Source organism: Amblyomma maculatum, chromosome 2 (assembly GCF_055883805.1).
Source record: "Amblyomma maculatum isolate TAMU_Amacu chromosome 2, ASM5588380v1, whole genome shotgun sequence".
Lineage (NCBI taxonomy): Eukaryota > Metazoa > Arthropoda > Arachnida > Ixodida > Ixodidae > Amblyomma > Amblyomma maculatum.
In genome coordinates this window covers 47001640-47073391 of record NC_139345.1, presented here as the reverse complement: position 1 = coordinate 47073391, position 71752 = coordinate 47001640, and the positions used below count along the sequence as shown (strand labels likewise).

The following is a 71752-nucleotide window of genomic DNA, read 5'->3' as shown; positions in this document are numbered from 1 at the left end:
ACAAAAAAAAAAAAAAAAGGCGGGGCGGATCGGGTTCTCAACGCCGCATGGTAAAGTCATGACATTCGCAGGGCACCTTTTGCTATACTGCATTGTACGTTTTCGCGTTTTTCCTGCGCACGGGAACTTACAACAGGTGTAACATAATTGATGTATACGGAGACATTTACGATACCTTCTTTAGGCTCGATGAAGCAGAAGAGACCGAATCCCTTGGCTGGTCAAACCTTGACTTGCTATATGACGTTTATCTTCCCAAAGCGACTCAGACTATGAGAGACGCCGTAGTGGAGGGCTCCGGATAATTCTGACTACCTGGGGTTCTTTAACTTGCGCTGACATTGAACAATGCGTGGCGCCTAGCGTCCTGCCACCGTCGAAACGCGGCCGCCACCACCTGAGTTCAGCCCGGTCGATCGGCTCAGTGTCGAGCACTCTGACCACTAATCCACCGCGGCGAAGCCCCTCTTTGTCCGAACTAAGCGCCAGACATGCGAGACACTTACCTAGAAAATATTTATTTCAGAGTAAAGGGCGCTTCGCTCCCATACTCTATATCTTTTTTTTTTTCGAATTTACAACACTGGTTGAACTCAAAGTTTAGTCTAGTTCCAAATACAAAAAAAAAGAAATTTGCATAATTAGCTTCAAGTAACGAACAGGGTTAAGCATTCAAATTGCGATAAAGCCAGCTAACGACTGCTCTAAAACGAATCTAGGTGCGCTTTAATAAATGTACACTATTTACCTGTTTTAAGCGTGAAATGATTGCAGGTTCCATCACACCATAAAGTACCACCAAAGAGAATTCGCCAGAATATTTTGCTCGTGCATGATCACATCATCTCACTACGCCAGACTCGCCGCGGTAGTGTAGTGGCTAGGATGCTCGACTGCTGTGCCCAAGGATGCGGAATCAAATCCCGGCCGCGGCGGCCGCTTTTCAATGGAGGCGAAAAGCAAGGAGCCCGTGTGCTGTGCGATGTCAGTGCACGTTAAAGAACCCCAGATGGTCAAAATTTCTGGAGTCTGCCACTACGGCGTCTCTCATAGCCTTAGTCGCTGTGGCCCGACCATAAACTATACTAAATCATCCTTATCTCAGCAGTGTATACCAGCTTCGCTACCAGCCGCATACGTCAGTTCTGTCACCGTGTAATAGGTTTAGTTTGGTTTGTGGGGTTTGACGTCCCAAAGCGACTCAGGCTATGAGAGACGCCGTAGTGGAGGACTCCGGAAATTCCGACTGTCTGGTGTTCTTTAACGTGCGCTGACATCGCACAGCACACGGTCGTTTTGGATATATATACATATTATAAATATTGCAGCGTATGCAGAGATGTGGCTGAGCGGCTGAGGGAGGGAAAGACGTAGTGCATTATATATATATATATATATATATATATATATATATATATATATATATATATATATATATATATATATATATATATATATATATATATATATATATATATATATATATATATATATATATATATATATATATATATATATATATATATATATATATATATATATATAAAAATGAAGGGGAAATGAGGGTGCTCGTTCTAATGCATGAAGGAACGCAGCCAAGGATTATACCTTATGTCTATTTTTTTTAATATGTACTTCAATAATCACATAAATTAGTAATGTTATCTCTTTAGGGGAAAAATAATTAAACACAAAGTAGAAGAAAAAACAACGTGCCGATGGTGGGAACCGAACTCACGACCTCCAAATATCGCGTCCGGTACTCTTCCAACTGAGCTACATCGGCCGCTGTCCCCCCATCTCTATCGGCCCATTTTTCAGCAAAATCATTGAGAAGTTGATTCACTTCTGACTGTCTAATTATCTAGAAAAATTTAATGTGCTGCATGCGAAACAATTTGGATTTCGGCATGGTTTCTCCACTAACCTTGCTTTGACTTACTGCATCGACAAATGCAAACCTGAAATAGATAAAGGTAACTACGTCAGTTCTGTCTTCCTTGATTTTACTAAGACGTTCGATAAAATAAATTGCAATTTGCTTATCACTAAGCTAACGTCTTATGGCATTCATGAGATCCCTTTAAAACTATTTCGTAGCTTCTTATCTAACCTCGAACAAACAGTGTGTATATCAGGTTTCTTTTCTAACAAAAAAACGATATTAGCATAGGTGTCCTGCAACGTTCCATTCTTGGTCCACTTCTATTCATAATCTATATAAATTATCTTACTGTCTCTCTCCTACCATCGATTGCATCCTTTATGCAGATGACACTACCCTTATCTCTTCACATAAATCTTTGGATATCTTGACATCCAAGATCTTTTTTTATTTATTTATTAGTTTAAGCGGTTTGTTTCATGCTCAGTTCTCAGCTGCAATGTGCACCACACGTTGAGGTTTTTAATTTTGAATTGGTTCAGATCTAATCAACATTGCTGCGTGGTGCGTTAAAAATGGACTTCTGATTAACCATGCTAAATCCAAGTACATGGTGTTCAGCTCAAAGCTACTGCCCCAAGTTTTCTTTCAATCAATTCTTATCCCACATATCCCTCGGATAATTGTACATTTCTTGATGTAGAACTGGACTACCACTTGAAATTTATCGCACATATTCAACAACTTCGAAATAAAATATATGGGATCAGAATTCTTCTAAAATCACGTTATAGTTTAGTTTACATACTTTTTCAACTTTACTATGCTTTCATTTATTGTCATCTTAACTATTGCGTCACCTCTTGGGGTCAGACACATCATTCTCTTCTTTGCGCACTTCAGATTATGCATAACCAAGCGGTCCGTACAATCATTTGGTCAAATAGGGATTCCTCCATTTCCTCTTTATACTCTCACCTCAATATCCTTCGTATTTCAGAACTGATAAAATTTAACCTTGGCATATTTGCTTAGCTTGTGTTAAACAACCGTAACCTTCTACAGTACACAAGAACTAATCAATCATAATATACTAGACTGCGATCCGCTCATTTATTGTTTATTCTTGATGCCATTTTGATCCACCTTATATCTATCTGGTTTGCTCCCTTACCGGAACTTCACGTTTTAGTGTATTTGTTGTCTGCTCTTAATAATGTTGCATTTTTTTAAATTTCGATAACAAGTTTTAATTATATGCAATGCTGCTTCGTGTTGTTATTTATTCTTTTTTTCTTTTGTACATAGAGGTTTCAGTACAGTCTAAAACTCTGGAAACTCTTTCTGTTTCCTTCTGTATAATCACAAGATCTGTATTTACTTTTAAATAATAAACTGTGAACTTTGAACTGTACGAACCTGAGCCCATCCTGGAACGCCACGCTAATAAGGATGGATTAAAGTGCTGACAATGTGACGTTGCGATTCAGCCATTTGAATTCCTTGAACCGTTGTATGCCGATAAAGCATTTAGGCATTGTGGTTTTGAATGTTCCCGCCTAGCGAAAGTATCGTCAACGGCTGCTTGTATGGTGTTTATGAAGAGTTCGGAAGCTGTGTCTGTGAAATCCAAGCCTACATGTCTCTCACTGCGTGGTCGGACATTGTCCCTGGAGCACCGTGACACGACCACCAGTATCTAATTTGTGCAGCCGGTTATTTAAAAGTTTGCTGCACACATTTTCAATACTTCCCTCATCACATCTTTGATGTCCACGCGTAAACGAGCAGAAGAGACACCTGTAACTTAACGATGTATATTTGTGAGCATGTCGCGGCAGCAACGGCAGCTCCATGGGCTGAGGAGACTTCGGCCCTATGCTCAAGGATGCGTTTATTATCCAGGAGCTGCAGCTCGGGCAATTATTTAGCCCGCGACCTCGAAAACAGCCCAGGAGGGTAGCTGAGCCTATGGTCGGAATTATAAGTGTTGAGTCGCGTTTGTCCATGAAGCGGAAAACAGTCACGTATATATGCGGACGCACGCACAACGTGACCGGCTCCGAGAGTTGTAAAAAAATAAAGCCGCTTGGCACAGTCCGGCTGTATGCAGACACTGCATCGGAGTCAGCATGCCTTGTATATCATTTTCTGCCTTTTTCCCCTTGACGTCAACTACAGGCAATTGGCAGCTTCGTCATCGGGTTGTTCTTACTGGTAGCGACAGAAAATACAGATCATACGTGAATACATTATTTGTAAAAATTCAAAAATTCGTTTATTGGCATTTTAGCTTCTTCCCCGACGCCAGTTTGGTGGAAAAGAGTAGATTTTTAAGAGTGAGCAAATGAGTAACCAAGCTAGCAAGCGAGTGAGAGTGAGTGAGGGAGTGAGTGAGAGTGAGTGAATGAATTAATGAGCGAGCGAGAGAGCAAGTGAGTGAGTGAGTGAGTGAGTGAGTGAGTGAGTGAGTGAGTGAGTGAGTGAGTGAGTGAGTGAGTGAGTGAGTGAGTGAGTGAGTGAGTGAGTGAGCGAACAATAAGTCAGTGAGAGTGAGTGAATAAACAAGCGAGAGAGCGAGCGAGTGAGTGAGCGACCAAGTGAGTGATAGGTACGTAGGTAATGTTTATTTTAATGTGTCTCAACAGCCAAGCAACTAAACGAGTGCACACTATGTCAGATACGTCTGAGATCAATTAAAGACATCTAAAACCAGGCATGGAAACAGCAATTATGCAAATATGTCCGTGTCAATAAATGTTTCGTTATGCAGGATTTGTAAACGAGTCATTGGACAGATGTGCAAATCAGCATCAGGGAAGAGTGATTGTATCATAGTGCGAAAGTGACAAACTGAATGAGAATGTGTGAGTGGGTAGGTGAGTGAGTGAGTGTGTGAGTGAGTGAGTGAGTGAGTGAGTGAGTGAGTGAGTGAGTGAGTGAGTGAGTGAGTGAGTGAGTGAGTGAGTGAGTGAGTGAGTGAGTGAAAGTGAATGAATGAGCGAGCGAGAGAGCAAGTGATCGAGCGCGCTAGAGACGAAGCAAGTCAGTGACAGTGAGTGAATGGGCGAGCGAGAGCGAGTAAGTGTGTGAGTGAGTGATTTTAAGAATGAGCGATCTAGAGAGCAAGTGAGTGAATGAGTGAGAAAGGAGTGAATGAGTGAGAAAGCAAGTCAGTGAAAGTGAGTGAATGAGCAAGCAAGAGAGTGAGTGAGTGAGCGAGTGATACTGTTATAGTAATCAAGAGAGGAAGTGAGTGAGAATGTGTGAGTGGGTAGGTGAGTGAGTGAGAGTGGGTGAGTGAAATTGAATGAATGAGCGAGCGAGCCAGCGGATCAGTCGGTATCTACCAGGCTGTGAGTAGTTCGGAGTCACACTCTACAAACAAGAATTGTTTCCATAAAGTTGTGGAGGCTCGTAACTTCTCAATAATTTCCCCGCTAATCATAAACTTCTGAAATTTTGAGTGTCGTTTATAGCGAATTGCTAACCCGAAGAAAGCGAGTAACCGACCAGAATGTCCGCTCTCTCTAAGAAAAGCCGTGAGTGGCACTGGTGGTGCCCAGCAAACGCAACTCGTGTGCAGCTGAGCGTGGTAATCAAATACGAAGCTGAAGTGCACTTGACTAGAGTGTCTCGTGAGTCACTTTCTCTGCGAAGCGCGACGGCGTACGTGTGCAGCCGACTTGTTCGACCGCATTCTGAGAACGTATGAGCGACGGTTCCAGTGCTCAACACCGCGATACGAGCTGCATAGAAAAGAAGACGCCTGTAGATGACACCATATTTCGTTCGCCTTTTGGATCTTTTTTTTTTCGCAGATTTTCTTGGTAACGACTTTTTACAGTGATGTTTATCTTGGCAATGCATATGCCTTGTGTTCGCACGTACAACGCGATCACACCCTGTAATGGCAGACGCGTGGTAATAACGTGCTTTTAGGCACTATTCTGTCGTCAAAACAGTACTTTTTTTTTGTTTAGTCACAAAGATACATGATGTAATGAATGGCAGAAATATAGCTACACGCAAGACGATGATAATATGGAAAAGAGCACTGAGTACTTCATAGTTACCTGAGCTCAATATACGATCAGTACTAGAGATATGAACAGTGGTATACCACACGAGTGCTGTGTTGTCGCGTTCAACCTCTGAGCTACTTTCTTCAACATAATATCGCAGCAACTCGGCCAGCTTATTGATTGCAGCGTATTATTGATAGGAGCGTTATATAGTTTCTTCTGTCCTTCATAGAAAGAACGAAATTGCATAGGGTTAAGAGTCTCTCAGTTTTCTCTGCGTTTTCATCCTCGTCAATATTGATTATTTCGTCTCTAATACATTATTTCCCGGGATTTTCGTTAGAGCCAAGCCTTGTTAGAAGCCTCGATGAACCTGAAGCACTATAGCGTATTTAACGAAAGACGTCAATATTAGGTCAAACATAGCATCGATGAACTCTTGTCTCCTTTTTGAAGGATATTTTTAATCCCGCCGGAATTCATTCAGTTCTACACTTTTCCTCATCGCCGCTTATTTCGTACGCACAACATGAGAACGAGGGACCTGCTCTCGAAAGAACTTTGTTCGAAAGGTGCACGAAATTCGTAACGAACATCTACCGCAGTGTCGTCGAGAAACAAGGCATCAACAATTAGGAAAAACAGCGATACAAGTCGCAACACCTCTCCCCTGCGGTCACAGACGAACCTATTTCCGCGCCGACCTTGAGCGGAGACGCCAGAGACACCGCGCGACACAATGAGTAGGCGTCGCGTGCTCAAAACACGAAACCACGGGCGCGTATAGAGCAATAGGTGGGGAATGCTGAAAAAGAATCACCGCGCTCCGAGCAGATCGTCATTCATCGAGAAACATAACGTAATTAACAGGGACTCAAAATAAATGGCGATTAAGAAAAAGGTTCTACTGTGCAAGTACGAGACGATGAGAGAGATGGCACTCACAGGCGAATGCCGGCAGGACAGTGAGGGCGATGTATATCCATAGCATGTGATGCATGATGCGCAGGGGGCCTGGGAGGGACACCGATTCGCTCTTCTTTGGGCCTCCTTCATTAGTGGCGAGAAACGTCGACGACGATTCAAGTGTGCGCGCGTCCGCAGCGCCGCCTCCCCCGCGCGCGGCCGTGGCACCGTGCCAAGAACGAGAACCGCGCGCGGAGCGCAACAAGGGCGGGGGCCGCTTCCACTTTGGAAACCGGCCGTGGCGATGCTGGTGGCTGTGGTGCTCGCGCGATGTGGCACAAGCGCCGTAGGTGCAGAGCCAAAGGGCGAAATGGGAGAGAAGATGGAGGACGGAAGACCTCTGTGGAATCCGCTACGTACCGTTTCATGCAAGCGAGGCCTGCGCGAAAATGCGAGTTCCTTACGAAACTATAGGTGCTATCAGGCAGGCACGCTATGCGTTCGACTGTGTTGTGAGCAGAGGCCCTTTAATGGTTCAGTGCCCGCAATGGCTTCAAGCATTGCGTTGCACTCCTGTTTCAGTTCCTGCCCTGGCCCTACGCATTTTCTACATCCGGAATCGTAATAGTCGGCTCGACACCGTGATGCACATGAACTATTACTGGTCGCTTACACCAAGTAAAACCTATTATACCTATTGACTTAGACTGTACATGAACAGTTACTGGTCGCTTATACCAAGTAAAACCTATTATACCTGCTGACTTTGACTGTATGTGATGATGTATACCGTTTATTATTTCGTGCGTTATTTAATTGGTCGTTTAGTGGGCTATTATAGTGGTTTGACCCAATTTTCCTGTTTGGTATATCGATTCATGCTTCATTACACTCTCCTGTTGAATGCGAATGACACAAAAATGAAATAAAAATAAACAATTATATCTAAATACCACGCGACGCGCACTCTTCTTTCAGATGCTTGAATATGGTACAGACTTATCTTTTAAAAGATGGAGAAGAGTAAAAATGGCAACGTTGAAAGAAAATCGACGATACAAAACTGAAGAATGTTTACTGCCTCGTGCATTCTTAGGTACCCTTCGAAACCTTCGAGAATGGCCTTCGAGAAAAATTGCAGCGCCGCTAGAGTTCAGCTTCGAATGAAACAGCGGCGCTTACAGCCATTTCATTTACAAAGCAACTTCCTCGTGTAAACGTACAATCCGGTCGCTCATCGTAGAGATTCATCTACTTCAGATTCCCACTTATGAGCGCAGAAACTGCGCTCTGTGTGGGAGTTGACCATCTGTTCATATTTTTCAGAGTACAATGAACTCTTTTTTTCAGCACGCTCTACAGGACAAGTCATTTAGACGCCTTTTTCTTTCTTTTTTTTTTCTTTTTTTTTTTTTGCTAATGGCGTAATGATGCAACGTATAAGCCTGACCCTATAGCTAAGAAAGAGTGGCGTTCTCCTAGTGAGCCGCCGAAGATCGTAAGTTTGAACCCGATATTGGCAAGTGTATTTTGAGTTATGTGGAAACGCTCGTAAGGTTTTCGTACACGTTGAACAATCCCTAAGCGCTAGAGTTAACACACTCCTCAGTTACGACGTTTCTCCTAGTGCACCCATTGCAGCTTTGGCGCGTAAATCTTAAACGGTCATGACAGCTAACTATTGAGCATAAACTAATTATTGTATTTCACTCCACACACGTCAAATTATAATTCCTTGAAATTTGAGCTCGTTCGGTGCAGTAGATGTTTTTAAAATGATTTTTTTTTTATTTCGAAAGCAGCTTCCTGGTCTGGCAACCATTGACCGCTGACATCAAAGCCCCATGTCGTCTGATATTCATGGTGTCGGCCACACCTTATATTCATGCACGCCGTGCACGGTGGTGACCGACAGCTTTTTTTTCTTCCGAAAAAAAGATTTATTTGCATATTCTTCTTTTTATTTCAGACTCTTTCACTATAACATGCGACCTTGGCTATCCTAGGATGACTTGTTTTGGGCTTTCGTCTAGAGATTGTCGAGAGAGCCGAAATCGATGAGCTCAGTTGTATTATTTAAACATACAATCAGACGCATATGTTCGTATGTTATGAGAGCTTGTTTTAGCAACAAGTGCTCCCGCCTTTAAGGAAATGACGCTACAGTTAGTGTTTTCGTTTGCTGATACTGGTTCGCGTACTAGTACAATGCTTCTTGTTTAGTCATTATTATGCTTAATTTGTGCCTCTATTATCTCACTTATACGCACTGATATTACTATATCAAAGGAGCTATCCGAGTTGGAAGTTCCTGCCATCTCTGCCATGTCATGTGGCCTCGTGACGTCACCCAGCCCGCCGACCAATCAGTGCCCGACCATGTCACCTGCCAACTGTCCCCTGCCACAAGCAGCCCGTTCGCGATTTCTCGCTCACAACGCTTCTGCCGATCCGGATTTTCTGGAGAAGAGTGCCCTTTGAAGCTGTGACATTAAAAATTAAAATTGATTTTGAGAATGTGTAAGGGCGCAGACACTGCAGCAGTTCTCGGTGGAAACCCAAACCGTGCCATGACAGACAGGATGATCGAAGGAGAGAGAGAAAGAAAGAAAAGATGAAGAGGCTCTCTAGCGCAGGGCTTCGGTAAACATTTCGACCGCCTGGGGATTTTTGACGCTCATCGATATCACCAAAGAAACCGTTGTCTTTTGTGTTTCGCTTGCATCGTCACGCAGCCGCAGAGATTACATAAGAGGGTTTTCCTCATGGCCCATGAGATAGAGTTATTTGAGAACGTAACGGCTGTTTCGCATGTAGTACGTGGGAAATGTGCGAAGTGAGGCCATAAGAAAGGACGAAGGTGTGGAGTACGACACTGCACGACTGTTCCACGTGCATAACAAAATCCTGAGCACCTAGAAGCACAGAGGCGGAACCGCGATAGTTGGATGCGAGGGCAAATTCATTACGTGTGCATCGTCCGAGTATCTCTGCAGTGGAGTAGACAATGTTTTGGGCCACCGGGTCGGCTCATAAAGTGTTGCATTGTTAGGTCACAAGGCGAGCTAACAGAACAGCGGAGCTAACAGGAAAGCAGAGGTTTCAATTAAGGTGTTTCGGGACCTATCTGCAGTATCCTGCAAACATGGTCGCTAGAAGACTGATTCTCAGACGTGAAAGCAGTGGCCCTTTCATTCTCATCGGTGAATCGGTATCCTGAAACCCGAATCAGGTATATTTGAAGGGGATGGGTTGCGATGTGAAGCACGAGATCAAGTGTGACAGGGCATGGCAAGGTGGGGGTGGTTAACTCTCAGAAGCTAATTTGGCTACCTGTACAGATGGTAATAAAGTCGACAGAGTGATCATGCAGGACAGCTTCGTTCGTGGCTTGTCTATCTACCGGCTGCTAGTGGTTTGTGTATGTAGTACCGGACTGTTCATTCCTTCCAGCCAATAGTTAAATGCAATCGGTGAACGCGACATCAGCATTGTAGACGCCTTTCCACGATAAAAGGATGTAGACCTTTACTGTGGCGTCTTTGAGATTTGGTATGCCGGGTTAGTATATCTTAGAATATGACGGTGGTACTGCCCTGATAATGTTCATTTCCAAAAGTCACCACGGCTCGGCGTGGGAAGTGTTTAGTACACTATTACGCATCGTGACGGGCAGCCGTTTTCAATTTGAGCACCGTGGAGCGTTGTTCGATGTCATCTGTTGCCACGCAAAGTTCCGTGCGGAGAGACGTTTCAAGTTTTGTCGGTTTTTCGCCAGCTGCCTTATCGTACGTATGAAGTGCGCATTAAACCATCCTGCGTGGCAACAGTCTTTCCCGTAATGCGCCTATATACATGCATAGCGGTGAAGAACCGACAAAAATACTAATTGTCTGACATATGAATGAGAAAGCCTTCGCGACGAGATTTTCCAAAATCATCGCGGATACACCATGCGCACGCAACCAAGCTAGGTATAGCCAGAGGCACATAACAAAAATATTTCCCATGAACACACATCATGGTAGTACAAGACAACCCTTACCATGGCCGCCGCCAAGAACTATTTCACAGATCGGGAGTATATGGCTCCAAACGAAAGAAGTAAAAATCTCAGATGAATAATTAAGCGATTGCCGCACAGGAAGAGCCAGATCTCTTATTTCTTTGATTCTATCGCTCAGTACATCTTTAGATGCATGGTGCTTGTCCGGAACAGAGGTACAGCGCTTGCAGTTACTACGCAACATCTCGGCAGCCGGACATGGGCACCACTAATGTCGTTTCTGTGTTCGCGGACATATACCTTCCAAACAGCTAACCCAAACCACCACTAACGATCGAAGAAACGTACACGACGTTTCGCAGTCCGATGGAGACGGTTAGCTTTTACCAGAACATATGATAAAGTGAAAAGAAAGAATTACGCTGCACTTCTCTTCTTGCGTACCCGAGCAAATTAGGCGCTGCCTAGGCTGGATAGGTTTTCTACTTGTGGAGCATACCAAGTGTACGGCTATTTGCATGAAGGTTCCGAGACATATAATTACATTTAGATCCCTGATCCGACTTCGTGTCCAAATTTTAACTCGGGCGTTCTCCAATTCATGCTCCCCAAATTAGCCTTACAACTTGTCTTCGTTTACAGGAGCTCTCAAGTTCGGCTCTGACCTAGGGCAGCTTTAAATGGACACTCAAAAAAACCTCAATGCCCCGTGACCTGTACACACTGCTCAGAGTACCTCATCACATGGGCATGTAAAAACAACCGCTTCTCCCTTCGATTTCATCTCCCTGCCCGGAGCACCGGGAAGCAGCGCTGCTCAGTCCGCATCATATAAGACCAGTGACAACTGGTCGAGAGGGCGCAAAAGGCGGCGGTCGGCACTGTACGTAGACCTAACCTAGTTGCTCCGCCCTCTTCGGTCTGCATTTTTCTCCGTGCCAATAGATTTTTATTACAGCTTCTACTCAATAAAACAGATTCCCTGCCTCTTTCTGGATATGCTGATCTTTCTCTGGTAGTAAAAGATGCATTAATCGGCTTAGAAATTGTATTTAAGAATTTGTCCGTCAGTTGATGCAACCTTGTGACCTCTATACCGTATCTATTTATTTGAATAACTCATAGGTTCCTTTCACATAGCAGTATTGTGTGAGTTGGATATATAAATGATCAAAATGTAAGACCAAACACAATGAATAAAGAAAAACGTTGCACATTAGTTAGCAAGAATTATTTCGCACAACTCGCTATAAAATAGCAAAACAAAAACCAAGCGTATAAGGCTTATAATAAGGCCACATGGAAACGAAACACGAAATAGGAATTGAAGGAAACAAGAATTCATTTTTGTATATTAAACAATGCTAAAAGCAAGTTTTTTATTGAAAGTACACAAAATCAAAATATTATCCAGGTATGCTTGTTAACACGTCTCTGAATGCGGCAGTGTATCTGATGTTTGTCGCGTCATCAGGAAGGTTATTCCTATGGCTTATGGCACGTGGGAGAGCAGACATAATAAGTACTTTGGTACGATCAAAATGTGCACGAAGCTACTGACTGGGCAGACAATTGGATGTATGTATGGCATGGCTGTAACAAAGACAGCTTATTTCCATGGGAACTGAACACCACCTCATAAAATAAAGAGAGTGATACACCTAAGCTAGTTTTCGAGTGGTAGATAGCGCATCATGAAGTTAACGTTTTAGTTATCCGAGAGTACAAGAAGACATAACTGTGATTTTATTTATGTGGTACTGACAACTACAGCGCAGTAGTAACAAGGCTGGCTTGTTGGTTAAGTATGATGAACCAACAAGCCAGCCACTAGGTATTAAGCAAGATTATTTATGTGTGTTGACCGGGAAAGATTAGCGCTAAATTGAATGCCGAGATATTTGTACAAGACACCGTAAGACTTGCTGATTCCAGAGCGAATAGATGAAAGCGAATATCGGTAGTTTGCGGCTGAATGTCATTATTTTGCATTTCTCAGTGTCAACCTTCATTAGCCACTTAGCACTCCAGTTTGTTATACAATCTACACGTTTCCGTAGAGCAAGCTGGTCGGCTGGATTAGAAATTTTAAGGTAGATTATAGTCATCAGCAAATAAACGGTTAATAGAAGTGATTTCTTAAGGTTATATATTATATATTAGAATTGTATATGGGGCTGAAAACACTGCCTAGCTAAAAACACCAGACGATACTTCAGAGAATGATGATGAGCAATTATTTATGCATTTACATCGGCGACCGTCGTTGAGGCCGAGAAATGCTTCAAAAAAATTTGGAGACAGTTGAGCTCCGCCATTAAGTGTTCGAAGTGTCTAAAGATACGTCCGACGTACCCATTCGATTCTCGTAAAGATACGGCGGACGTCTATATACAAGTTCATGGCTATATGCACGTCGAACGCGGCCACATTCCGCTTGGTACGCGTGAATGAATCTTATCCTCTATGATATCAGCTAGCCGCGACTCTCGATGAGGTCGGGACCGTCCGACGACGTACCTTTAGCCACAGCCTTAAGTGTTTAAGGCGACAGCGTGGGCTACCACCACACAATAGAGCCCCGCTTTAACCGAGCAGTATGAACGTGCCGCGTGATCTAGGGTTAATGTGAATGCAAGGTCACTGGCAGGCTGATGCCAATATCCCTAGCTCCCATGTGAAGAAGAAGCCCGAGTTGGCAGCTCCTGCCAAACGTGTCAGGCAACCCTACGTCCAATCAGTGTGCGGCCATGTCAGCTGCCAGCTGCCACCTGACAGAGCCATGCTCGTAATCTTCCGCTCACAACGCCAACGCCGGATTTTCGGTGGACGGTGCCATTAGCTCTATCGCGTTAATAATGGCGCTAAAACTGCCGACGTCTAGCCAGCGAAGTGGCAAGCGCGACGGAGGCATTCACAACTGATATCCCTGAGGCAAGGAGCTCTGGCCATAACCTGCAAAGGCCTCTTCATTTCCGCAGTTGACATGGCCGGGCACAGAATGTTCGTAATGTTTCCTGATGTCATGCGACCACATGACACGGCCGATCTGACATGCGCGGTCAGCCTCTCCTTTTAGATCGGAGGGCGAGATTAGAACCAGCCTTCCAGGATTTTTGCATTCTGAATCAGATACGAAACCCCTAGGACGCGCAGGCACGTTCACAAGGCTTGTTAAAGAGGTGTTTTATATCTACGTTGAGTGGCCTTTCACACGAGGCTATGCTAAACAGTATGCCAGCCGGGATATAAGTGGGAAAATTAAGGGATTACTAATTATGGGAGTGGCAAAATTCATGTACAAGAACAAGGAACTGAGGAGCTTTCACAAAAGGGAACGATAAAGCAATCGCGTTATTCTCATGCACATAAGGTCAAAGTTTGAGCTACATCGGGAAGCTAGACTGCTTTCTCAGAAAAAGTCGTCCTGGTCCGCCTGGTCCGGGATCCAAATTCGGGATCAACACATGTCCAGGCAGCCGCTCTACCAGCTGAGCTATAGAAGACTGCTAGCAGATGAGAAGGCGAGAGCAAAATGATCAATATTTCAAAGCGGGAACTGTGTTTCAGTAGTGTTTCCAGGGATATTCCGCGAGTTTGAATTGACTTTGTAATAAGGAAGTTATTATTCATTACCATCCATCCAAGCGCAGCAATACTGCTACAAGTGAAAGCTATACAGCTTTCAGAGAGACTTCGTACTTTAAGAAAATGTCGCACATGTCCGAAGTTCAAATTCGGGATCGCCACCTGTCCTGCAGCCGATCCGCCAACTGAGCTATAACCAGGACGACTGGCATACGAAATGATAAGGCGAAAGCGAACTACATGATAAATAACTTGAACTGGAAAAAGTACTTGAATAGTGTTTAAATATTCCCCGAGCTGGAGCAGAATTTCTGAGAAAAGGATTGCTTATGAATTTATTCATGGGTAAATAATGCACAAAAATCGTGGATGTCGAAAGCTCCCGAGTTCAGCTCAGGACTGTCATGGCAGGGGCAGCAGCAGCGTGGGCTACAGCTTCGAGCTGCGGCAAACGTCAGTGGGTACATTCCATCTTCTCTTCAGGGCTATACGTGATGACTGCATTCGCGCATTCGATTTCCCCGCCAGCCCCGAAGCTCCGCCCATCAGTACAGCTCTCTGTAAAATAGCGTCGCGCGGACAGCCATATTCAGTTGTACTCCATGCGCATTCACTACTTTCCGTGTTTCTGCAGACAGTCACCAGCATTATTATCAGCCGGACAATAGCCACTACAGGGCGAAAGCCTTTTCCGTATTCCTCCAATTAACTCGGTCCTGTGCTTGGTGCAACTCTTGACCCTTGCAAACTTCTTAACCCCACCCATCCACCCACCTAATTTTCTGCTGCCCCCTGCTTCACCTTCCTTCTCTTCGAATTCAATTTGTTACCCTTTTCGACCATCGATTATCCTCTCTTCACACTATACATGTCCTGCCCATGTCAATTTCTTCTTCTTGATTTCTAATAGAACGTCATCAACTCGAGTTATTTCTCTGTCAAACTATGTACGCTTCCCATCTTTCAACGTTACACCCATCATTTTCAGTTCCATAGCTCTCTCGTTGTCCTTGTCTTATTTAGAATCATTTTCAATGTCTTCCGTTAAACCGCGACACGAGCTCCGTAGCTGGTCTCTAAGCAGCTGCGAGTCGTTTGAATCTTGCATCTTTGATGTCTTGCCTTGGAATACACTGCACACGGATAGGTACAGGGCAGCGAGCAGACGTTTTCTCGTGCTGTCGACACGTTCTTCACCTGTTCGGCGGTTTTGCCAGAGTATCCTGAATGCATAGCAAGCGAACCACTCTGCGCTGGAGCAGCTAACGCTGTCGTCTGGTTTAGAGCACGGAGAGCGCGAACCTTGTGCGAACTTCTCCTCAAGGAGCAACGGCAAACAAACCCCGCCGGTTGAGTTCAGTCAAAGCCTTCGCATTTAGGCATACAGCGCGTCATTTGCGAATATCTGATTTATTCGCGCCTCTGGTGCCTATATATTTTGTATTGCATGCACGTAATGTGATAAACATGCGCCTGGCGTCAGTGTGAAAGAAATGTGTCGTGGTGACTGATGGTTGGCATCGTCTGCTAAAGCAGATGATGGCGGGAGCTTGCAAGGTCTTGTGACCGTAACGCTTCTTCCTGTCATATTCGAAGCCGGGACCTGTCAGCAAATGGTGCGGGACTGGAAATTTAGTATTTCCATTGTGACCGACGTATAGCTCCAGTTTACTTTGCGCCCGTCGAGGATGCTCTCGCACTGGATGCGACGAGCTAGATGACTATCGTCTGCGAAAGCTATCAAGGACTACATGCATGGCGGACCTCACATGCCTAGGGCCGAAGACAGGTCCCCTGCGTTCTCAGATTCCATAGGACGGGTAGATTGTCAGAAAGCGTTTACACATTCATTTGCATTGAACACCACCAGCCGGCTGAAATCCGTAGCGTAAGTAATGTCCTCAACGTACTTATTGGCAAGGTTTGCAGAAAGTGTCCCGCTCAGTCTACACAGTGCCGGCCGAACATGCTTATCTTAGGTTCATTCCCTTCTCTGCAGCATCATGGGCACTGCAATGTAATTCGACTACACACACACTGAATTAAAGGCTCCTTCGAATTGCTTGATATCATCAACGAAGTAACAGTACTACTATAATCTGATAAACATTACGTGAATTCCTTCTATTTTGTTGCCATTCACATCTACATTGCCTATTGCATATCTCAACGGGAACGCGTATGGATCTCATCAACTCTCTACAAAGGGAGTAATCACTAATTGACATCCACCCAAGCGCAGCCATACGGCTACCTCAGAAACTTCGTAGTTAAAGAAAAACTCGTCCTGATCCGGAACCTACTCCACCTTGGGGGATTCCCCTAAATATTTGACCAACCCTTTACAACATTTGCAAAATCTTGCCATCCATATATCATTTCTGCCGCACCATATCAGAGCACTACGGCTTCTTCAAATCCACGCAGAAGAAAAGGGCGCCGACTTCACCAGAGCTCTTCGATGACTGGATAACGTCACGAAACATTTGCTCCATTTGCTCGCAGATAACTTAAATAATAATCATAATAAATAAATCGCTTTATATGAAAGGTGTACGTGTCACACATTTCTGTGGACCCCTGAACCTCGTCGTAAGGCAAGGGAGGAAGATGGGAGTGAATGAATGAATGAATGAATGAATGAATGAATGAATGAATGAATGAATGAATGAATGAAAGCTTTATTGGTTCTTAAAGAAGTAGTAGCGGTAGAGGACGGAGTCTTCGTCTTGAAGTCTGTGTCCTCCTTGGCCGTGGGTGGGTCCCCTAGTCCAGGGCTCCACTGAGTCGGGCCACCTCGCTTGCGTGTGCTATGAGTGCCGTATGGGCCTCTAGCTCGCAGCTGGTGAGCCGGCTCTCCCATTGCTCCGCACTCGGTGTTTTGTGTTTGTGAAATGCTTGATTCCTTCCGCACTCCCATGTGACATGATAGTGTTGGTTTTGCTCCGCACCACGGACAGTTGGCGCTATACTGTGTTGGGAACATTTTATTTGGGAAGGCGCCTGTTTGCAGTCTTCGCCATCCTGTGGCTTCCTCCTTAGATAAATGTTTATGTGGTGGGGGTACTGGAATCTTAGCCCCTTATATAGGTTTAGTAATTCCGAATAGCTGTCCCCGCAGTTAATCTGGGGTTCCTCCAGGGTTAGTGACGTTCCTGCTCGGCTAGTCATTCCACGAGCTAGGTTGTCTGCCCCTTCGTTGCCCCCGATCCCTGCGTGACTCGGTATCCAGATTATGTTGTTTATTGGTCGTTCCTCAGGGAGCGGACCTCCACTGAGGATCTTGAGTGCCGTACTGTTAATTCTGCTTCTAATATAATTCCGGCACGCCTCTTGTGAATCCGTTAGGATGTTAAGGGATCTCCCTGTCCTGTATCCTTCTTTCGCTGCAAGAGCGACGGCTTTCTCCTCTGCCTCCGTTATGTTAGATACTTCGGTTGTGAGACTTGTGATGTGTTCGTGGTGGTTTACGACTACTGCTACTGCGCTATTTTTGTGTGTTTGGGAATATAGGGAGGCATCAGTGTAGACTGTATTATCACGATGCCCCATGGTCCTCTCATAATGTTCTGCCCTAGCCTGTCTCCTGTGAGCATGGAGGTTTGGATCCATGTTTCGGGGGATGGGTTGTATGCATATTATCTTTCTTAGCGGGTCTGGTATTGCGACCCTGCTGTTTTGTGGCTTTTCTATTTCCCGACCTAGCCTTGTCAGGAGCGTCCTTCCAGTTGTGCTGCTAAGTCTTCGTATTTGCGCCTTGAGCTGGCATTCTCCTAGTTCTTCGAAAGTGTTGCTGATTCCGAGTTGCATGAGCTTGTCGTTGGATGCATTTATTGGCAGATGAAGTGCTGTTTTGTATGCCTTCCGGAGTATTGCCTCCGCTTGCTCCCTTTTTGCTTTGGTAGTGAAAATGGACAGAGAGAAATAGAAGCTTTGTTGGAGGGCTGCAGAGCAATTTAGATCACCTGGGTACAGTGTACTAGAATATATATTCTAGTACACTGTAACTTGGGGGTCTTGAACGTCCGCCATGGTGCAGTGGTAAGACACTCGACTACTCTGCCGGAGTACTTTGGTTCGATCCCGACCGCGGCGGCTGAGTTTAGATGGAGGCGAAACGAAGAGGTGTCCGCGTGCTGTTTAATGTTAGCGCACGTTAAAGATCCCCAGGTGGTCGAAATTACACCGCAGCCCTCCACTGCCAGCTCCTCTTTCTCTCTTTTTACTTTCAGTTCCTTCTTCCTCATTTTCCTTAAGGCGCGGTTCAGGTGTCCACAGAAAAGAGTGACGGATACTGCGCATTTCCCTTTCTGTGAACCGATTATTATTATTATTTTTAACGAGCACTAACATCGCACAGCACATGAACGCCTCTCCGTTTCACCTCCATCGAAACGCTGCCGCCGGCGGTCGGTATCGAACCCGGGCACTCCAGCCCCTACGGCTCCCCTCATAGCTTAGACGCTTTGAGGGAAACCAAATGACGCTCCAGGTTTGAATTTATGTGGTTTAGCGTCTCAAAGCGACTGTTTATGATAGACGTCGTAGTGGAGGATTCCAGAAATTTCAGTCACCTTGGGTTCTTTAACGTGCACTGACATTGTACAGCGCGCGGGCATCTTGCTTTCGCTGCATCGAAAAGCGGTCGCCGCGGCCGGGATTTCCGACATCCTTGGGCACTGCCGTCGAGCGCCCTAACCACTCGCTATATGGTATAGGGGCTTTGGAGCAGGCTTCGGGCGAGTTCGTCAGTGACAATGCAATTGTTGGCACGAGGGCCTTGCTGCACCTTCGATGCTGATCAGAAGTACTCTCTGTAGGTTTGAAGATGACTGTGTATCTGATCTTGCCTGCTCCGGGGTAAAGCTAGAGTGATCTCGAACATGGGTTGATGGCTTTGGTCAACTGCATCTTCTGCGGATTGGTCGGGAAGGGCGAATACGCCTGGCATGTCTGCTAGCTCATCCAAAAAAATACTCGTCGTGCCTTTGTTGAGTTCTTCACCAGCACCTGAGCTTGTCCATTCTGGAAATGGGCAATGCCTATACAGTCCAGTCCTCAGACCAGGTACAACTGTTTTCCCTCGATAACACCTTCGCGGTTTTGATATCGAGGTCGTTCACAGTGACGTGGCACGGCAAAACTGTCTTAGCAGGTAAGGCTTTGCCCATGGAGAGCTTGGTGAGCTTTAACCAAAGATCGATAATCGCCCGATGTTCACTAAAAAAGTCCATACCCGAAATGACTTCGTTGGAGCAATGCCGCAGAACCACGAAGCTTGTACAAGTACAGTCTTTGTCAAAAATATACGGCCCAAGGGTTTCACTTCTAAGCCCTGTAACGTGGCTCCTAGAGCAGAATAAGGACGAGTTTTGTCATCTATGACATTTGGAAAGCCAGAGTTGCGGTACGAGCCCCGTTACGGGGCTTGGAAGAAAAACCGCTGGGCCGTATACTTTTGACAAAGACTGTACGTCCATTTACTCTTACTTATGCAGTGCATAGCATCTGTGGCTTGTAATGTTACCGCCAGAGGTGTTCACCAGCGGACCAATCCAAGTGACCGTGACTTCTTACAGCTGGGCTGCGAATAGGCCACTGTGAGTAGAAAATCCTAGCTGCCCACTAAGGCAGCAACTGTGAGGCCGTTAATAACGACTTCAAGGTCAATAGTTCGTGTCCTCGCATTGCACGTTGGCCTGTATGTCCGATCTCTGCTTCACCGTGTACTGAGGTCACGCCTGGGGTACGCCGTTTTCATCTCACTAGGTGGCCGATCTAGCTTAGTCTGTCTAAAGTCCCTTGATAATTTGAAAGTAGCGACACTCTCCTCCGCGCCGCGCTTTCCTCCTCGATTCTCCTCGCGCGGCGGCGGCGAGCGCTGCGCACGACACGCTTTTTCCCCCTGACGCCCGCCGGCCGGCCGCAGCAGTGAGTGCAGCGCGAGATTTTGGGCCAGGTCTGCGCTCCAGGAGTGCACAAAATTTTTGAAAAATTGCGAGAAAAGCATTGAGAATGCCGATAGTAAAGTTCATGAATTGATTGGTTTCTTCTTAGAACTGTTTGAATGGGGAATACTGATAAACAAAGCTTTCAGGCGAGTTCTGTGCTACAGACGCTTTTTAAGTCTCATGATAAGGTTTTACTTTGTGCACTTAATCTAGTACTGCCTCTGACTTTGTGTTTGTTTTTTTTTTAGAGCGTGAAATCTGTCACCGCGGTAAAACTTCAGAAAACGATCCAGGCTGGTGCTTTGAACTTCAAGATTAGAGAAGGTTAAAGCAGGACTTAGTCTATTTCACTACTGTCAAGCTATCTCTCTAAGCATAGTATATGTCACGTGATCAACCATGAGATTGGATTATTGGTTAATTGTACATGTATTTCAATTAATTACTGGGCCAAATTAATTGATATTTAGTAAATTGCAATTGAAATCTAAATTTTAGCTGCAACACAGAACCGTATACCGTTGGAAAGCTTAGGCCAAGCGTAATGGCACTGTGCTAGTTAGCGATCCGCGATAATCTGCGTTCTTTAGTTAATTTTGTATAAAATCAAATTTTGAGCTGTTCCTTGCTGCTTCGAGGCAAGGAACAGGTTTGCCACGGCAGTCTTGATATGATGCTGATGGAGGAATTAAATAATTTTATGAGTACGTGGCCCCTCACTGACTTCGCGTGTGGTTAAAAGACAGCAGGGTACACTGGGAGAAGTGGTGGGCCCTATTGCCGATACACTGAAGTTCTGGGGCAAGCATGCTGTGGTCTCATGCGCTGTGTAAAAGAGCTTGATTTCATTGAACGCAACAATCAAATAAAAAAATTACAAGGTGCACATAGGTCTTCAACGTGCGGAAATGAGAAAGCATATAACTGCCAATTCATTAACTATCGCTATCCTATCACTATATCTACTAATGCCAGAGACCTATCGTAACTGTCACTATCCGCAACAAACACTATATATATCACCTCACTATCCGGGCCTATTAATATAATTTACTATTATTATCCGTAACAGTCACCATCATTACTTATCACTATTCATAACCATCACTATTTAATCTGATGCCGTCCCATGACCCATTGATATACTTCAATTTTCATTGACTTACGTTGTCAGTCATATCTCTATTATCTCATAATATCTGACGAGACAACTATACATTGACTTTTAATTCTTATACTTTCTTGTTTTCTCATAAATGGAGGTGGGAAAAGAGCAAGCCACAGAAATAACTGACTAATATCAGCGCGAGGTTCATGTCTCTGTCGAGGAGGCTTCCTTTACTTCAGGACAGGTCGGTGAGAGAAAATTGATGAAACTACGTTTGGTCTGTTCTTTTTTTCGAGTTCGTGTAATATTGGCGGCTCAAACTGGTCTTCAGTGAAATGTAGCTAGAACATAGAGCGATGAGATAATTACTCAGGCTAGGTGAAAAAAAAAAAATCTTGCATACAATTGAAATGAGTAATATGTTACAGTGTTAAGAATTGTTGCTCGCAAAATGTTCCCCTATTTTTACATAATAACTATAATCATTATTGATTGTTTAAGTTTCGTAAATACAGAAAATTGATGCAATGATTCCGGCTGATTTGACATCGATGGGATAACTTTTCTCGCAATAAATGAATACGCGGAATCGCGCTTTTAGAGCTCCAGCTTTCAAAGCGAAGGTAACCTGCCAACGCCTAGTAGTCATGGTCAAAGTGAAGCGTGTGTGATCATATGAACACCTCCTGCACATTGGCCGTATCCCTGATAAAACGAACGCATATTTTTTAACCCACGCGTGCGTCGAAGCATGGCAAGACACATTCAAGAATTGAAAAAAAAAAAATGCCATACGACCTAACTAGTGCAGATTACCCGCAATACCTCGGGTTTACTTGCCAAAGAGTTTTTCAGGGCCAGCATTCATTGCTCCCGAGTAACCGACGCACACTACAAGTAAAAGCTGGAAAGGCTAGCTCCTCTACAAGCCCGAATTTTGATTTTTAGTGAAGGAGGCCAGGGATCCTAGCATAATCGCGACAAATGCAATCGAGAGACTGTAATTTTCCAGTTATTTCTGACAGCAAAAAGCAGATTATAGCGCCCTGTTTCTGACTGTACAGAAGTCGAAGCGTGTTAAATGATGGAGCCTTGGAGCCTCGCAGAATATTCAGCATGCTGCAGAGGACAACCTTATTTTTATACAATGAACATGCTGCCGCCGCAAAAAATATTGAGCAGCAAGCAGGAATAAAAAACGCAGCGTCAGGTGACGCGTTATTACGGGGAGTGAGAAAGGCACTCGACGTCGCAAAAAACTCTGTTGTTTCTAGGAATAAACGTCTTTCGACTAATCTTGTGAATCCATTGACTCGTGCGCAAGCCGTCACGCTTGCCTTGAGATATCATGAATACCGCATAACCATCTTCAAGTCGCTTGCTGCAGTTGTACGCGCAACAGCACGGCATAGAGCTTGCACGCTGCAATAAAAGCACAGCGCGCAATATTCGCTCGCCGAGACTAGGGGAAAAATGGCGCGAAGGAAAAAGAAAACACAAGGAAAACGCCGGACGCGCGTCGGTTTCCAATGGCAACGGCAGGGAGACCAATCGTCGCTCAGGAAATCGGGCGGAGAGCCGGCCTTCAGCGAAGGGGCGCGCAAGGGGCGAGGGGGAGGCGAGGAGGTAGCGCGGCGGCGGCAAAGTTCAATCGTTGGCGTAACTTTCAAAGTATCAAGGGGCTTTAAGTCTGTCGCGGCTTCGTCATTCGTTGTCTTCAGCGGATCTCGAGAGTCTTCGTTATTTCGCCATGACTCAACCTTACCTCCACCGATTGTTATGTTTAATCTCCCCTACGGGGGCTAGAGGACCTTCCTCGAAAGCGTAACCTGCACGGTGATGGAGAGCGCAAGAAGATTTGGTGACTTGTATCTCTCCTGCGCAAGTAGCCGTCGATTTCTTGTGGTCTTTTACCGGGAAGTGGAGCGTCGATGGCAAAACCGCGGACGCCGATTCAGCAGTGACGAAGGACGTGACCGGCTTAACCGTAGTAGAAACACAGCGGGCAGTTTTTCGAAGTTCTCATCGTATCACATTTTCTAGGGCTTATACACCAATGATAAGTGCGGCGTGCAGGTGAAGACAGGCGACGCTCCGATTCCGTATGTTGGGTATCGGCGGGGGCTTGGTGTGTCTCGTATAGGAGGCGCACTACGTAATGCGGCGGCGTAGCTGGTGGTTCTTTTAAACTGGCCGTCGGTGTCGCACCAAGCGCAAGCTGCACATCGCGTACGACATAGATAAGCGAATTGAGGCAGTGAAGACAGCAGCATTCGACGCAGTTCCTCCAGAATCGCTTCCCGGATACCATCCTGCTAGTCGCATGGTTTGCGGGCAAAGAGTATGGGTTTGTATCGAACAGGTACGCTGTCCTGTCCGGGCGTCGAGGGGCTCTCGATGGTGGATGCTTCTTCACTGTTTCGGTGTGTTCCTAACGAGGCTGGCAAGAAGAGACTCTTTAATTAAAAACTTCGAATTATAAATTTCACCTTTTCTTCCGCAACTTCAGGGTCATCGTGAAGAAAAAGTTTCATTTCTGTTATGTAAGCGAAGGCGCACTCAGAACGGCTCTTTCCTTCCTCAGGATGCTCGCGAATAGTGGCGGCCTTTGCGGTGGACGACCAGTGCGGTCGTACAGTGTGCTAGCATGAATGGTGCACCGATCTGAAGTTAGAGCTCACCTCCCGCCCCACCTCCCCTCCGCCCCCCACCCGTCTTTCGTCCTTCACAAGAGAATTATCCCTGTGAGCTCTTTAAAGTGAGGGAAACAACATGTTTGTTTGCAGAACCCCCAAAACTAGGGCCGCGAATAGAAAATGGGCCTGCCTGTTGAGGCCTCGGTACGTGGCGTGGTTTCCGCCTTGTTATGTGGCACACTGGAAGGTCCGCGCGGCACTCTCTCGCCGTAAGTCTCTCAGACTTGGCTGCGCCATCTGCATCAGTTCAAGTGCAGCACCCTCGTTTTGCCAGTGCCGTGCGCACCATCCGCACTTCTCTCCTCGTAGTTCTATAAAGCCTTCCTAAACACCAGAACTGCCACCATTGTAATAGGGGACATCTGGACAGACACCTTCCATACTCCTAAAAAGTGAACACCACAAGGTTCTGTGATATCCTCTAAGCTCTTCAACACTGATTGATCGGCTTAGTAAAGAAACTCGAAGAAATTGAAGCAGCCAGGCATGCCATCTACGCTGACGACGCCACGACCTGGGTGACCAGGGGATCCTTCAGGTATCGATGCGATGAGTAACAAAGGGCGTTTTAACCAAGGGTTGTTCACCGAAATAAAAAATACCGCTGTACGAAGTCAGATGGCTTGTAAGTGCTTTAGCCCAATTAGGGCGCAAGTCAGGAGCAACTATTCCTGATATGCAGGCTTCTGGAGGTGGGGACGGTGCAAGTCGTGTCGATACTCCAGCAATAGGGTCAGGTAAAAGAGCAGCCACAGTAAAGTCAGACAATGGGGTCAGTTTGGCATGAGAATGAGAAATGCCCTCAGAAAGAATTTGCACAAAAAAGCTGAAGTTCAGTACTGGAATGTGTTATTCACTACGTGTAAGATACTGTGATGGATGGCGATTCTATGTTGCAGTCACGTCGGTTATGGGGCAAACAACGTATTCGCCATCAGGAAAGGTGACATGAGCACATACACTGCGGCTTCTGGTGGCAGGAGAGTAAATGCAGCAGAGCGGAGACTGAGCGTTGAAGTTTCAGGAGCCTGTTTGTCAAGACAGAGAGGCAGGTCAAGATGAAGCAGCCCAGAAGAACAGTGAATGAGAGCAGAATGTGCAGTTGAAAAGTAGAGTCCTAATATAACATCTTGAGGGCAACTGGTGAGGACTGTAAATAACACAGGGATGTGGCGGTCAGTAATGGTTATTCTCGCAGTACACATACCAATCACAGTAGCTGTGTTGCCATCAGCAACACAAATGGTACACTAGGTAGCGGGTGTGAGGACTCTCTTGAGTAGTCGGTCGAGAAAGGAACTGGGAGAAAAAATGCGGGTGCCAGTGTCATTAAGGGCGGAAACTGGGACTCCGTCCACAAGAATATCATTGAGGTTACGTCTGGATGCAGGAGTCAGTACAGAGTTGGCAGTCCGGGTGGGTATAATGCAGCGTCACTCCTGGGCGAAAACACTGCATGTAAAAAGCAGTTCATAGCTGCTCTGCAAACTGTGAAGGGGCGCCGATTACTATTCATGGACTACGCTGTGAGCAGGAGGCATGCATGATAAACAGTAATGCTCGCTCTGGAAAAAAAAAAATTGTCCACCTCTGCAAAAGCCTCTATTATTTCTCACTTCTCTTTGCGAAATCAGAATGCTGCAGATAACACCTTTAGAAAGCAAAAACACAACATGAATTTACTATATTAAGCATATTGTGCCCCCAGATGCTCTAAATATGTAACCGATAGGGGCTTCAGAATGCGCGACACTCTTTAAAATATGAGCATTGCTGACTAGAAAACTGCCACTATACACGGTATGTACAGCAGCTTTCTGTCGGCAAAAAACAAACTGATTTCGCCAACAACCATCTGCACAGGTATGAAGTTGAGCAACTCACCTATATGCGCGTCTACTATCTTAAGCAGAGAAATAGACATACACTACTTACCTTAGCGTTAAAGGCAAATGCTCTGCAGATGACAGGGATTCTCGCAGCAGAGTCTCTTGGACTTGAATCAGCGGTCCGACAAGGCTTTCGAGAAAGTCAAACTGCTGCGGTGACATCGGACGAAGTTGTAAAACAGCGTGGTATCGCCAGCCCTTAGCTTTGCAAAAAGATCATAGAAATTTCCGTCAACAGCTCTATCCAGGAAGACCTGACATACTAAATCCTTCTATTACGCCTCCGCCTGCGGAGGTTGAGTGTGTAGATGATAAGTTTACTTTGAGCTTACAGATCCTTGATGTCCACTAGCAGCCACTTGCTAATCGGCGTCACCTTGGAAAATTCGAGACGTAGTTAGCCCACAGCGTTCATTGGTCAGTCGTAAAGAACGTATCTTACCAAACGACCCAGTGTAAACATGCGTCGTAGCAAGTTATGTAAACGGGAGTTCTAGCAGCTATGTATGCTGTGATAAATACGACACTTATGACAGATGTGACTGTAGTCTGAACACGGCTTATTCCAATAAAATGAAAAATTGGGCCTACATATTTACATCATGTCTTGTAATCACTCTGCTGTTTATTCGCAAGAGTAAATGATATCAGCTTTTGATTTTTGACCATATCAAACAAGCTAAAGGTGGTTAACTTTTTATTTAGGTGACAAGTTTTAACAAAGGAACATGTCATGGAAGAATTCTGTGGCAGACACAGCTCACTAAAGTTTTATCTAAATTCATTAAGACTAAGTGGAGCAGTTTTAGGCAGTGAGAGTCGGCAGGGGTCAGATTCTGCCAGTTGTTTTTTCTGCCAAATATCCAAAGGAGGTCATGCTTGCGCACATTATGTTGCAGCCTGTGAGGTTTGGAATTCCTTGTGGCTCTTGTTGACAGAAATGGCCTTTTGGCACTGCCATTGGCACACTTTAATCAAAAAAACACCAATTTGTTGCGGCATGCAACAGGTTTATTGCAACGGTGCACTATTCGTAATAAAACATGCTTCAGGTTCGACATCGCTTCAGAGCGAGGAAAATCTTGGCTCAAGGAGCTTTTCTGCTTTACACATGAGTTTTGTGCATAAAACTTCTAGGCAAAAAGTGAGACAGCCTTTGAATTTCATTTCATAGTTGATGGCTGCTGTCACAGTTCAGTATCTCTCAGGTCATGTCCATCTCCGACCAGATGAGTTTTCTTTGAACCCTCAACTTGAGACTAGGATGTGCAGAACATTGCCCATGAGTGCGAGGAAGGTTCTGGGGGCACTACCCATTGTACGGGCACTGAGGAACCACCGGGATGGTCGGGTGGCACAAGAAACTGGTCCCACGAATTTCTGTGAAAATGAGAAAAAAAAAAAATCAACAACTCAACCCTGCATCAGCTCATGTTTGCTACTACACCAACTGAGCTGAATAGACAAGCCCACCCTCCGATTCCAGGCCATTCAATAAATTAAAGACATAACATGCTCTAGTAATGGAGCCTAAAAGTGATGCACTTAAATAGCTGTAAACTTTGGGAATGGCGGGTTGATTTCATAGGAAAGCATACAAAAAAAATTGCAAACATGCATGCACGTGTGCACACAGTGCACCAGCTAAATGTAATGAACACTTTAAGAAAGACTGTGTGTCCTAGTCCGGTGATACCAAGTGATATTGGTGAGGTGCCTGGTCTAGCCAGCTGTATATTTTTTTTTTCTCCAAACTTCATCGTTTATCCTAACTTTTGAATTGCTGGCTTTGTTAACAACATATAAATACAGAAGTTTTTATCGCCTTGAAAAGCTGCTGACCGGCCTCAAATGATAACTCCTACAATAAAAAGCAAACTTTTGCATGACAACGCTGCCACTTGAGTGCCCCCGAGACATGTGTCAGAAAACGAAAACTGCATTTTTGTTTTTGGAGTGCCCTCCCAGGAGGGGCTTTGCAGATGCATTAGGCAAGAGATATAAAGCAACAGCTGTTCATGAAGAACTTTTTTTTAAAGACCAGTAAATAAAGATACAGTAAAACCCATTTATACCAATACAACCCCACAATAGCAATCAACAACCGTGGTATCGTCAGCTTTACCATGTATTCTATGATAAAGTGAACTGAATATATCAATGCTGTGATAGTAAATTATCCGTCATAACAATTAAATCTGTTCACTAAGTACCAACCCTAAAATAAAAAAATGACTCACAAATACTGCGACCGCACCAGCCAAACCACACCAGGAAGCGCTAAGAATGATCAAGTCCGTGCCGGGACTTAATTCGTGCTAAAATCTTTCACCCGGCTACTTGCAGCAGTTGGACAACTTGCAGACAAATGCCAACAAAATGGCGCTGAGGCAGTCAAAGCTGACTGATTACGGGTTTGTGCCTGGGAGTAAGTAAAAGGTGTGAGCCACTTAGCCTTTCTTAAGCTGTCTCAAATTTGCGGTGTTTTCTTTTTCTTTTTGCTTAACACAGTTATAACAATTATCAGTTGCAACAATGGCATTTCCACGGTACTTCAATATTTTTATACGTGGGCTTGGCTGTATGTGGATCGTACTTTGATGTATATATTACAGCTACTAGCTATTTTTAAGATGACTGACAACTTTTGAATTGACACTTTGTTTCTCCAGTGTATAATTATAAAGTCAGGTAAATAGTAATTACTAATTAACCTTGAAAAACTAGAAAAATGCTGCAGATTAGGCCAGGCAACACTTGACCGCTCTCAGTTGGTTTTACTGAGCTGTGGGCACACAGTGTTACAAAAAAGGCCTCGGTAAAATTTAGTTTGGACACTCGGTATATGTGGTTGTGCAGCAAGCAGTAGGAATAAAACGAAAAATATGCTGCATCTCATGCTCCTTTTTTTTCCTGTACCTAGAAGAGACCTAAACGTCTAGTGTTTGCTAGCATGGCATGCTTTACCATGGAACTGTATAATAGTCTTCCATGCCTTCTTCAGAGCTCAGAACTGGTTTGTGCAGTTCTGGGAGGCAATGGCACATAGAAACTACCATGCAAAAATCAAAAGGGCCAAGCTAATCAGAACAGATGACACTCACCTCACCCATGCCAGTGATTCCAGACTCTCACTAGAAGAAGTGTATAATTTATTGAATGGGAGCACAGCAGGGTCAACTTCTGCACAAACAAACAAAATGGTGTCATACGGGCATATATTAGTGTTTGAATTCAACAGCAAAAAGAAAAAAGGGATGGAAAAGCATTTATTTTTGATATCATAAAAAATTGTCACAGCAAGTCCCATGCATGTACTATATTAACACCTTCTGTCGAATGTTTCTTCATGCAATACAATGAATCATATTTCCTCTTTAAACTTTTTGTATCGATGTCCAGATAACACAGACATTTCAGTTAGAATACAGTAGGAATGCGTAAGTGTCATGTTTTGTTATACAGTTTACTCCAAAATAATTTCTTATGAATTGCGTTCCTGCAATGCTGAAAATGACGAGCAAATGTGGTGGAATGGTTCTCAGCCGCACGTGAGCTGCCGCACCCGTATCGTGGTGATGGCATGGGCAGCTATCGGCCAGTTTCAGTTTGTACTTGTATCTAACGCACAAGTAATTTTAGCACTTATTCTCGCACAAAAAAGGTGTGCGTTGGAATTGGGTAAACAAGGTGCATACCAATGATGGAAATAGAATGTAAATTCGAGAAACTATTCCTTTAAAAAAATTGCCTAGAGAGAATATTGAAAAAAAAAAAAAAAATCTGGGAAGCACAAAATTAGTTGGATGGGAATAAAAAAAATTTCAATTTACAAGGTATTAACTATTGAAAAAAATTTGCAAATTAAATTCCAGAACACATATGTTTCAAGTCTTTCTTGAAACTTACCAGTAAAACCTTAAAATTGTACACAAACATGTACTGAGGTAAAAAATTTTTTCCATTCTACCTTCAAAGGCTAATTTCAGCGTTCAATTTGACATAAATTTTCTCCCTACAAGAAAAACAAATTTTAATGTACCATTTTTTAAATAAAGTTCGAAAAGAGCACTTTAAACCATTCTCAGTTTCAGCTAAATTTGCTTTTGAGAATGCCGGAAAAAATTACAGAAGCAAAAAGCACAGTCTCCCTAACATTTGTGACTAAGTCTTGATAAGAAAATTAAAAACAAGATGCGATGAAATCAAATAAAATACGCAGACATTTCCATTTACGAAAAGCCTAGTCATAAAGCCGTCTAATGGCTGTACTACCATTGACTTTGCCCGCGAGCTTCAATGACGTAGCGACAAGAAAGTGAACCTGCCACTGTGAGTTTGAGGGACCGCCGCGTTTTGTGGATGCTTTACTGCACAGTCCTCACAATTCCTGCGGTGAAGCATCCTCAATTCCTGCGGTGAAGCATCCTCAAATAGCAGCGGAGCGAATACAGCTTGATAAATCAAGCAATTTCTGGTGTTCATATACCTTGGCTCTATGCAGCATATCGCGTTACTGCAAGAAAGTGTGGCTAATTGAGCACATCCGAGAAATTGAAATTGAAATTTTTAGTCCATGACTGTAATTGCATACTTGTAGGTGTTCAAGAATAAGGAATTTAGAACTATCGTGGTGAAAACAGTTTGAAAAAGTCAGCTACTTTGGCAAACCTAAGGTCAATGCCCGAAGTCATATTCGGCCAAAACAAAACTCAAGAACGTCTCCACATTTGCTGCCAAGGCACTAAAGATGAGGAAAATATCATCATCATCAGCTGGCCTATACCCCTGCAGGGCGAAGGCCTCTCCCATATTTCTCCAATTGTCTCAGTTCTGTGCAAGCTGCATTCACTTGACCCCTGCAAACTTCTTGACCTCATCCGCCACTCTAACTTTCTGCTACCCCATTTCACTTTCCTTTCCTCGGAATCCAATTTGTTACCCTTTATCCACCCTCTCTTCACACTACATGCCCTGCCCATGCCCATTTCTCTGTAATTTCCACTAGAATGTCATTAATTCGAGTTATTTCTCTGACCCACTCTGCACGTTTCCTTTATCGTTATGCCTACCATTTTGCATTCCAAAACCCTCTGGGCTGTCACCTTAAGTACATAGAACCCTTTTCGATAGCCTCCATGTTTCAGCTCCATAATTGAGTACATGTACCATGCAAATGTTATATACTTTCCTCTTGGCCGCTACCGGTAAGTTGCTAGTCATAATCTGCGAGCACTTGCCAAATGCACTCCACCCCAATCTTATTCTCCTAATTATTTCCCTTTCATGATCCAGATCTGCAGTTAATGCCAGTCTTAAGTAAACATATTCCCCTAGTTTTCCAGTGCTTCGCTACCTAACGTAAACTGCTGTTCCTTCCCTAGGCTATTGAACATTACCTTCGTCTTCTGCATATTGATTTTCAAGCTTACCGTTCTGCTTTTCCTGTCTAGGTCATCAATCGTTCCTTGCAGTTCATCCCCTGAGTTACTTAGCAAGGCAATGACACCACTAAATTGCAGATTACTGAGGTTTTCTCCATTGACCCTGATGCCTAACTGCTTCCATTCTAAATCTCTGAATACTTCCTCTAAGCAAGCTGTGAATAATACTGAGGAGATCGTGTCTCTTTGCTTAACCACCTTTTTTATGAAAATTTTGTTACTTTCTTTATGCAGAACTATAGTTTCGGTGCAGCCATTATATAAAGCTTCCTGTACTTTCCCATACGGCTAGTCTAAAACCTGATTTCACAATGCCTGCATGACTGCCATGTTTCTGCTGAGTCAAATGCTGTTTTGTAATCAATGAATGCTATGTATAAGGGCTGGTTATACTTTGAGAATTCTTATATCACCTGGTGGATGGTATGGATATGATCGATAGTAGAGTACCCTTTCCGAAAACTTGCTTGATCCTTTGCTGGACTAAGTCTTTAAGATTGTCTTGATTCTGTTAGCGATTACCTTAATAAATACCTTTTATGTAACAGATAGTAAGCTGACTGGTCGGTAATTTCTCAAGTCCTTAGCGCCCTCTTTCTTATGAATTTGTTGCATTGTCTGGGCCAAGAAATGAAAGACAACTCAAGCACTACGGATGATTTTGCTATGTGCTATGCACCCCTTCAACCGAGGCTATGCTGAGGAAATCAGCAAGCAACAAAAGAGATGCATGAGAAATGACAGCGTGGTGCAAATTTCGAAATGGATGCCTCAGCATCTGCGGGAGTGTAATCGAAGCAGGAGACCTTAAATTCAAACTCATAGGCCCACAAGCGAACCTTCTTTTCAGTCAATGAGCACAGGAGGTTGAGCAGGAGGACGTTGCAGAGGAATGCTTGTTTGAACGACTTGATGATGATTCTGTTCAAGAACACTGCAGCCTCCAGCTCAGTGACATTTCAGACACCTGCAGGCCGGAACGCAGGGCAGGTCGAATGCCGGATCCTGCCTGCCTTCCTTCCTGGAATGCCGCCAGGGTCGAAGGAGTGGCTCTTCGGGTCACCACTTGTGGAAGTTGCTGAGCAGGGGTGACTGTGTCCATAGTTATTTACAGTAAAATGGAGGAAATGCAGCGGTAGCGTCGGGCCAAGACGAAAGTCACGAAGAGCTCTACAGCGCTCGTGCCGGCGCTTTTTCATCATCCTCGGAGCATGGCCGGTACTGTTCACACGCGTTACCATCTGTTCAGAGCAAGGGCACATGACAGAAAAGAGCATCGCCTTCGAGACAGGAGTAGGGCGCTCTTGCATGGCGTGGAAAAACACTTCTTGCAGTGCATTCGAGATGCCTAACGAACCATAGACATATTTGCTCTTTTATAAAAAATATGCATACTCAGGATGAGGGAACTCAGCCCGCCCAATACATCTTGAATTGCGTCCAGCCTGATCCTGAGGGCTGCCAGGCAGCCCGAAGGCTGAGCCGGGTACGAGCCCTAGGCCTGGCCCGAGCCCGTGCACAGCTCTACTGTTCGGTTCGATCCTGCCCATGCTACTGCCTGCTTCTTCACCTTCTTCGTCCGCAGCACTACCCGAGGCCGCCGAATGTCTGCAAGAGAGGGCCTAGTGCCAGCGCTCCTGCTTACGCCACTGCTCGCTTCGTATTTCGTCTGTAGGGCTGTCCAGTGCCATCGAGCGATCATCCGGACCATCGACACGAAGCCTCTCCGCTGTGACAACACGTGACTACTGTATAAATCAGAATATAGGTCGAGATTTTTTCTCGAAAAATGCAAGCTAGTTGCCCCTCGTCTTATATAACAGTCTTTAGCAACAAAGCCGCTCTTTCAGTGACAGTTCGGCGGTTTTGTATCTCAGAAAAGAGTGTGCAGTGCAATGGACAATATCAGCTGTTCGCATCTAACCTTTCAAGAAATTTTGAGCAAGCAACACTCTTAGATGAGCTGGAACTAGATGACACCCTCAGGGAGGTAGCGAGCAGCAAAGTGTCATCTTCATATGACGCTGCTGAAAGTTTGGAGTGAGGTCGTAGCTCCGGTGATACAGGGACGCAGTCGATGTAATACAGTCAAACCCGGATATATCGAACTCGAAGGGGATCGCGAAATAGTTTGATATATCGATAATTCGATATACAAAAATCGGCTTGTGACGGCACTTACGATGCCAAAAAACGATACCGTATTTGTCGCGTAATCAACCCACTCGCATAATGAACCCACACTGCACTTTTGCACGGAGAATTTGAAAAAGAAAAAAAGCGTTAAGGGCAGCTCGCTCACATGCAAGCGATTGAGCGATCTCAGCGACGAGCGGCAGCGACAGAGCGAAAAATTTTGAACTAGTTGGAACTGCATCCCTCTCGCTGCTCGGGCCACTGCGGCAGCTCTAAACAAGGTTTCTGTGTTGCCGCGGCAGAAATCGCGAGCGTTTTCGCTTGCATGTCGATGGCGCGCGTCACTCCGTTTCGGTCGTCTCATCCACAGCTCATTTCTTGGCAGCGTGCCAAGATGCTGCGCAGCGATAACGTCGGGGTGCGTTTATCTTTTGATAGCTCCTGCGGTGGCGGGGAGCGAACTTGGCAGAGTGCCCGTGATGGCTTGATTGCACGTACAAGCCTGGTTCGATTTATCACGCCGCCGCGCATGGGCGGGCTTCATGATCACAGCAGCTGACCACGTGCTTTCGTTGATTCATACATGCAAGAATAAACGACTCCCGAAAAAAAAAAAAAAAAAAAACCTGCCGTTTTTAACGTCCGAACAGCGCAACGATAAGAAAGGGTGACTCGCAAAAGAAAAAAAAAGAGAGAGCTGCCGCTATTTAACGTCCGCAGGCACCATAGCCACTTCATAGCGCGCAGACGGTTCGCAACACACCCCGGAGAATGCGTCGAGGGCTGTCTTAAAACGGGCTGAGCTGGTTTGGCATATGCGTAGCGTGTGCTGAAGGAAAGAGATAGCTCGGCAAAAGAATGGGCACACCCACGCACATGGCTTGAAAACGTCATGTGCTGGCGCACGGGAAACGATACTGCAGATGCGCGCGCCTTTGGGGAATGGTCGCGGCGCTGCCCAGAGCAGCTGTCGCCGAACTGTCCCCTCATTCCTTCCGCGCGTGGCTTGAAAACGTCACGCGGCAAACAGCCAAAGGTGATGCGATCGTCTTTGGAGAAGGCCCACTTTCCAGTGCGTGGTGCGGAGTTCGATATATCGAACGACCGGTGAAATTGAGTTCGATATATGACGCGGCTTTCCTATACTTTTACATGGGATTTTCAAGGGGATATTCCGTGAGTTCGATATAACCAAAATTCAATATATCCGGGTTCGATATAACCGGGATCGACTGTATATGCGTTTCTCCACTTGATTTTTTCTGGTTTTCTTTTCTTTTTTTTCTTTTTTTCACTTCACGGTAAGGGGATCGACCTATATTCCCACTCAACCTATAACACGGTTGATATGGTAGACGGGAGACTTGGCAATTGCTTTGCTTGTGCTTTGTTGCTCAGTCTTGTTATGAATAAGGCGCGTGCCAGTCTGAGTGCGTCAATGCTTCAGTACAAGTATCCGGCAGAATCTGATCACCCAGCCAATATAGCTCACTGAGATGAAGCAACAAACAGAAAGCATGATCAGCTCATTGCAGAGACCGACAAAGAGCAAGAAGCTCGCACAGAAAAGAAATGGCAGTATGACCGTGCAGCCATGCTTATCTGATTCTAGTTAATCTAGTTATCTGAGTTTAGCTCAGATAACTAAATTAACTGAGATACGCCTCTGCAATTTTTTCCACTCAATGCCACTCAAGTCAGCAAATAATAAGATTTTACTCTTATATCAGAACCTGTTATTTGTACAGCTACCTTCTTTTACAGATGTCAAGAATGAATAAACAAGACCTTGTATGAAGTTATATACGGCTTGAAGGTCACTCTGGTTATAACAGATTCATCTATGGTTATAAGAAAGTCTGTTTTCACAGTACTTCCATTCTGGATACATCCCTTACAACAGACCAAATCTACTGCTGGAACAAGATTTTACTATAGACACAAAAAGTGCAATGAGTCCAATCAGTTTCTCATAGCCGCGCCAGAGAGTAAACTAACAATCAACACTGTGATATAGTACATTAGGACCCTCACAATGTGAAGTGTCCTAGCTGTAATGAAGAAAAAAAAAAAAAGAAGACAAAAATAAGATATTGAGGCATACTTACCTGTGCTTCCAAACAAACTCCTGAGAACCGCCTCCTGCTTATTTGCAAGCTTGCTGCTCTCATATTGCTCCTTTTGTTCTGTTTCGAGCATAACCTTTAGTGCGGTCTCTTCTTTCAGGTAATCCGAAAGCTGGTCTTCAAGAAGACGCTGTACAGATGCGACGCCATCTTGAAAGTTGCTGTCTGCTTCTGAAGCAACATAGAGGCCTGCCGAAAAGCAAGAACTAGAATGAAGCAACGTGCAAACCAGAGTGCATGCAAGCAACACAGTGCAACGTAAAATATCTGTCCAAAATGCAATAAAATAAGAACAAATGCTGTACAAGTACTAGCAATAAACTGCTACAGTAAAACGTAATTAATTCAACTAACTCAAAAGTTCAGATAGTTTGAATTGGGAACGCAGGGGTGGCATCATGCTGTTTTAATGCATATCTAATTTTTTTCTTTTCCAACTACATGTTTCCGCTGCTTTTCGAGTAAGTATTTTGAGATCCGGTGATTTGAGGGTGCTTCACCAAATTCAACAGTGTGGCGAAGCACCCTCCAAATGCGACGAGGCAGTTTTTGAAGAGGCGCTGCTGCGTCGCGTTTTGAAATGGGCTGTGGAGGCATTTATAATTTTGAAGCTTTTCTTCAACAATTCTGACAGTGTGCCGAAAGCAGAGCACTTGATACCCCGCGAAATGTTGAACCTGCTTAGTTATTGTCTGAAATGTACAGACAACCACATTCCAGGCATTCGGTGACATAAAATTACCGTGATTCTCGGCAGTTGATTTTTCGAGACACTCGATGATTTCCATTTTTGGATAATTCAAGCATTTTTCCTGGTCCCAAAAGACTTAACGATAGTACAGCAGCCGACCTATGTTTCGAACTCCAATAACTCGGACTCCATTCCGAACCCTTATGTCCATGGGTCGGGCTGAGGAAGCCCGACCCGTCCGGGTTTATACGAAGTCGTTTTTGTCAGGCAAAAATCGCTGCTACACCTTGCGTCAAGCAAGTGAACCAGGCACAGGCTGGAGAGGAGGAAGAGGAGGAAGGCTAAGACAAACAGCTCACGGTCCCGTCCCCGACCAGCAAGGAGGCAAGAGAGGAGGCGCCAGTCCGACACGTCAGCATGTACACACTCCTTGCCCAGCAGGCAGGGTCGAGCCAACCTACCCCCTGCAGTCAGGCTAACTTAGCCTGACCCGACGGTCGTCAAGCTCGACCTCCTAGCGTATACATTTTCAGCCTGACAGGCCCACCCCACCAGACTTTGTCGGGCTCGTGTAAACCCCCTGAATGAGATCTGTGTGGCATGTATGTGAGAGTGTTGCTTTTGAACAGCACGCTAACCTACGTAAAGAAACAGCTAACATTATTGCTCGTTTCTGAATTCTAATTTTTCGAGGCTGCATTGATTATAACAGGGGTGGAAGGGTCCCAGTGTATGCCATTCGGCAACTACCCCCTGTCAGAGGCATGCTCGTCTTTTTAGAAGCTGGGATGCCTAAAATGGGGGTGGAAGGATGCAGGTGTTTGTCACCTGCTATCACCAGCCAAAGGCATGCTCGTCAGTTTTCGATGCTAAAAGGGTTGAAATGGTCAACACCAATAACACTGGAAAATTTTCGGCAGCATGGGGTCATTAACGTTCTTGCCATGAAAGCCTGCCAGTGGCATGCTCATGATTTTACAAGGCTGCGAGGCTTCAAATGGTAAATGTTGCCACTGAACATTTTTTTTTTCTTACAAAGCAACATGAAAAGATGCAACCATTCCTATCTCAGAAGGCTTTGTGACGCAGGAACATCCTTTCTTAAAACAGTGTGACCACATGCACACCACTTGTTCGCTACAACAACTCACTAACAAGTTTCAAAGTTAATTTTCTGTGCAGCTGCACCCATCATTACAGCCAATTTAGCATTAACTGTACTGCAATGAAGGTAACAGCAGCAAAAATGAACTTGCTTTGCAGAAGTGAGGTCTACCAGGTAATAAGTGATGCACTTTGCAATGAAAGGGTCCAATTTTATTTCAATACCATATTTGGAAAGTACTGGCATCTGAGTACAAGATGGCGTTTGCATACCATCTTTGCTAAAATTCATCTGTTGTGGCTGGCAATAGGAGCGCCATAAACTGAAGCTTAGCAGTACAATGCTGCACCTGCTCAGTCCCAGAGGTGCGTAGCTTGCACAGGGGAATGAAAAGAAAAGGGCTAAGAGCAAAGTCCCATAGTCCAGGTGGGCCAAGATGTATGTTAAGCTGCATGTGCATACCTTTCTGCTGGTAGGATTCTTTGCGAGCAGCTCGAAGCTGCTTCAGGGCTTCCAGCTTCTCCAGGTACTCCCTCGTGCGGTTAATCTTGAATCGAATTTCACTGAGGATTGAGTCTACCTCTTCTTTCATTTCTGCTTCCTGCGATGCAGAGGAAGATTGGGAAAAGCTGCAGATACTGAAGAGTGCAACCTAACCAGAACTGGAGCATGTTAAAGATGGCCAAACAAGTGAGTTGCTGCATAAAACTGCTATTTATACTAAAGTCTCATTTTCCTTCCTTCATGCAGAAATGAATTCTTTTTTTCTTTTGCTGCAACACCTTTTCCTCCCAGTAAGACTTTCCCTCGACTAGTTCGAGATAATGATACTCATGCCAAACAAATATAGTTGGCTTGTAGGCTTTCTTGTTTCATTTTTGTTCACACAAAACCCTAAATGATACCAATGCCTGCGAGCAATGCATAACTTAAAATTAGCTCGAGACCTGCATCACTGCAGGCTGCTGCAACAGCAATGTGAAAACAAGTATCAGCTCGTTGCCATCACATATGAATCACAAACTGTCTAACCTGTCTTTCCTGATTTGCTTTGTCCAATATCCTTTGACGGCAAGCATTGATATTTGCTTCAACTGTGGCCACGCGCATCTTCTCTTCTTCAGCTTCTTGTTCCCGCCGTACACGTTGTCTCTTCAGACGCTCCTAGATGGAATTGCAAGTGGAATAGCACTCTTGTAATATCAGCACAGTAAGGCGCTAACTACCAGAGACAATCTGTGCACGGACCAAGAGTGCAGTAAATGTACAGCCGTTTGCTCCATTCACAGCCCAATAATTCATTACATCAAACAATAAAATACTAACAACGATCCAAGCCAACGGTTGCTCAACTGTTTACACCAGACAGTTAAGCCAATGGCATTTTATTTGACAAAGTAACATTGTGTGCTAAGTGGTATGCTGTAATGAAGAGCCCCAGCTTAACTTTGACCATCGCGTGTTCCTCGATGTGCACGAAAATCTTAGTACATGGCTGTTTTTCTAATTCATCTAAACAAACAGGTTTTAGAAATAAAGCTAAAAAACAGCTCCACTGAGTCGTCACTGATTACTTAAGTTTTTCTTCTTTGTGAACGTAAAGGATATCAACACAGGGCACAATGCCACAAAGCTGAAAGTAGGCTGTGTGGGAAACTACAGTGAAGGGCTCTATATTAATTTCATGCTATGGTATGGCCCAGGGGTTTTATTTATTTATGCCAAAGAATATCGGCCATGAGGAACTAAATAGTGGAGGGCCCTGATTAACTTTAACCACCTGGACATCTTTAGAGAACTATAGACATGGAATTTTAATGGCACTTTCTTCTTCTGTATATGGATCACCACGAGACTTTCGCCTACAGCTGCTAAATAATTTTTTATTGAATTTTCTTTTCTCACCAGTTTCTATTTTGGTTCTGGCAGCCAGGAGATGGCTTTGACGTCACAATCTAGTCTAGATCATTCGCCGCATGAGAAAAACAGCGATGTAATCGCAGACTCTGTACTTTTTGTAATTACTGTCCTTGAGGCAGGCTGCCTTTAAAATTGTGGCAAATTAAAACAACAGAGGAACGATTTATAGCTGTTGTCTTTCATCCCTCACATGACCTAGACTTGATTTTGACGTCACAGCTATCGCCGGGCTGTTGAAACCGAAACAGGTGATGAGATTCGATTATTCATTTATTTGGCGGCCATATGAGAACATCACGAGTTGATCTGCATACTGTAAAGCAGGGGAGCAGCAGCTGAAATAGGATTTGTAGCAATTTTTGGACCAGCAAAAGTTTCAGACCGGTAAAATCTATATTTGGAGTTGCTCACAGTAAAAAAAACAACTGCATTTTGCCACACGAATTCAAATTTTGGAGCCATTAAATACAGAGGAAACCTTACTTTAGACACACACACACAAAAAAAATTATGTGAATATCGAACCGTAAGAATGCGATCCAAAGGAACTCTAGCAAGGGCCACCTTTCACCAGCACTTAGCATATTTCCTTTAGGAATCTGGCATGTATCTATTTTTGGAAATAAGCATTTTGTACTGCAAGACATGCTATCACACTAAATAAAGAGAATGTGAGCCATAAAACTGAGGAGGTTATTGTTTTCAAACTTCGGGGACTGAATAAAAGGGAAAAAGCTAGAGAGTATGCACTTCCTTTTTTTGCAGCTAGCGCGGTTTGAAAATCATTATTCACGAGACCTTATCTTGCTCTCAAGGTTTAGGTTTATAAAACAATGTTTTACTGTCTGTAAAATCCACAGCTCATGCCATGCAAGGACATCTCCAGAAGAGCCCAATTAGAAGCCGTGACTGCGATCATCCTGCGCCCAAAAGTGAGCGCAGTACAGAAACAAACGAAAACAAAATGTTGATTAAAAAGCAAACACAGAAAAATAAAGAGAAAATTAAAACAAAGATGAAAAGGCAAATGCTGCACGCAGGTAGAAAAGCAAGTTGTAAGCAAAGAAAACTGACGAGCAAACACGTCTTCGATCCGTGATTTAAGCTTTCTAGGGGCTGACGAGTCGATGGCTTTGACTCAGTATTTTGATTAAAGGGAGGTGGGTAATGACTCATGATATTAGGCTATGTATTCCGTGCACAGAGCAGACTTTATAGTATTTCGATGTTCCAGCGTCCATAAATGTTAATTTTGGCAGTCTTGGGCAACTGTGGCATTATGGAATTCAAAATCTGAGGCTGCTGTGCGTTTTCTGACCTGCTGACTCCCTAAATAAATTTCACATGTACCATCTCAAGTTATATTAGCACAAACACAGAAGCCATAACTGATGCACCTCCTAGACTGTCTGACGATGGTAAAGTGAGTCTATAGACGAGACAGCATAAAAACAACTTGAATGAATTAACAAACTACTGAAAACTTCCAAAAGTTTCGTAAAAAACTAGAGATACATCCATTAAAAGCATGAGCCACTTAAAACCCGGCGCTGAGGTATTGCTCCAAAATAACAAGTACCACTACAGCCCCTTTTGCAGTGCAACGCAGTAGCAGTGGTGCCTCGTTACAAACGGAACCTTTAAAATGAGGAAGGAGATGGCTTACATGGTATGAAGGAGCACTGACCAAGGGTAGAGGGGGGAAGCCTCAGTTCCCAGGACCGACCTGCGAACTGAGACTTCCCCCCCTCTACCCTTGTTCAATGCTCCTTCAAACGGTCCCTTTGCATTATGGGGATGCTTCACCGCAGAAACTGTGAACCATGCGATGAAGCATCCTCAAACTAAAACAGTTCAGCGTACTCGAACAGTGGAGGAAGCACAAGGATGCGAGAGAGGAAACTATGAGTAGGCATTAAAACGGCGTGACGCCATCTCAAAATAAAACTAGAAGGCTAATGACGCGCACTGCAGTGTCTGAAACATTGTGACTGGCGATATCATGGCCGCAAAAAGCTGTCCACGAGCAAGGCAAACCTTTGCGGCTACTTTGGACTTTAGCACAGTGTGGCACATTTTTAACTATGACACAGAAATATGTAGCTGTATCAAAATGCCGCAATTGCGGCAGCTGTTGCAGCCTTAAGTAATGTCTTACGTATCATGAAAGAGGATAAAAAAACGCAGCCCAAAATTAAGTGTCTATACTCCTTTAACGTGCACCAACATTGCTGCCTCCTTGCGCTTTGGCCCCATAGAAATGAGGCTAAGAATCTTGGACTGAGCAGTCTGGCATCTTAACCACGGGACACCACAGCATGGCAGACTGATTTCAAGCAAAACTAGCGTAGCACAACAGCACCCTTTCAGGCTCAAATAGTGTGATGATTTGGGCTCAACTGCTGAATGGCAAAGCCACCCCAGCAAAAGGACATCAATGTCCATAGACAGCATTTTATGCACTTGCAAAACACACAGCGCAAACGCTTGCTTTCAGAACTGAAAGTATGAGCTGCAAAAGCCTACCCTTTTCTTGCGTCGCCGCTCGATAGATGTAGTCAGTCGAGACATAACATCCTCCTTTGAAAGTTCTTTGCAGCGAGACAGCAGTTTTGCCTGGGTACAAATTAGAGTACAAGGAACTGTCAGGAAGAAAGGAAGAAGGGACAGGAAATATAACAGTGCCATGCATTACAGTGACATGTAGAGTCAACAGGACGCACGAAGTTTCAGCATGGCAACCACAAACAGCAGAAGAGTGCGTCTTCTCTAAACACTTGGGAGGATTTAACTCACCCATATAAAAAGTGCTCTGAAAACAGGTCTAAAATCAGCACCACAAATAAGGCAGTTGCATTAGAAAAAAAAAGGGGCAGGCAAGTACTTTAAGGGAAGCTAGCTTTGTCAAGCTGCCAAAGCTTGACAAAGACGCTGTCATTGGAAATGGATACAAGTGATGCCATCAGCACCTTAGTCTTTAAAGAAAAGAAGAGCAAGCATGGTACCATCACTGCAACACAAACCTTGCACTGTTTGTTTGACTCAAACTCAATTTGTAAATAACTGCACCAAAGACCAACAAACCTGTTAACAAGCTAATAGAAGTGGGCAGGCGAGTCCACCTTTTGCGCTAGTTTTCTGCGCATGTGCGAAGTCCTAGTGGCAACTGATGGAAACATCATTGGACGGCGTTTCTCGTCGCCGCCAATGCACGGAGGCTGGTGGCACGGTGACCGTCACAGGCTTGGCAAAGCAATGCCAACCACATCAGCCGTGTATGGTTGCCACTCTCAAGGCGTGCTGGGATGCAGGATGTGGTTTTTCAGGTTCCCTTCGGCGAATCGCGATTAACAACGACGTGAAGCTTGAATTAGGGCTACTAAGCATCAAGGTGTGAATGGGCGACCTTGGCAACCGACTGCATAGTCTCGACTGTGCGAAAAACGCTTCATCACAGGTATGTATGCATCTAAAGGAAATGTGCATGATGAAAAGTACCTACTGGAGTTTGCACCAAGCCTGTAACCCAACAGTGATAGCCACAATGAGGTGTGCTTTTGGTTTATGTGCAACGGGGCCTGATCGCGATGTATTTTGACGTTTCTTTTCTTTATGTGCGAAGGGGCTGGGTAACACAAGGTGGCTATGTGCGCAAGACTGTAATATTTAGCATATTTTATCCTGACTGCCGCCTGACTAACAAGAAAAAAAATATGGCGTTTGTTGTGATGCACCACCGTTCGCGAGCCGTGTGGTTGAGCTGGACATGAGACTCGCAAACGGCAGTGCATCACAACAAACACCATATTTTTTTTCTTGTTAGTCAGGCGGCAGTCACGATAAAACATTCTAAATATTACAGTCTAGCACACATAGCCACCTTGTGCTACCCGGCCCCTTCACACATAAAGAAAACAAACGACAAAATACATCGCCATCAGGCCTCGTCACACATAAAGTAAACACGCACCGAACAAATCCTCATTGCAGCTATCCCTGGTGCGTTATACAGGCTTGGTGCCAACTCCAGTAGGCACGTTTCATCATGCACATTGCCTTTAGATGCCCACATACCTATAGTATCTGTGTTTTTGCTGCTCGGAGCATACGACACATTTGACACACTTGCACGACATAGTGTTTTTTTTTTTGTTTTGTTTTTTTTACCTTACAGGCTTGCCTTCCTTCTCACCAAAGCATTCGAGATTTTGTTGCTTCGGTGTACGCAATTTGCTGCACTTCGTTAGGGAGCTTGAAAGTCGTCATCTTCGTCCAATCGTCTGCAATGGCAAGGAAACCGCCTCGCACAAATGATTCTCCTGCGTTCACTTGCGGAATGGAGCGCTCTAGACGTAGAACAGCGTTGGTTCCTGACCGACATGTGCATCTGATATATAGGAGATGCGCATGTATCACCAGGTCGTTGATTCCGCAGAAATCGCTGCGGAGGCAGAAAGGTTGTGGATCCTTTCAGAACAGAATGACCATTATCTTTGCATCGAGAACCTTTTCACTACTGCGACCACATCCGTTCTGGGGGCAGAAACCGGCTACAGCGCTGAATCATCCATTGCCAGAAAAATTCCACGCGTTTCCTGTAGGCTTCTGTTGTGCATTCTAGTCGGAACAATGCCCTGTTCAAGGGGTGTGGATAAATGCCTCTCTACCAAGCTTCGTAGACGAAATCCTATAGCTGCACGCTTGTATATGACACGAGGAGGAAGCAACGCCCATTGCACCATGCCGGCACCACAGTGACCGCCTTGTGCTCAGTAACTCAAGACGCCACGTGCATATGTGCCACTCGTATAAGTCACAGGATACGGTTCCACCTAGCTCTGCAGCAACGATAAACCCCTGCCTGCTTTGCCCTTTGAGATACCTCTCTCTATCTCTCTTTGTCTCCGAGCTCTCCTTTCGAATTAAAAAAAAAAAAAAAAAAGTTTGTCGTGAATCTGCAGGCTGAGAGCGTCTCATTCTGTCACGTCGAACACAGCCAACGCCATGGCCCGCATTACACGCTCTTACAATATGAAGACAGTATATGCGTGCGTTCTGAGCGGATTGTGAAAACGCTGAACATTTCCCCATACTGCGTGAACGTGATACTGCAATCACTGTCACTACTTTAAAAAAAAAAGGGGGAGCTTTCGCTTTCTACCTGCGTTGGCGTGGCCATTTCACATGGTGAGCTTTCATGTCGTCTGCTACACTGCCGTCCAATGTGTTTCTTGCCGCTCCCGCATGATGGCGCCACATCCTCCCGCAAAAGGCGGATTGATGGGCCACAGGAGAAAGGTAAATAACGCCAGTAACTTTGTGTCAGTGGTTGCCCTTGCGCGAACAAACCCTAATGTGACAAAAAAAGAAATTAAGGGGATACAAACCTGGTGTACTTCAACATGCTGCATGAGAACTGACCACTGCTCGTCACCCTCACAATGAAGAAGGCTTTCAGCCAATGTCTCCAGCTGCTTCAATGTTTCCAGGGCCTCCAGTGCTTCTCTCAGCATGACCAGTGGCTGCAATTAATAACAAAACCACAACAAAAGCCTTGCATGATCATCAATGCAGGAATAGGGAACACAAAGAAAACAAAGCTGCGTAAAGAACGCTGAAAATAAATTGGTGCAACGCAAGAGTTTATTGTCTACAATGTACACAAGTGCTGTTAATTCATGAAGGGCAGCTTGTAATCCTTTCACCTGAGACAGTGTGCACTAGAAAAAAAAAAAAATTATGCCTTTGACTACAATAAATTACATTAAATTATAAACTTCAATAAGAAAATTCAATTCAGTGCCTTACCTTTAACCAAGGGGCCCTGTGACAGTAATGAAGCATGTATAGTTCCTCTGCCAGCATAAAGCGGAGAGAGACTTGGCAATGCCTCAACAATAAGAGAGTCTTGAATCCATGGTAATTACTACTCGCACTCCTCAAAATATTTCTCCTTTCAGCCTACCATGTCGGAATATATTGGCAATATATATTCAGCAGTGGATGATGGGCGCCATTGGCCGCTACCTTGAGGATTGGCTGGACATCTTGTTTACACTTGCCTCAATTGTTGGCTGCAGGATTAAGCAGAACAGCCACATGTCAGAAGGTGAAGAACTGCACCTAATGTGGATTTCTCCTTGTGTCATCTGCTAGCCAGCTACGTGTACGTGAAAGCATTTGGCATTATGGATTCTCGGTAACTACTACTTGCTTTCCGGTTTCAATGCATCAAAATCAAATTGTTAGGTCCTCTCCTCCAAACTATGAATCGGGCTTCACATATTCATTCTACAATAAATTGACTGCAATAACTGTCCATTTCGAGTATATCATGCTTACACTATCAAAATTTATGTCAATATTTGACACTTCAAGTTCTCTGCGGTATCATGCTTACACTATCAAAATTTATGTCAATATTTGACACTTCAAGTTCTCTGCGGTGTTTTGTGAATGTTGATGGCAAGACTAGGTGCCATGTTAAAACAAAGGATGAGGTCACTGCAGAGAGACTGAATGCACTTGTCCAGCAACTGCGTATCCCATTAGTTCATTATTCCTAGCAATACCTAGGATACATGCGGCTGCTACGACTTGAAATGCCAGGTATAATTAGTTGAACCACCAGAGCGTGTCATCTAATATGTGCGATCAGGCTTTTAAAAAGGTATATTCAGAATGTACTTATATTCAATTTGTGTTTTTGCTAAACTTGAAGGCTGCTGCATCCGCTACATTAGAACAGCAGGCAAATTCTGCACAAGTGGATTGCAAAAGCATTTCAGTGCTCTTGATTTCAATCCAGCTTAAATAATTTTGGGCATTCAAAGTGCATACATAGGCACATTCATAGGCAAATCCACAGCCTCTGTGAAATAAAAAATTCAGCAAAAAAACAAACAAACATATATGACGTCAGTCTACTAATGCAGGGTATCGTGGCACTTGATGAGCTACAGGCCCAATCCTCTTGCTTCACTCCTTGTACAAAAGTGTGAACGTGACATAAAGTCCTGCTTTACTAATTGCGTGAAAGCAGTAATAACCCATTCATTTTCAGACAAAGAATAAACAAGAATGGTCTCATGTCGTGCGATTGTTCTGCAAATACAGTTAAAATAATGTCTGAACAAGCTTTATCTGAATATATTAGAGCAGCAAAGAAATCCTTGTTCACCTAGAACTCTACGTGCAAGGCTAACTACATCCCTATGCCATCATCCAGTGTCACTACGGCAACTTCAACAAATAAAATAGCTTCAACATAGTAAAAGTAAGGTGCTCAATTTGCAAATAGAGATTCCATGTGCATAGCTATATCACTTAGGTGAGACGAGCAGTCCCAATAGCAAAAGGTGAAGAAAGACAAGAGGGGAAAAAAAAAGGTGATCTCAGTTAGAAGGTATGTTTTTAAGTTTTTAACATGAACGTGATGCCTCTACTTTTGATCAACCATTTTTCACAGCTTGAGAAAAGCTGAATTTTTTAAAACATGGTTTTCGGTGGAGTGAGAACAACGAGGTTGGCGTAATCACGCAGCCTGCAAAGAACCGCAGAGCTTTTGGATATGGTAGCGGAAGACCGGGTTGCTGTGCACCACTCTCTGAGGCCCTGCACAAGCTGGAACATTTCTCTTGAGTTGTGTCCACAGCGGTGTTTTGATTTGGTTGATTCCTTCTCGCGGGGCTTAATTCACAGGGCAACGGCTTGGTTCGCTGGTTTGCGCAGCTTGACGTACCTGCAGTGCGAAAGGGCTGAGGTCGTGGAGTTGAGTGTCTGGCAGGCCTGTGTTGATGTTGCTTGCTCGTCATTCCTTGATGTCCGAGAGCTAAGGGGCAATTGGGTGGTGGTGTAGGGACTACTGGCTGCTTCTTGCCTGAAGACCATATCTTGGCTGGTGGTGCAAGCAATTGTGAGAGACTAGATTTGCATCGCGTCTTGTACAGGTGCATTGTCATTTCATTCTCCCATGGTGAGGTGGTAAACTTGACGTGGTAGGCTGCACATATTCCGTGACAGAAATGACCCTCCACTGAAGGTTGTTGGGTACACAATGCTTGCATCCAGCACTCTGCTTGTATGAAATGCTTCGATGTGGTGGTCCAAGAAAAATCCAAACTTTTCTCATCGGCAGCATTAGAGGAAGGGCAAGTTGAATGTCTGAGCATTATGGTTGATTTTTATCACTTGATGCCTGTTTCATGAATTTGTTTTCAAATTTGAAGCTCTAGGTAGGATGAAGGTTGCAAATATGCTGAGGATGCCTGGGCACAACGTTCAGATCTGACGAAGCAGCTGCACATATCCACTGATAGCAACTTTTTTTTTAGAAAATTCAATTTTCTCAAGCGACGAAAAATTTTAATTATTGTTTGAGACATGGGCTTCACGGTTCCTGAAGTGCCTGCTTTCTTGAACTATGTGTATGTGTGTGCGAGTGCGTACATGTATGCATGTGTATGTACGTATGTAGGAATGCACACACACACACACACACACACACACACACACACACACACACACACACACACACACACACACACACACACACACACACACACACACACACACACACACACACACACACACACACACACACACACACACACACACACACACACACACTTCCACATTATATTTTTCTAAGATTTGTGTTTTCATGGGTTTTTTTGTTCACCGAGTATGTTAAATCAACAAGTGAAATGCAATTTACTTTATTCTTATTGCATGCTTGCACACTGAATTTTGCTGATTGAATAACAAGTATTACTTGCAGGTGCGAACTGATGCAATTATTATAACATGTTGGCATTAGAACGCCCATCAGAGCGAAAGCTGTCTCATGTTGGCATTGGTGTTTGAAGCTGCCAACTTCCAGACACATTAAGGCCCAAAAGGTGCACCTCCCCATATGAACATCCACTCACCACCCATGTACTAAACTCTCCACACACCGCACAATCTAGATAGCCCAGAAATTTGCTTTCAGAAATGCTTTCAAAGATAGAAATGGGCCGGGTAGCAGCTGAAGCTGTGAAAAGCAGATGCAAACAACAGGCGGATGCTAACGCTGGTGCATACACCCCCACATGGATCACACTGACCATTTGTAACTTTCTATGGTAGCCTTGACAATGAAGAAACCCTTCAAGACGGGTAATTTACAGAGGTAAAGTGTTGCAGAGCCAGCTTAAGTGTATAACATAAGCCTAAAACCGTACTAAGGTCTGTTATGCACGTCTCAACTGAAAGGAATAACAATAAAAGAGAAAAAGTTGTCCTTACGGATGTGTCTGGTTTCAAGCATGGTGCTGCCTTCTTGCCGGATTCATACGCCTGAACCTTGTTCTGTAGCCACGGCGGCAGAAGCCCAAGCTGCCGATCACCCTTCGGCTCTTCCTCAGGTGGTTTGTCAGGTGCCTGCATGCTTACAGGCTCTACAGGGGGGGCACAGCTGTTCGTCCACAGAGGTGGCCTGTTGGTAACACCACCATTTCCAAGAAACGGAGGAGGCCCGCATGGCCGCTGCACTTGCTGTAGGCCGAGCACATTAGGAGGCGGCTGGAAAGGTTGCATTGCAGGAAGTGGTGCACTGTAAGGCGCAACATAGCCAGGCACTGGCATCGGCTGAGTGCCATGAGGCAGGGGCGCAGGAGGCCACGCTTGGTATCCCTGGTTAGGCACAGCGGAGTGGGCAGACTCCCCAAAGGCTTGGTTGCTTGGTGGCAAGGGTGGTGGTGGCTGAACAGCGGAGTGGGCAGACCCCCCAAAGGCTTGGTTGCTTGGAGGAGGCAGGGGTGGTGGTGGCTGATACTGGTGCCAGAAGGCCATTACCTACAGAGAAGTGCATAGAGGCTGAAAAACCATTTCAAAGCATGCCCCACTCAGCAGCAAATACCATGGCAGCCAGGCGAAATCAGTAATTTGGTGCAGATGCCCCAATGCTGGTCGGTCTCCTCAATATTAAAAGGACAAAGGCTAAAGAAAATGCACGAATGATTGGTAATCCTTCGTTCATCACTAGACTCAAAAACCTTTTAGGCTTGCTTCCCTAACACTGAAGACATTGGTAATCAAAAGTGGTGCACCGCTTGTCTCCTTGTAAATCAACACAACACATGTCAATGGGTAAGAAAAAAAAAAAGATAATGAGAACAGGTCAGGACTACGCCCTGCCCCATCCTGCCTTCAGCATTTTGGCTCACACAACGAGAAGGCTTGTTCGGATGCCAACTTCCCATCAGCATGGCAAGGGTGTCTAAAAACGCCCAATTAGACGTTACCCTGGTTGCTTGCAAATAGCATTTTTAACAAATTATTTGTAAACTACAAGGTCTACACAAAGCTTTCAAAGTATACAGACCCCTGTTTCATATTTGTCGCATTAAAATATGCCCATCAAAATCTTTCCAGGGTCCCTTTAATGCATTAAATGTACAGCAGCATGGAGGAAAAAGTTATGAAAAGGAACTCTAGAGATACTTTTCTGGGCACATGGGCTATGGCATGCTTAGAGTGCTTATTTTTGTTCTCACATAAAGTTTTTCACAAATGAATAAACCAAGTCATCAAATAAAGCCCTTGAAGCCACATTTGCCATTTGGCAGAAGCCAAAAGCATTTCACTTACTATAAATAATTCTGGGAAAGCTTATTCTTTTAATTCAATGATAAAGGTATTAGTTGGATACAACTAGTGAACACAGCAGCCTATCCTATCAATATCATTGGTCGATGCCATTTTATGGGGCATCTTGCCAGCCTTGATTTCATGCTACCGGATTATGGGGACACCATGAGAACCGGTGAACACCATTAGCTGGAGGGCCAGCTCTGAGCAGCATTCGCCACTGCCCTATTGAGTTGTATCTGACTATAGGTAAGTACAAGTGGCAGCGGAAATGGAAACCAGGGATGGTGATGCTGTCTTTTTATTATCATAGAAAGAAATGCCGAGTATCCCTGCCTTCAACCCAAAGGTACAATTCGCAGTGCAATCTACACAAATTCTGCAGTTTATAATACCTTGCTGAAAATGTCGCTCGAAAATCTGTATACAAATTTGCCAGGAATGTGCCATCACTTGGAATGTGTTGTTTCCGTAGAAAGTGAAAATTTATCGAAAATCCAATGCTGCCCAACACAGGGAAAATGTAGGCGACAAAGCGCTTGTCAAATTCCTTTTCAAAAGTAGATTGTACCGAAAACAAAATACAACTTTATCTCAGTATCAGCTCTGAAGAGCCTACCAGTGCCGCCAAGTATGATTGAATGCACTCTTTGTACTTGTGTTACGTTAGTTAAGTCGGCTTGCTTGTGATCTCCGAGACAAGGGATGCGCCAGTTTCTTTTTAATAGATAGACCGCGCACATCGAGCGCTCTAGGCAGCGGGCGCCCAGTGTCATAACACAATATTTAACACCATGTGCTGTCGATGAACGTTGGTTCTAATAGCTTGTTGTTCATTTGCTGGCTGCTATGAAACGTTTCGAAGCCTTATGGTGTTTCAGTGGTCTTGACCTTACCGCAGAAGTGCAAGATGCTAGCAGCAGATCCTCTCGGAGACAAACCGAAGTGGCACGGCTAGAAAAATACACCACATACTTTTCGCTCGCAAAGAAAGGAACCTAAGCCCTTAAACTCTATCATGCAAGCGCATTTCGCTGTTCACGTCCTTGTGCGATGCACGCTATGCAAGAAAGCGGAGGCAAGGTAGATCCCTTGGCGGAGGCGCGGAGGTTCATTCAAGCACTCGTCTCAAGGCATTGGCGGCGTTTGGCACACTGGGGCATTCATTTGGGACATTGGTCATGCATTGGTCACATGGCTAAAGGGCTAAAGCAGCTAAAGTGGTTCAGAAACCAGCAAATAGCTTTACAAAAACAATTGCATAAATAGCAATATATTTTAACAGTTATAAGGAGCTATTTGTTTGAAAACTTGCACCTTAGTTTTTGTTTTCAAATTGCAGCTTGATTGCAGCTCGGTTAATGATTTTTTTTTTTTTTAACTACGTAACTATGCCTTAATTACGCGGCTTCACCTTGGCTTCGCTGGATTGCTTGCCGGCTTCGCTGACAACGGCTTCGACACCGGCACGGGACATAAAAACAAAAATAAGCTAGAAAAGGGTAGCAACGGGACTTGAGCCCTTGTTAGCGCTCCAGATTGGTCCAAATTACATTTTATTTGCCTCGCGGGCTCACCGTTGCTGAACATTAGGACGCACTTTACTCAAACCGAAGCCTCGGAATGACTGCGATTGTAGTTTTTTCGCTCGTGGCGTGCATATTGTCCAGGGCTTGCTGCTTGCAAGGCGACCGCGATGTCTCTTTCAGCATGACTCGATGCCTGAGGTTGTGCGAGTGAGAGTCTGTCTTTGCAAGAACAGCTAAGGCAAAAGATCTTCTCAGGTAATGCGCAGTTCCAAATGGCATCGGTGGTATTGGAGTGTTATGTATAGGTAGCCAGTTATCCTATGAAAAGTTGTTGCCAGGTGCGGCTTTCGCGGATGCTTTGTGTGCCACTGTTTAATTTAGTAAATTGAACTTGTTGTTCCCGCATATTCATGCCATCAGTTTTGCTAATAGTTATGGAATTGGTGTCCAGTGATTGTCGACTGCGTGGAGTTTAATCCGAGGAACCGTCTGTCAGTGAACGTCGGCGAAGGCATCACTTGTTCGCGCAGGAACCTCGAGACGGGGACGCTTTCATTAACAGTTCTGTTCCGTTGTCTGCTTTTTCCTTATAACAGAATCAGGACAGCCATGGAGAGCGAATCTTTGGCAGAACGAATTTTGCAAGACCTCGGAAACGTCTTCAAAAAGGAGCCATTCGTGTATGTAGCCTGTTATTCTCTCATCACTGAAATCTACCTACTGCTCGGAGTAGGTTGCTCTGAAAGATACGCATAGTGCTAAATTGCTGCAAGTTGGTGCTAACTGACTGACGATTACGTTCGCAGGAAGGAATTCGACGTAGTACCAGTGAGCAACTCATCTTGTAATCGCAGTCCAGTGGTGTGCGTTGATGGCCATCTGGCTCTTGGAAGCTGGTGTGTTCCCCACGTGTACAGTTACGCATACAATAAGTTGATTGAAGCACGCAACAATATTACAAGGCATGGTGAGTAAGCTGCACCTTTATATGGCGGTTTATTTCCACTTTGAGCCTTACTTTCAGTCATTGTATTAATGTGTTTTGTTCCTCCTCTTCCTCTATTTCATAACACATGAGCTCATGGACTGCCATTGAATGCTAGGAGTTCAAGGCAGCCTTCTCCTTTTTTTTTTCGCATTTTATTTATTTTATTTTGTACATACTGCAGTCTCAGTGAGACTAAGCAGGGGGGCATATTTCTGCTAACATTGAGTAGCATTACAATAATAATATGTGTGCTTTTGCACTGGACATAAGCAGCAAAAGAAGAAATGGAAAACAAGAAGCCATTTCTGCACTGAAAAGGTGATCTTGACATAATCAGAACACAAAGGACCTGCATATACATTTCCACAGACTAAAAGACAACATCAGAAAGGAAAAAACAACAATGAAGATTGCTGTGCAAAACACATATGCAGCGCCTGCTGAAAATCATCAGTAGAGAAAATTTCTGTGGTGCAGGTCATTCCGCTCAATAACAGTACAAAGAAGAAAGGATTACTGACTAAAGTTAAAAGTTGATGAGTAAACAAATTCAGCTTGCAAATATGTAGGGCAACTACAATTGTGAGTTGTTGTTCATTTATCAAAGTTTTTTTCAGTGTCTGGTTACTTGCACTCTGCCATGGTGCCCTAATTCTGTGCCATCAGTTGTGAAAAAAAAAAAAAAAAAAAAAAGATGCCTGAGCTTTGCCTCTTGGCCTATTTGTGTTTCTTTTATGCGCATGTATTGCATTACATTTTCATTTCATTTGTTAATTTGTTCCTTTTTGTGTCGCAGCATTGTCATGCACTTGCATGCACATTGTCCCTGCTGCAAGCTGCCATAGCATTCTAAATCAACTGTTATACACTACTGCAGTCCACAGATCAGTTGTGATAATTGTATGTTGGCCTAGGGTTATCCACATTTAATTCAAACTTGGTCACTGTCTTCAAAGCGCTGTTGCGCCCCACGCAAACATGTATAGCAGCAATGTGACATATCATAACCCGCTTCACTGCATGGCCAGAACTAATGTAACGGCGCCCTGAAGGCAACCACCCTGTTCAGACTAAATGTGGATGACCGTATGTCCAGAGGACAGGCGTTCACCGACAGTGACCATGATGCAGATGTGTCATGCGGGGTGTATTTTGGTATTTCCTCGGGCATGGAGGTTCTACTTAAGGAAGTTATTTACTTATGTCATTCCTCTTTCATGCTGTTGCTAAAGTCGACCTTTCCCTACCGTTTCTTAGCCTTTTTTGGCAGGCTGGCAGGCTGCATAGTGATAGTGCTGCATTTGAGCTCCAGAATTGGACATTTTTCTTCAAATGCTAATGTTCTGCGAAATCTATTTAGTAGCTTTCCCTTGAAGCCATATGCTTGCACTTAAGTAGGTGGTAGGGACTAATTTACATCGTTGGAAGGTTCTCCTGTGTACACAAAGAACAGGTGTAACAGTGTTTGTGACCAGATGCAGGGTCTGGAGCTCCTACTTGGCTTGCTGTTTCAAGATTGAACAGCACACTGTTAGTTCCTCCATTATTGGTTCATGCAGGAATTTGTGTGCACTTTGCAGAGAAAGATGTCATTCTTGGCTGGTCGAGAGTGGTGATTCTCATTAACCCAGATGTCCAATTGGCCTGGAATATCAGGTGGGTGCTTCGTTTCCCACATGCTACCGACTTGTTTGTACTTGAGAGATTTGCTCAGTGACACAAATATTTACTTCCTTCTAGGAAAGAGCTCTTTTTGTGCAAGCAAACAACATTCCAAGAGGAGCTCAAGTTTTCCCAACTTGTCCTGACGCGAAAGCCAAAGTGTTCCGAAGTGTTTTCACACAGGTGAGCTGAGGAATGAACAAAGGAAATTACATTGTGCAGTCACAAAACACTACACCACATCCGTGTCTTTCTGTGAGGTTTGTGCTATCAGTCAGCTGTGTCAAGATGGTAAAAATATTAGATATAATTATTACTTCACGTCTTTTCATGATAATTTGGGAGTAGTCCTGAATCCAGGTTTTTTGGCGATGTCATCTATTTCACTGCGCGTTGCGTTTGATTGCTGTGGCCGCTGTTCCTCTATAATTGATAATATGATTAAATTGCATATGAAGAGCATTTATATTCTTTCACTTGTTCTTTTCCTGTAAAACGTGCAAGCACAAAATACAGGCCACATACTGTTTGTAAGCCATGGGCTCTGAAACTGGGATTTCTGCTTGGTTCTTGGTCAACATACTGAGCATTGATCGGCCAAGAACAATACATCAACCCTCTCAGATTGTATATACATAGTTGTATATATGGTTTACATGGCAAACTTGCATCATTTTTTTTAGTGTGTTATGCGTAGTAGTGTTTCATGACCTCCGAAAAATTTAGTACTCATCATATCTCGATGGGGTTCTTTTTTATATTATGCAGTGATTGCAGAAAGTAATATGCTGTTTTAAAATGATAGCTTTGGCAGCATTTGCTTCAACATAATAAGGCTGAGTGATTTATTGCATTGTCTTATTTTGCCATTGTCTTATGTTTTTCTGACATCACCTTCAGAAGCATATTGCAATTTTGCAGCCATCGTGGACTTACACTCTAAGAAACGATAGTGGACATTTCACAGTTAAAAACTAGCTGGATTCCTTTACATTTACAGTCTGTTCAAGCAGAAATTAGTTTTTTTTTAGTTGCCGCAGGAAGCGTTGTCTTAAATGGCTGTAAATTCTGTGTAACTTTTCCTAGGTAGCTTTATTTTATTTCATTATGCCTCATTCACAGCAACAAGCTGTAAAGCAATTTCAATCATGTAGTCCCATTTTCCTGTTCATACCAATCATTGCTTTCATCCCATCGGCATTGCAGTGAGCTCGGGTGTACTAAAAAGAAAACCTTTATAGAAATGCAATGCTTATTAAAACAAATTTTCAATCCTCTTCAACTTAAGTTGTCGGGAGTTGGCCCTTGTCACCCAAGCTGTGCAGTACTGTTAGCCCTTTTAAAGCTGTGGCGGTGCCTGTTCTAGACGATGGCTGATGCAACACAACCTACGGAGCTACACCACCGATCGCGCCAACAACATTCTACAGGAGGAGCTCAAGGTGTGCCTTATGGCTGCCGAGAAGTATCGGTGCAACTACTACGCCTGGACCTACAGGATATGGCTCATGGACACATTCGTCCATGGCAACCCCCTCGTAAGTGGGCCTATCTTTACTGTTCGTATTGGGACTTGTTTCTTTTGAAACCATAGAAAAAAAAATGATCTATTCAAGTCTCAGAAAAAAATATATATATTATGTAAACTATTGATATGATCTTTCTATAATGCTGCATACATTTTGGAGTGTCATGTGGAAGTAGTGGTTACCATCAATTTCCTGCTGCAGTTGTGACGAGTTTGGTGTACCCAGTCTCCTAATTACGCCAACAAAATGCAGTGAAGCTACATTGGCAAGAAACTAATATGGTAAACTCTCATCGGTTTGGCTTTCAAGGGACCAGAAAAAATGTTTGAAATGAAACGAAAGTTGGAATGGAAAACATTGAACTGTTTGCATCAGAGGAACTTTCTAATGAACACTTGTGGGGTGTTTGTCTGCATTTGAGATGAAACCCAAGTGAGAATGATGTTTCTTTCTAGTTCCTTCAGGTGCTTTACTTTACGCACACTGTCAGGAACATTGAAGAAGTGCTCCGAAATTCTAAATGCCTTCGTTACCCTTTTCACAGTCTTACACTGTAGCTGTGATGCTTCAACAAAACAGCCCCGTCGCGTTTTGAGGATGCTTCACTGCACAGTCCACTCAGCGAAGCATCGCGGTGAAGTGCTCAGTGAGGTCAAACTGCGCGTGAGCAGTTTCAGCCATTTCAGTGTACCAGAAGCAGCTTATCGATGCACAGGAGAGATTTGCATGTAGGCCTTAGAAACAGCCCCACACTATTCCAAATTAAAAAAAAAAAACAAAAAAAAAAGTGACGTGGTATGCAGCATCCGAGACACCGCGACTGGCCAATGCTTGCCGGATCACAGCCTTGTGATCGCTTGAAGTCAGAGGAAAACTGAAACTATGCGGCCGACTTTCTTATTGTCGTCGTGCCTGCTATAGCGTGCATTTTCTGCACATGGACCGTTGTTCCATGCAATTGAAGTTTGGGGAGGTCTATTTCGGTGATCACTGGCTGTGCAGGTAATGCCATGACGCAAGCCCGCCCATCATTCAAATTAACGAGCGTCCACTGCTATAGACTTAGATGGGCGTCGGCCGGGATGGCAACCCTAGTTTGAATTATACAAATTTCCAAATTAACGAGGTTGAAATGAAATATATTTTACTATATTTTCCGTGCTGAAGTCCATCTTGAAAGCGTGCCACGAACAGCATTGCTAAAAACTTTTGTTTTCAGCTCGTCCTTTCTCCGCTCATAGTTCTACGTATAGCATGGCTTAGTTTTTGCTTTTCGAAACTTTTTTTGGTTTATGGTTTGCACGTTTCGTGGCACACTTTGTGGAGGGAGAGGTGGAGTGCGATTTAGTTTCCATCAAAAATGAGAATGTTCCTTCCTTAAAACCTAGGTGATCAAACCTGGATTTATGGGGCTGAAAGAGCTTCGCACCCGGTTGGAGTTGTGGAGAAGCCTCCACATGCTCTGGAGCTTTCCTCGTTGCTGAAATCCTAGCGTAAAGCATTGAAACCCTTGCAAATACTAGATATAAAATAGCGACTAGTGAGAACATTCAGTGAGCATGCGTAGCTGCTAAAGATTGAGCTGAAATTGAAAGGATGCTTATCTTGGGCCACTCGTTGAAGTTCCAGGCTCCTCGTTGCCTTATTTGTTATCTGACTTGAATTTGAAGCTTGTGAAATCGCCTTCAGACTTCTCGCTACTACTGTTATCAATTGTCCAAAATAATATGAAATTGAAGTAGTGGAATCGTGCGAATCACATTGAACACGTAGCGCATCTTGATGCAAGCTCAGGGTCGTTTTTGTTATCATTTGAGTCTACCTTGCTCTGAATTATTATTTCTCCTACATCGCCATGTGCACCAAAATTACAGTATCCACACTATCTGCCTAGCCATGTCTATGTATTCTAACTTGGGGAAATTTGAGTTGAGTGCAGTCGCCGACTGTTTTTTCAGACTTGGCGGGACCCGGAAAATGGTTCGAATAATTGAACTGTCCGAAAAAAATCCATCCACTTAAAAAATCACTTTTCTGCAAAAAATCAGTTTAAAAATTATGAACTTTGCTGCTCCCCATGTTTCATTGATATGTCGATAGCAAGGAGTTATATTATAGCGCAATCTGCTACTGTGATCGACTTCTGCGTGCGGCCCATGCATAATGCGCTCGCATGATTCGATATGGCGGGCGCGGCCGCTAGTGCGCTTGCGCTGGCTGATGCAGATGCGGCAGGTGTGCATGCCACCGGGAAGCATTCAACTCGCTCAAGGCGGTCTCCGTGGGCACTGTGGTGCCCCGTAGAAATGGATCATGCTAAGCTGTAACCGCTATAACCCTCCAGTTGGCCAGTCTTGTTTTGTCATGTCCATGCCACTTCACGACATACTGCGACGTAGTCGATCGGGCCGTGAACGAACTCAGTTTCCAGGAACGACGATAGCCAAGACCGTGAGATGGCACTCGCGAGAAAAAAGCGTGCAGAACAAGAGCCACCATGAATCGCGAATGCTGCGGACCCCCACCTTTCCCCACGGGTGGTGGCGTAGGAGTGGGCCGCAACGGATGGTGCTCACGTTCCATTTTCAATCCGATTGCGCACCCTTTGTAGGCTGCTTCAATGAAAAGGTTGCGCATTCGCTCATTGCTGCTGCCTCAAATAGCGACCATAAACAAAAGGCCAAGCTAGTCCGTCCGAATGATTGTTTCGCCTAACTTTCACTTCTTCCGCGCAAAACCAGTTGTTTGCGAAAACGACGCCTGCTCGCATCTTAGTGATGCTGAAAATATAGGCCTTCAGCCAAAAAACGATCTCCACAGTATTACTTGCGTCAAATTTGGTCTGAAAAATCGAACTTTTGGCACCATAGGGTCCGAAATATTGGTTGTGGCTGCGTGACGGTTCATGAACAAAGTTCGAAATATCGCGCAGATCCGAATTATTGGAGTTTGAAAAATCGGTCGGCTACTGTACGTTATAAAGGGACGAAAAAGCAAATTGCAATCATACCACAGGTTCATATGAAGGTAGCCATTTATTTTTCTCTTCGTATACCACATAGTTATATACTCATGTAAAAAAAATGAGCTGACAAGAACAGCGCAAAATACCCATTTTCTAAATCGGCTTCACGCTCCGAACGAGCTTCTTTCAAGATGACATCACAGCAGAGTCAGAAGCGCACGTGCATGCGCAAAACTAGTGTCTTTCACATGCAGGTGGAGAAGACGCACACAAGTCAGCCTGCCCAATCGGTTAGGTGGAACCGCTTGGAGAGAGCACTGTTGACTATTGTCTCCAGGGCTACCTGCTATGCATTTCTCCCCAGTACATTATCGAGCACAGGCAGAGGCACATTATTTTTATTTACTTTTGGCCTGCCTCACCATAGTATATGTACATTATCGAGTCGAAAAGTGCATTTTATGTCGCACATAAAAAAAGGAGTGCTTTTGTTGCAATATGTGACCTGGTCAAACCTGAAATCTTGAAACCTGTTGAAAGCCCCAGTTTTAACTCTAGTTAATAGCTCTGAAAATGTTGCCCAACTTTTACTCTCAGGACTGGAAAAATAAAAACGTGAAAATAAGAGCTCCAAATATAAGTAGTGAGAAGAATGGGCCTATTTGTTTACTGAGTATTAACCACAGGTATGGACTGGGGGACAGGAATTCTCAAGAGAATACAGTAAGAATTGGGTTGAAATATATTTGTAGGCACATTTAAGCGGGATTCACATGGGGGATTCTGACGAGGATGGATGTGGAAAGGAGGTGTACGATGTCACGGGCTGGGCAAACTCGCCCCCGCTCCCGAACTCACACATTCACACGGGCGATGAAGAGATGTCGACTGTTTCAAGCCGCACACAGCAGGAGAGGAACAGAGGAGTACAGAAGACAGCCGTTTCTGACCTGGTAACGTTTCTTTACCAGTCAAGGAAACAAGTTTAGTGAAAAAAAACAAGCAAAATTAAATAAACAAACTTCTCCAAAATGGAAGGGACCCGGGGAAGAAGGGTCCAATACAAAAGGCCCGGGTGGGGTAGATCTTAACTGCTCGCACCTCGCGGCACGCTTCTTTTTCCCTCTCGGGGGGGGGGGGGGGGGGGGGGGGACTCGGGGAGCATTTGTACCGGCCGGCTGAGATGTCCCCCAGCCCGGAGACAGTGGCCGGCGGCGGAAAACCGGAAGCTGCTACGCCCAGCAGCCTTTCGAAGGCGTCACGTCAGCACAGTTGCCCTCGCTTAGAGAGGGATTTGAGCGCTCGTGTGAACGCCGCTTATGCGAGTGGGTTGTTTACGCGAAGTAAATACGGTAAATTTACCGTAATGGGTTCTTTTCAGTTTTTTCGAGGCCCTTTTGATAATTTGAACGTACAATAATTCGTACGTTTTTGCGGTTCCGGGAAGTTCGAATTAACAAACACTTACTGTATGTACAACATCCTAACTGTGATCCTTCAAAATAAAAGGAGCAGTGGAATCTCATTAATTTGAACTCGTAACTTGAATGTCTTCATTTAAGTGATTATTTGGACCTTTTGAGCATTAGAAAAGATTTTCATCAAATTTATTCCCGCATAGTTTGAATGTTGTAGATGACGCAGGCCAAAAACAGATGAAGGACAAAAAGAAGGAAACCACAAAAACAAGCACTTGTCTTTGTGGCCTTCTTCCTTTTGTTCATCTTTTTCTGGGCTGTACAGTCTTGTGAGCCATTACTTACTTGCCCAGCCATCCAGCCATCTTTAATATTTTGAAAAAACCCTTTATGCCGCTTTAAGCGTATTCACGATGTCTATACTGAAAAGGACTTCGTGATTGACATTCCGAAGGGAATGGCAGCTTTCGGCATCGATGAGAAAAAACTTTGTTGATGTGCGCAGCTTATCTGAGACACTGACCAATGATTGCTGCACCTTGAGTTGTACCCTCCTGATGTCGCCTTTTGCAACATGTCTGTTTCAGTTGCATAGATACCACCCCAGCTTCTGCAGAGTCTATAAAGCCAACCAGTTGCACTTTGATTGCATTTGTGATACCTCAGGCTGGTGCAGGCTAGAGCCAATCTGTGATGTCATCGACGCAACAGAAGTGGACATTTCGCAAAAGGTGACATTGCGAGAATGGCCCCCTTGTATATGTATAAGAGCTGCATTTTAAGCGAAAGTAGTGTCTTTGTTGTTGAAGCAGCATAATCTGTTAGTTCAGGCCAACTTCAATTTGCCCTCGGTGTTCTGTAGGCAAGCACCACACTGGGAAGCAACTGCCTATGGGCAAGCTTCTCAGTAACTAGCATGAGGAGTTGCTCTTTGCAGTGGAAAAAGTCTCGGCAGAGTGCGGGAAAATTTGCGCAGATGCTGGAGTCCGAGATTCAGCTGACGCGAGAGTGGGTCCGCAGCCACGTGTCTGACTGCAGTGGATTTCACTACCGGCAGTACCTGCTGCGTCGTGTCGGGAGCATTCCGTTGCTGTCCAAAGAACTAGCCCTGTGCGAGGAGCTGTGCCTCGCGTTTCCGGGTCACGAGGCCATTTGGATGCACCGGCGCTTTAGCCTGTGGCAGCTGCACCCATCACCCGCCAATGGGGAGACACAGGCCAAGAAGGCCCGCGGTGCCAGCAACTGGGCCGAAGCCGAGGAGGCGTTCCTGCAGCGAGCGTCGGGGTGCGGCGAGTGGCAGGACGTGTTGGTGTCGCGCCACGTCCGGTGGCTACGCAGCGTCCTGGGCTGGACGGGGACGGCACCATGATAGCATTGCTTGTCACACATGCTGGCCGAGAAACAGCTGTGATTTGCCGTCTCAGGAGAGGCTCCTGGAGTAGTCAAGAAGATGAAGCGCGCAAACAAGAGCATCCCAGAGCTCGTGCTGTCGTGCCAAAGAATGTGCACAGTGGCCGGGTGTGCGGGGACAGTCTATCGGATGCACCTTAGTCACAGCACTACCTGACTTTTGTGGCTCGGAAAAAGATTGGTGGTGCTGCTTGTGTGAGTCTCTGTCAAATAAGTTTGTACCACCTAACGAACAATATGTCTGCATGCATTGAAGTTATCTGCTAGATATCGCTAACTGTGAAGTTTTAGCTTGCATGTGCTTGTGCACATGGAACTTAACTGATGTGATTTCTTGATCCAGGACATCATTCCGTGACACACATTCGTCTCAATATGCCAAACCAGTCTGTAAGCTTACGCTCGTATTCACAAAACGCGCCTCGACTCGAAGCTCCACCTCCACTTCGTGGAGTGGAGAAAACAGCCGCTCCTGCACTCCAGGGTCGATTCGGATTCATGAATGCCCCTCGGTGTTTCCTCCGACAAGGTCTCCTCAAGAATACCTCCTCCACTCGAACCAGCGCAAAAGGTGTATGGAGACAAAATTAGGTCCAAAAACTGTGTGCTGCCATGTGTAACACACTAATTTTTTCATGTCTTAATCTTCTTAAATCAATCTTAAAGCAGTCTTATGGCTGAAAATGCTTTTGCGTCTGGCAACAGTCAAGCTGGTGACACAGAGTTTATGTAAAACATGACATAGGCTTTATGAAAGATTTTGATTTCTTGGGTTTATTTATTCTTAACCCTGCACCTTCACCAAGATTATATTGAGCTTTATTGTAAGGCGAGCTCGCTTGCTAGGGCTAGGTCGAGGCTTGCAGGTAAGGCGCTCGCAAGGTAGGCGCTGGCTCGAACAACTAGTGCTCGCGTCTCGTGCCGGCGTCAAGTCGTCATCTTTAAAATTTGGGTTTGCTCTGAAGTCTGTTACTCTCATCCTTTGCCTTCGTAGGGCTCGAGAGCGAGGGGTGAAAACATGTGTGCTGCTTGGCAGTGCATTGCAGCGTATGCACACCTAATTCGACTCTCCAGAAGCAAAGGCTGCTTGTGGTTTCCAAACAAGTTGGGAGCCGTAATTAAAAATGTGCTTGAAAATCCATGCCCTTCACTGACCACAAATATCCCTCTGTAGGACAACCAAAGCACCGCGTTCCCTCGACAGCACTACGTACCATAAGACATACTACGTAGTATGTCGAAAGACATACTACGTACCATAAGGCCACAGGCAAGCCATTAATGCGTGGGCTGCAGCACAGATGTCTGACAGCTACATCGTGCCTCCGGTGCCCCACAGTTTAGTGCATGCAACACGCTGTTCCCCCACAAGTTCGCCGCCATTTGCGGAAGCCATCATGCAGGGCAAGCCACTGAAAGAGCGTTCTGCTGCCGCCGCTTGAGTCCAGTGATGAGCAAGCTCACCATTAGCCATCAAATGCGCGCATCAACTCTCCACTCGGTAGGCTTCAAAATGTTAAATTATCCAGTAACGCCTTTAAATGTGCCCACGCTGCAGAAGTGTAATGCGATGATCAACTATACAGCACTGGTGTCGGCGGCTGATCACGGTTATCCATGCTCGGTGTTAGTGGCATGGATGGCAGGAGGCTAGCCATAGCCACAACTGTAAGACGATAATGGGCCAGAAGTTCCGGGTTGCTGTCGCTTTCAGTCGATGCTATAGAGAAAGGTTCGGTGCATCCTCGTCGTATCTACTTTCATGAAAAGCCTGGTATACCAGTAGAGCGAAATCCACACAGCAAGTGAGCGATGCGACATCCGCCTTGTTTACGAGTGCAATGGCAGTCGAAGAGTGGTCAAGGTAGCGTTGTTGTGGACTCTAGATTCTCGAGAAAACTCGAGTTTTTTCCGCTGCTGGTGGAGCCATTCGAGTGGAGGTTGCTTTCTGAAACAAAAACAGGTATGGAGGACCGCTTAGAGTAGAAGTTCGAGTGAAGGCGTGCCCGTGAATATGGCGGTAAATGTGGCTGAAAAGCCTTATCGCAGGTGAAGTCTTGTGTGTCACCTTAATCTTGTCAAAGCCTCTGGTCAGAGAAAGTCTTTGCAGTGCAGAATGGGAATTGGCACCTGCAGGGATGTGGTGCAGTTACAGAATTGGCATTAGCAAGACACAATGAGCACGGAAAAAAATTAGCACATTAGAAGCAATGCCTGATCCAGTTTATGCAAGAATCCAGGTGTTAAGGTTTTGGTGTCAGTGGCAGCGTATCAGCGCCAGAGACTAGCAGGTTTTACATGCAAGGAAATGAGAAATTAAAGGCGATAACATCCAGATTGCAGCACGAGAGGCTGAATGCTTAGCATGCAGAAAGTAGCTGTAGCATAAGTGTTGCAGTTTGAAGCACTGTAAAGTCTCGAATTCTGCTCTCAGCTATGAAAGTATTAAATGAAGTGTACGCAGCTCATTCGGTCAAAAGGGCGTCGCTCAAGTTGGAGGCTAGTTTCGAATAGGGAAACGACGACATGTGTGCCTCAAGTAAGGGTAGATGTCTACTGAGAATTGAAGTGGATATTGCACCTTCCTGTCCCTAAAAACTAACTTAAACAAATAATATAAATTATGAAATTATTTGCAGAATGAAAAGGCAACATCAAAGCCGCTATTATGGCTGCACTTAAGGCGAAGCATGAATTGCTGCAAAGCTGCAATCGTCCTCTGCTTGACGGATGTGAAAGGCATGAACGCATGTAAGCATCTGGCTAGCAACACTGCAGGCTGTAGTATCTTTTATGGTGCTGTTGGCAAGTGCAAGATAAGAATGTATGTTTGTGCGAGGCGAAACCTCTAACCTTGGCACTAGCGCTTGACATGCCACTATCAGTCATTTGTTTAGTGCATCGACACCTGCCTGCTACCATCTCTGTGGGCACTGCTTGGCAATGGGGAGTTCAGTATATCTGTTTTGTGGACAACCTTGTTCTGTATATAAAGTAAAAACTGCAGTGTTTGTTGAAAATATTCATGAAGAATTCAATGTAGCCAGTAATTTGTAATATATTTGTTTGTTGTGTTGAAGTTCAACTGTTATACAGCTCATCGTGAGAGGTGGTCAGGAGATTTTCTTTGGTTTTGCCTCATGGATGGACCTTTGCAGGAAGTATTTATGTGTGGACGCTTCATTTGACTGCAGAGGCAATTTATCATTTAGGCATCAGGGGCAGAAAAAATGCATGTCAAAGTTAGTGGAAATTGTTTTCCTTTTTAACCCTCGGATTCTCACATTGATATGGTGCTCCTTCAAGCATCGATGGTGCTGTGTCATTAGTAGGTGATGTAGTTTTATAGAGTTTTGTTGAAAGTTCAGCGTTGCAGATTTTGGAACAGCATAGATAGACATTTGCACGCATATTTTTGTTTGCAATCCAGTGTTCTGCATTTATCATCTGAACAAACATGGCTTGGTGCCATCTTTCTTAAAGGTGTTCTTTGCCTCTTTTGCCAGCGAGTTCTTATTACTCCCAGAAGACATGAGGCTAGCTTGCGTATGTGATATTCATATCATGCTGCATTAATTTAAGGTTCCAGAGTTTTTAATGTTTTGCAATCTCTCCAAGCATTAGAGTGGCACTGAGGACAACTCTATGCAATTATTTCTTGTTTTAAAAATTTATTTTCTGCCTCTTTCTAGGCATGTCAGAGTTTGTCTATCATCGAAAAGAATTATTTATCGACTAGGAAAGTGGATTTAAATATTTTCTTGGTGGTCAATTTTAATCTGTGGTGCCCTTGCCAAAAGGGACAGGTTGCAGCTGTGTTAAGGTGACTCTCAGTGTTGATGTAACATACATTGTTGGTGGAGCGATACTAAGTGAGTTATGATGGCGATCCATGCCCGAAAATTGGTGTTCATGCACACATTCTACTTTGGAACCAGTCAGTTATGGCAGCACAAGTATAGTTCAATTTCATTCTTGTCTTTCCAAACTTACAAAAACTTCGTCTTGCTTAAGAGTGGTTTCTTTTCGATGCAAGTCCACTTCAGTTTGCCCTCTGCATCTGTTCAATCTCTCAGAATTCTAAATGCAAGTATAAAGGATGCAGGGTCATTCATGATGTTTGATAAAAGTGTGCAATGCTTCATCATTTGTAAGGTTGGAACTGGATGTCCTCGATGGCAGTTTGTTTTGGCCCATTTGGATCTAAATATAGCTGACCTGTTGCTATGCCAGTGTAAGTGCCACTTACACGATAGTGGTTTCCTTGGCAGACTAAGGGCTTCAGCAGAATTACTGTAGATGTAGGCATACCCACAGTGCACAACTATTGAGTTTTGCTAGACCTTGCAAGGTTTGTACCTGACGGTTTGTCAGGTGTCACCGTCCATTTGGCTCATACCAAAGTCTCTAGTTGCCCTTTGGCCTTTTCCTTCCCAAGATCGCAGCAGCATTCATGCCATGCTGCTTTATTACTTACGTAAGTAATAAAATAATGAGTGAGCTCTTATGTAAGAGTACTTGTATGCAGCTTCAACTTGTCTAGAACTTATTATTACTTAGTGGTCTCGAGACCCCACAAAAGTAGTATACAGGTGTTGCAGTCATTTCAGCATCACTCAGTTACAAATTGCACAAAACACTTACATTGCCTCAGTTTGTTTTTTAGTAGTCCTTTGTACAAACTCCCCATATGTTTTGTTTCATGGGGGTCTGTACACTGGCACTTTGCAGCAAGACCCTTGCTGCATGAGTCATTTCACCTGTGCGACATGGCAGCTTTGGCCTCTTTTAACGATGGGCTGATGGACTTCAGAGTTCCTTTTTCATTGTCATTGTGACGCTACAGTTAGTAAGGCATGCACAGTCTCTTGTGTCATCTCTTTTGTGTATAAACCCTTCTGTGCATTGATGTACGGTTTTAAAACTTCTTAGTTTGAATTGTGTGCAAGACGTTTGGTCAATGGTTCCTTGCAGTTTGCCTGAATATGCATTGATAGCTTGAGCTGATTTTCTCGCAGCAGTATGTATGTTTACTCCGAAGCACCTGGTAGTAGTGTTGACACCACGAGTGCAGTAGTGATAATGCTGTATAGTTGGTTGTCAGGCTTTGAAGAGCTTTGTTGGCAACAAACAGGACCTCGCTACAACGGAAGGCACAGAATGTGGATCCAGTCACAGCGTGAGGAAGCTTGAAAAATTATGTGCCAGAAAAAAGAAAAATCTTGTTTGGGACATTCTCATTATTACTATAAAGACATTTTACGCTTGCTTTTGTGGCTGTTACTCGAGCACACTGCACTTGGTTATGTACAGTGTGGTCCATCCGATAAAAAAAGGGGTTTCATTCAAGCAATACACGGTCAGTTAGAAGTTAAACTTTCAGCAGAAGAGTTCTATTTACCATGTGTGTGCACAGTACAAAATGGTTGTACTTATCTGTTGTTGACCTAGCTGTATATTTTTACTTGATACACTGTGACAACGGAGCCTATCAGTCTTGTTAAAATAAAAACAATGTTTTTACCTGTATGTCATCTGCTTCTCTGTCCTTGCTGTCACCAAATTGAAGATTAGTTCGACATGTACATACTACAAATAGTGCATAGTGCACGAAGAATGTGGTGACCATCGGCTTCATGTCAAATTGCTGCCCGAGATCATGTCATGGTATGTCGTGGTAACTTTTCTTGTAATGGTTTGCAGCAACTAGGGAATGGCTTCTCCTGAAGACGAATTCTAACATGCCATTGGCCAGTGTGTTGAGCGTTTGCTGAAGTCTGATTGGGGATATTACCAATTGCACACACTGCTATATAGACCCTTGCTCCAAAGTGTACAGCATTTCGAGTATTTAATGAAAAAATTTGGCCCTTTGCCATTACCCGCTCCCCTTTGTTTGGCACCTTTTATTTTTCTGAAGGAACTGCATTCAACCTGCAAGTGGCGGCGATCCAATCGGTCTCCATGTTTTGGCCAGTAAAGTTGGAATTGGTGCACGTTTGAGCAGCTTTCAGTAATGTGTCACGTACACTGTATAAACAGGCTGTGGTAGCATGCGCATGCTGCCGGTGCCCTGTCACTTTTTCTGTTTCCACATGTGACTATCTGCTATGCCTTTTCTCTGGTGTCCAAGAATTGTTAAAATTTACCCAGCTGTTTAATTCTGTGCGTAATTCACGCATTTAGTTGTTATGCACGTAATGTGATGGGCATCTTGATGGAGCACCGGACATAGCTTTCGAAGAATAGGTCGGAGCAGATGGCGAATAGCGGATCAGGAAAAGGATTCCTTTCTGCTCGTGGTCTCCACCCTGCCCTTACTAATAGACCTTGGCGCTGGCTAGCAAGATATCCGAAATTGTCAAGCGTGCCTGTAAAGCGTGCACCACAACATGCAACAATGCACTGTGGCGAAGCAGTACAAAAGAATGCTGTGGGCTAGCGCAGAAGTGCAACAGCTGCGCCATAAGCGTGAAATGTGTTAAATTTTCTAAGCTGCGCCAAAGATGTCCAACTAGATGCAAATAGAAAGACAAAACACATGCTATCTGTCCGTGTTTCTAGCGCTGTTTTAACATAATGTCCAACCAACTTGCCCAACAAGCCACCTTGCTTAGACGCAACACTGCAATACTCGGGGACAACGTTCGGCCGCCGTGGTATGGCCAGCCACGAAGTTTCAGGCACTGCAGCGTGCGTTGCTGGCCTTTTAGTTTTGTTTTGAGGTAGCGTCACGCCGTTTCAACGCTTACTCATATTCTTCTCTCCTGCATCATCTACGTGCTTCCTCCGATTTCCGCGTATGCTGAACCATTGCGGTTTGAAGATGCTTCACTGCACGAGTCACAGTCCGTGCGGTGAAGCATTCTCATAACGTAAAAGGACCGTTTGTAACGTGGCGCCACTGCTACTGCGTCGCACTGCGAAAAGTGCCGTGGTGGTACTTGTGATTTTGGAGTAATACTTCAGCGCGTTGTTTTAAGCGCCGCGTGCTTTTAGTGGATGTATATCTTGTTTTTTTCTTTTTTTTTTCTCTCTCTTTTTTTTTGCGGCTGTTGGAAGTTTTTCGATATTTTGTGGAGCCATTCATGTGCAGCAAGGTTGCTTTTATGCTGTCTCGTTGATAGCCTCACTTTCCCTTCGTCAGGTGGTTTAGGAGGTGCCTCAGTTATGACTTCTATGTGCTAATATAACTTGCGGTGGTATTCTTGAAATCTATTTCGGGCGTCGGCAGGCCGGCAAACGCGCTGCAGCCTTTGATTTTGAACTCCATAACGCTGCAGTGGAGCCCAACATTGGCAAAACTAACATTTATAGATGTTAGAACATAGAAATACTATAAAGTCTGCTCTGTGCACGAAACATGTAACCTAACATCCGGAGTCATCGCCAGCCCCTAGACGGCGTAAATAAAGGCCCGAAGACGCGCTCGCTCGTCAGTTTTCTTTGCTTACAATTCTCCTTCTTCTCTGCCTTCAGAATTTGTCGTTTTGCCTTTTGGACGCTTATTTTTTTCTTTTCGTCTTTTTTTCTGTTTCTGTTTGAATGAACAATTTGTTTTTTTTTTTTGTTTTGTTTTTATATTGCGCTCGATTTTGGGCACAGGCTGATCGCAGTCACGGCTTCGAATTGGGCTCTTTGGAGCTGCCTTCGTACGACACAAGCTGTGGATTTCGCAGACAATAAAACGTCGTTTTATGAGCCTTGAGAGCAAGATAAGACCCCGTGATTAAGATTGTCAAACTGCGCTAGATGCAAAATAAATTTATATTCTCTAGGGTTTTTTTTTTTTTTTTTTTTCATTTTTATTCGATCCCTGAAGTCTGAAGAATTAACCTCATTGGTTCTATGGCTCACATTCTTTTGATAGCATCCCTTGCAGTACAAGATGCTTATTTACAAAAATATGTGCGCGCCGCCGGTGAAATGTGGCCCATGCTAGATTGCCTTTAGATCACATTCATACGGTCCGATATTCATATCTCTTTGTGCCAAAAGTAAGATGGCTTCCCTATTTAACGGCTCGAAAATTTGAATTCGGTCTGCGAATTGTAGTTTTTATATATTTTTTTATTCCTGTAAGCTGCTCCATGTATGGATTTTATTGCTGATAACTAAGATTTTGCTTTAAAAGCGTTAATTGTTGGGTTAGTGGTGACCAGTCTTAAAGTTCATCTTGTTTAGCGCAGGACAGGACATACAGTAAGAAGACACGTACACCACGGGGAGCGCCTGTGGCGTACGTGTCTTTTTACTGTGTGTCCTGTCCTTTTGCGCTAAACAACATGAATTTTAAGATTTTGCTGCTCCAAAAATTGCTACAAATCGTATTTCAGCTGTTGCACCCCTGCTAGTGTCGCTGTTTAGACTTCTGACTGCTTTTTAAAGCGGTACCATCGAAAACCATTTGTATATAACTTTATCAACTTTGAGATCAGCTGGTAGCAGCTGTGTCCAGCAGAAGTAAACATGGCCTCAGTACAGGCACAGAACTGCCTACCAGGCTTAACCAAAGCTAAGACCCAGCCAATTTTTTCTGATGTCTCGTCTCGCCAAGTATACTATAATAAAGGATGAATACGTGTACCCAGATTGACCTGCCTATTCTGTTATTCCCAACTGAGAAAGAAGGCTTGATTTGTTGAATACCGCGGTGCGTAGTTTATGCGGAACTCGTATGCAGCCAAAAGCATTTACACAAAATGGCTTCGGCTGCGAGGAGGAGGAGGAAGAGAAAGGAGGAGCGCTACGTATTGTTACCGGGGAGCGCGTGACCGATGAAGTGGTGGGCTCACAGACGACGACGATGACCGAGGAAAGCGTGCACGACGAAGTGTGCTAGAAGACGACGACGCAGACAATGGATGCTAGACGACCCTTGAAGTCTTTTTCCTTCTCTGTTCCCTAACATTTATTTCTATTTATTTTTGCGATGTAGTTATACATCTCAAAATCTAATATCTCTGCACCCCAATTCTCGGCCGATCCCCCTGTGTGGATATGTGCCAACAAATTAGAGGAGAACAACAACAACTTTGTGCCGAGTTCCGCCCATCGCAGCGCAAGTTCCAATAAATACTTCCCCGTAACATCTTGGTGGAAGTAGTGGGTTCGAGACCATCTCACGCTGGATCTCCGCAACGTCCGTCAACTCGGAACCGCCACGATGACAACCGACGCGGCTTCATCTACCTCTGCAACTCCAACTGCCAACTGGATGTCGTGGCTCACCTGCGTGACCCTAGCCCATTCTGCGGTACAGATGAGGTGGATGACGAAGACTGGCTCTTGCTTTATGAGCATTTTAGCCCACACAACAGGTGGGACGCCACGCTGATGCTGGCCAATGTCGTTTTCTTTCCACCCCACCGACACCGCAAGTGTGTGGTTCGAAACACACGAAGCAGATATTTCCTCCTGGGATGTTTGCAAAGAAAAACTCGGTTCGAAAACCTGTTGGCCGTCAGCTCGCCCCCAAGAGGGACATCGCCACACGCGCCCAGACATCTACCGAGCCTTACATTACCTGCATCCAAGACGTTTTGGCCCTATGCCGTAAGGTTTATAAAGACATGACCGAGCTGATAGGGTGGGGCAAATCTTCAAAGGCATAGCCGACGTTAAGGTTTGAAGCCACTTGGAAAACTATTTAAAAAAAATCAATTTCTGAAGTTTTATTTTGTCAAATTACACATTCATTTATGTATGATTGGCAAAAAAAATATGCTTTTAACTAAAATCGTTCCCAAGATACAGCCATATTTGTAACGCCCTGTGCATATGCTAAACCGAAACTAACACAGTTTCGGTTTCCACATACACAAAATTATTTGCCGCCTTTGGTGGTCTTACCTTTTATTGCACCATAATTTTCCAGTTTACAATCATAATAACTTTTTCTGAGCTTGTTTGTCTATTTTTGCTTTGATATTGTTACCGGGAAACGCGGGACCAAAGTGATGTGCTCACTGACAAAGACGACGACCGAGGAACGCGGGCACGATGAAGCGTTGAAGAAGAGGACGACGCAGACAGAGTGGATACTGCACGGCTACTGAAGTCTTAGTGTCGAGTTCAACCCATCGCAGTGCCGTTACATTAAGTACATCCCCATAACATCTTGGTGGAGGCCGCGGATTCGAC

General features: G+C 44.5%; 3 protein-coding genes across 4 annotated transcripts in view; 1 reads left to right on the top strand and 2 right to left on the bottom strand.

Moving 5' to 3' along the window:
* Window positions 1-7065, bottom strand: part of LOC146198560 (uncharacterized) — a 47579-nt gene extending 40514 nt beyond the window's left edge. The window contains exon 1 of the mRNA XM_084594056.1: window positions 6856-7065. Within this exon, the coding sequence (XP_084450182.1) occupies window positions 6856-6910 (55 nt within the window). The 5' untranslated portion in view covers window positions 6911-7065. The remainder of the gene's footprint in view (window positions 1-6855) is intronic.
* Window positions 7066-26744: 19679 nt separating this feature from the next.
* LOC146198559 (programmed cell death protein 7-like) lies at window positions 26745-51328 on the bottom strand. The gene is made up of 9 exons (XM_084594055.1): window positions 51005-51328; window positions 48765-49313; window positions 44864-44998; window positions 42003-42092; window positions 38589-38720; window positions 38019-38157; window positions 35743-35949; window positions 29159-29237; window positions 26745-27434 (listed from the first exon to the last, which is right to left on the bottom strand). Exons 2-9 carry the CDS (start codon window positions 49308-49310, stop codon window positions 27314-27316), a joined length of 1449 nt encoding a protein of 482 aa, XP_084450181.1. The 5' UTR covers window positions 49311-49313; window positions 51005-51328; the 3' UTR covers window positions 26745-27313.
* Window positions 51329-51531: 203 nt separating this feature from the next.
* temp (protein prenyltransferase alpha subunit repeat-containing protein tempura) lies at window positions 51532-67138 on the top strand. 2 transcript variants are annotated; one of them, XM_084594054.1, is made up of 7 exons: window positions 51532-51892; window positions 52240-52317; window positions 52444-52604; window positions 54206-54281; window positions 54366-54470; window positions 55654-55825; window positions 61176-67138. In XM_084594054.1, the coding sequence occupies exons 2-7, from the start codon at window positions 52247-52249 to the stop codon at window positions 61566-61568; spliced, it is 978 nt and encodes a 325-aa protein (XP_084450180.1). In that variant the 5' UTR covers window positions 51532-51892; window positions 52240-52246; the 3' UTR covers window positions 61569-67138. The 2 variants fall into 2 exon arrangements, with proteins under 2 accessions (XP_084450180.1, XP_084450179.1); XM_084594053.1 differs by having other exon boundaries at window positions 51533-51892; window positions 52234-52317.
* The last annotated feature ends 4614 nt before the right edge of the window (window positions 67139-71752 follow it).

Excerpts from the sequence above, each read along its gene's own strand:
- LOC146198559 (XM_084594055.1), bottom strand. The coding sequence starts at position 49,310 with ATGGCCTTCTGGCACCAGTATCAGCCACCACCACCCCTGCCTCCTCCA. Across the intron at positions 44,999-48,764 it reads GCTTGAAACCAGACACATCC|CCACTGGTCATGCTGAGAGA; the intron begins GTAAGGACAACT and ends TATTAATTGCAG. Across the intron at positions 35,950-38,018 it reads AGAATCCTACCAGCAGAAAG|GCCTCTATGTTGCTTCAGAA; the intron begins GTATGCACATGC and ends GCTTTTCGGCAG.
- temp (XM_084594054.1), top strand. The coding sequence starts at position 52,247 with ATGGAGAGCGAATCTTTGGCAGAACGAATTTTGCAAGACCTCGGAAAC. Across the intron at positions 52,318-52,443 it reads TTCAAAAAGGAGCCATTCGT|GAAGGAATTCGACGTAGTAC; the intron begins GTATGTAGCCTG and ends TTACGTTCGCAG. Across the intron at positions 54,471-55,653 it reads TCCGAAGTGTTTTCACACAG|ACGATGGCTGATGCAACACA; the intron begins GTGAGCTGAGGA and ends TGCCTGTTCTAG.